Source organism: Gossypium hirsutum, chromosome A10 (assembly GCF_007990345.1).
Source record: "Gossypium hirsutum isolate 1008001.06 chromosome A10, Gossypium_hirsutum_v2.1, whole genome shotgun sequence".
Taxonomy (NCBI): Eukaryota; Viridiplantae; Streptophyta; class Magnoliopsida; order Malvales; family Malvaceae; genus Gossypium; species Gossypium hirsutum.
In genome coordinates, this window is record NC_053433.1 from 117924616 (window position 1) to 117996704 (window position 72089).

Consider the following 72089-nt stretch of genomic DNA (forward strand, 5'->3'; position numbering starts at 1 on the left):
TTCAACCTAGCAACTAACTATGGAATTAGAATTTGAAGAAGTAAATATGTAACCTAATAAACAAGATAGAGTTAGATAAATATAAAGAAAAACTAAATAAAATTGTAGAGAGGATTAAATGAGTCTTTTTAGAATCGAAAGTCGCTAATTTTGTCTTCTTCAATATTTCGTAGATGCGACTAAAAAAGGCGACAGACATAATGAGCCACCTAAATGTCTCGATGTGGATGCTTTATAATTTATTGCTCTTTTTCTTTATTCGGTAGCATTAAATATTGGGTAAATTTCACAATTGGTCACTAAATTTTCACAAGTTTTCATTTTGTGCACCGAAAAATAAAAATGTTCATTTAAACACTCTAGTAAAAAATTATTTTCATTTTAGGTACTACCATTAAAAATGATTCTCACTTTGGTCACCCTTTGTTGATTCAATATTATTTTATATTTATTTTGGTCATCAACTTTAATAAATTTTTATTTTTGTCACTCATTTCATGTTTTAAATTAATTTTATTTTTTCAAAAAAAGTTTTTTTTTTTTGGTTTTCTACAAGGAATTGAATTATTCAACCATGAAAAAGAAGCCTAAGTTTTTCTATGCAATTCCGTTCCTTATAAAAACCCAAGTAATTCACTGGAAAAGCCTAGATTTTTCTCTATTGTTAATGAAAAAACTAAAATTAATTTAAAAGAGGGAGAAAGGAAATAAAAAGATAAAATATTTTTCCTGTTCCTATAGAAACTCAAGTAATTCATTGTAAAAACTCAAGTTTCTCCAATTTATAGGAAAAAAATAAAAATTAATTCTAGAAAAATAAAAATAAAAACTAAAGGAATTAAAAAAGATAAAACAACTCTTCCGTAAAGACATAAATTTTTCTTTATAAAACTCAATTAATCCCTTGTAAAACCTTAATTTTTTTTTCTCTTTTATTGGAAAAAAAAGGTAAACTAATTCCAAAATGGGGAAAAAGATAAAGAAAATTATAGAGATAATTTTTAGAAGTGAGAAGATATTTGATGGCCCCATTGAAATGTGTGGATCACTTGTAGCAGAAGATGTAATGTCCACATATCTTTAATGCATGGACAATTTTAACAGAGCAAAGGGACAAGTATTTATACAGTCTGAGTCAATTGCATTTCGTGGAAACAGCTACGAAGTGGGAAGACGATAACAAACATTTGATGCCCCCATCCAAATGTGTGGGTCGGCAGTCAATGTTGTTGACTCAGTGCCATCAATGCTATTCTTATACAAATGCAAATAAAGGTGTTCATTCACTTTAAGTTTAAATACATATTCATATATTATATGTTTATTTTAGTTTGAATTATGGGATTAAATTTTTATGTAAATTAAATTATATTTGAAAAAGATTTATTTAAGTTTATTTTACGTTTATAAATTTTAAAATTTTTAAAAATATTTATATTATTTTAATTTAATAATTTAATTTAAATTTTTATATAGTTATCTTAACATTATTTTACTATTTATATTAGAATAGAATGATGTATTTTGTATAAATTTTTTTATTTGTTATGAATTATATAATATATAAAAATAACATAATATAAAGTATTTTAAACTTAAAACATGTTTGATTCGAACCTTAAATATTTAAGCCTAGCCTATATTCTAAACGAATTTAATTTTTTTTGCCTAAACTTATTTTTCAGTTTTAATATTTTTGTTAGAACCTTTCAAATTGTGAACTTATTGAAAATGATGAAGAAAGTAATATATATAATTTGATCAAGTATATAGAAGTAAATATAATCAATCAGAAACAATTTCTAGAGAGAGTTAGACAAGCCTTTTAAAATTGGAAATAAATTACATTTTTTTTCAGATAAGTCCACATATACCTTACAGAAAGTACACTAATTAGCTATTTTCTTATCCTTTTTGTGATTTTTCTAATTGGTATTTATTAGCATTGCTAAAAATATCTTATTAAAAATTGAGATTTATTATAATAATATTATTTTTAATTATATTGCTATGAAATAGGGGCAAATATTTTGTAGTGAGTTGTGCTTCATATCAAATAAATAATTGTGGCATGTAGTGAATTGTGGGTTTATAAGAATAATTAAGAAAGAAATATATAGAATAATTGTGGCATGTTTAGATCTTAAGTAGAAAAGTGCGAAGTTTAAATTGGTAAGCATTAGAGTTTGAATTCACTTATTGTACAAGGTGCTAAGATAGTAAATATTCTCTCCGAGTAAGGCCCTGACAAATGTAGGGAAACTGAATTGCATAATCCTCTTTTGTCTTATATAGTTTTCGATATTTACATTTTTTGTACTTGAAGTAATTGGAACTAATATTAACACTATATGATATTAACACTAATATTAAGATCTTTAATGAAATAATATCATGAATAAAATTAAGTGATAAGAATTTCATATGAGTAAGAACTTTAATGAAATATTACAATCAATAAAATTAACTAACATTTTAATTTAATAAAATAATTGCATATTGATATATAAATTATCACCATTCATGTATATACAGACCAGACATGCCCATAAATTAATAAAAGAAAGAAAATATGATATAAGTGGAGTATATGAATATGGATATCAAATTCACCTTGTCGCTAAAAAAAGTTACAGTAATATCGTTGATGACCCCTTTGTGAACCGCCAACCATTTTTATTTGCATCACCATTTGTTATAGTATCTAATACGTGTGCATGTGCTTAATATGTAGTCTAGCTTTGTGGTTAGGCAGTCAGTTACAAAAGTTAGTAATCTGTTATATTCTGTTGACAGCAGTTTTAGACTTCATCTTTCTATATAAGCATACGTTGTAAACAGATTAATCAGAGTATGATAATTCATTACCTTGTGAGTATTGTTTCTTCTTGTGTATTCTTTCATGGTATCAGTCGCTCGGTGATCTTAGGGCATGGCTACCACGCATTCTACCGAATCCGATTCTGTTGAGCCTAATGGCTCGGTGTTTCTTGGTGATCGAGTGGTCACCTCTTTTCCTCGACACGAGGTTGTTAAACTGGATGAAGGCACGTTTGTTCAATGGCAGCAGCAAGTCCGGCTTATTCTTCGTGGCTACGGATTGTTTGGGCTTCTTGATGGCTCATTGACGGCTCCGGCGCGATTTATTCAATCTTCCGACGGTGATCTTGTTGTTAATCCGGTTGTTTCGGTCTTTGATCAACAAGACAGTTTACTTACATCTTGGCTGTTATCCACCATCAGCGCTTCATTTTTGTCCTCTTTTACGGATGTTCGCACTGCTCGTGATGTTTGGAACGTGGCGAACAATTTGTTTGCAGTTGATTCTAGTACGAAGCAATCACAGTTGCGCCACGAACTCCATTCTCTCCGGAAAGGTAGCCTTTCTATTCGTTCCTATGTGAAAAAAATCACCAGCTTGTGCGCTCTTCTTGCAGCATCTGGATCTCAGATCTCGGAGGCCGAACGGACGGCGGTTCTCCTTGCTGGTCTCTCCTCTGAGTTTGATGCTGTCGTTTCCTCTGTGTCTCTCTCTACCGGACCATTGACGTTTCAACGCATAGTCGATACTTTGATCGAGTGTGAAGCCCGCCAAGTTCGGTCCGCTCAGGAGGTGTTAGTTGCTGCGAATACAGTTGAAGGGCCGCCTCTTCAGTCGACGGATGGTTCGTTTCGGGGAGGAGTTCGTTTTTTTGTTCGTGGCCGAGGGCGTTCATTTCGACCGAGAGTCCAGTGCCAAATTTGCAGCCGATATGGACATCTTGCGCAGCGATGTTATTATCGGTATAGTCGTGATGAGCAATCACCGGTCGATGCACCGGTGGTTCGACGGGAAGGCTTTGCATCTGGTTTTGGGCGAGATGATGATCGAATAAGAGAGAATGGCTTCGGTCAAAATTATGGAAATTCCGGTCAAAATTGGAGGCCTTTTGTTTGGCCAAATTATGAACTGGCAAATGGTATCCCACGTGGGTCACATGCAGGGACTAGAAATAATGGATTAAATCCATTTGTTAAACATGGAAATAGGCCGCGCATTAGTGATGATCCAAATCCATATGATAGTGGGCGTGACTTTGGTGATATGGGGTTTCAATTGTATAATGATTCATTGGGCAATGCGTATGGTAAGGGGGGTTTAAGGTCACGTGGGCCTAGTGGGTCGGTTTGATCCCGTACACCTGGTGGTCAATTTATGCGCAAATTGTATTGGTGTTGATCGATCTTGGCAGACTGTTCATGAGGCTCCATGGCGAACAAAACCACGTGCTCGTGTGTTCAGTGTTGCCTCATCTCCGTATGACTCATCTCAGTTTGTTGGGCTTCTTTCTCGACTTCCTGAGTTGCATGCCTCGGATTATTCTGATGCTTCTGCATATGACTCGAATTTTAATTCTACAGACTCCTATGTTCCGTTGCCGGTCGGGAGCACATCCTGGTACCCAGACTCGGGGGCTACCCATCACGTCTGTAAGAATGCTTCCGATTTACATGGCTCCACTCCTTATACAGGTACTTCTTCTCTCTTAATGGTTAATGGGGTCTCTTCCAAAATATCATCCATTGGGAATACACATTTTTCTACAGAAAAGAAATTGTTACATCTTACGAATGTGCTATGTGTGCCTAGTATTTGGAAAAATTTATTATCGGTGTCTAAGTTTGCTACTGACAACAATGTGTTTTTTGAGTTTCACCCTTCGTATTGTGTGATTAAGGACATCCAGACCCAGGAAATCTTAATGCGGGGCCAAGTTCGTGAAGGGCTCTATCAGTTCTCAGCCGGTTCCAGTGTTTTGTCTCCATCTGTTAATAACATCGTTGTTCAACGATCTTCTACAGCTGATGATGTCTTTGCTTTGTGGCATAAAAGGTTGGGACATCCTGCTCCTAATATTGTAAAAGCTGTTCTAGATAACTGTAGTATTCCTATAACTAAAAATCGTCTTGATAATGTTTGTGTTTCCTGTCAAAAAGAAAAATCTCATAAGTTGCCCTTTGCTCGTTCTAATACTAAGTATGTTGATTTGTTTGAATTGGTTGTTTTTGATTTGTGGGGCCCAGCTGCTGTTCCCTGTGAAGGAAATCTGTATTATGTTTCGTTCATTGACATGACTAGTCAGTTTACCTGGGTATATCTGATCAGTCGCAAATCTCAAGCAGTAGAGTGTTTTGGTCAATTTCAAAAAATGGTTCTCACTCAGTTCGGGAAGTGTATTAAAAAATTTCAAAGTGATTGGGGTGGTGAGTTTCGTGCTTTCTCGTTTGTTCTTGCTAGTCAGGGGATACTTCATCGAGTCTCCTGTCCTCATACTTCTGAACAAAATGGTGTCGCCGAACGTAAGTATAGACATATTGTGGAGATTGGTCTTACTCTTTTGGCTCAAGCCAATTTACCAATAAAATATTGGGGCTATGCTTTTTGCAGTGCAGTTCATCTTATTAATCGGTTGCCCACCCCTGTGTTGGACGGACGGTCCCCGTATCAAAGTTTATTTAATCATGAACCAACTTATGATCATCTGAGAGTGTTTGGTTGCTGTTGTTTTCCATATTTACGTTCTTTTGTTAAACACAAGCTTGAGTTTCGCTCCCAACCGTCTACGTGTCTAGGGTATAGTGCGCATCATAAAGGGTATTTTTGTCTGACACCCGATGGTAAGGTTGTTGTTTCTCGACATGTTGTGTTTGATGAAAATCGTTTTCTGTTTCCAGTCTCTTCTTCTGCTAGTGACCAGACGTCTTCAGGTACTACTACATATGTTCCTATAGTTCGATCGTTTTTCACTACGGAACCTGGATTGTCGTCTGCTTCTATAACTGGGGTTCCTCTAGGAAGTCATAATTGTGACTCCGTTCTGCGTGATTCGTCTACTACTTGCGGTGCTTCTTGTCATTGTTCTGACGGTTTGCCAGATGTCTCAGGAACTATTGTCCGAGAGGAGGCTATATCTACTCCAGTTATTCCTAGTGAACCTGTTTCTACAACTAATACTCATGGTATGATTACTCGATCTAATGTTGGTATTTTTAAACCCAAAGCTCTGTGTGCAGCTAATGTTGAACTTGAGCCGAGTTCGGTTGAGGAGGCGCTTGCTCATCCCGATTGGCAGTTAGCTGTTCAAGCTGAATATGATGCTTTGATAGCTAACTCTACATGGGAGCTTTGTTCTCTTCCTCCTGGTCGGAAAGCGATTGGTTGCAAATGGTTGTTTAAAATAAAGAAGAATCCTGATGGAACAATTAATCGTCGCAAGGCACGGTTAGTGGCCAAGAGCTGTTCACAGGTGCCCAGATGTGATTTTACGGAGACATTCAGTCCAGTGGTCAAACCTGCTACCATTCGTGTTATTCTCTCTGTTGCTGTGACCAAGGGCTGGCCACTTTGACAAGTTGATGTCAATAATGCATTTCTGAACGGTGATCTCGCTGATGACGTGTTTATGCAGCAGCCTCCAGGTTTTGTGCAACATGGTTCTAATGGTGAGAAGCTGGTATGTCATCTAACTAAAGCTTTATATGGCTTAAGGCAAGCTCCTCGTGTATGGTTTGACAAGTTAAAGCAGTTCCTTGTTTCTACTGGTTTTATAATATCAAATTCAGATTCTTCGTTGTTTGTTCGTTCTTCCTCCGATTACTCTCTGTATGTGCTTGTCTATGTGGATGATATTGTTATTACTGGCAGTTCAACTAACGGAATAGATTGTTTTGTTCAACAGTTACACAATAAGTTCGTTCTAAAGGATATGGGTGATCTTCATTATTTCTTGGGGATTGAGGTCAATCGGTCTTCCTCTGGTTGTCTTCACTTGAGTCAGTGCAAATACGTTCGGGAGCTTCTTGCTCGGGCTTCTATGTCTACTGCCAAAAGTGTTCATACACCGATGGTAAGCTCTTCCATGTTATCTAAAGATGAAGGTGAGTATCTTGCTGATCCAACTGAATACCGTAGTCTTACTGGTGCTCTTCAGTATATTGTGTTAACCCGGCCTGATATTGCATATGCTGTTAATAGGGTGTGCCAATTTATGCATGCTCCTACTAATCTACATATGGTAGCGTTAAAACGCATTCTTAGGTATTTACGTGGCACTCTTTCTTATGGCTTGCTTTTCCGGCCATCTGAACGGCTTTCGTTGGTCGGTTATGCCGATGCTAATTGGGGGCTTGATTTTGATAATCGTCGGTCCACTACGGGGTTCTGTGTGTATTATGGTTATACACCTATATCTTGGTGTTCCAAGAAACAACAAGTTGTCTCTCGGTCAACGTCCGAGGCTGAATACCGTAGTCTTGCTGCTGCCACTAGTGATGTCGCTTGGCTGACCTCTTTATTGACAGAGTTAAAATTAAGCTCAGTTGATTCTCTTACAGTGTGGTGTGATAATTCTGGTGCCGTCGCTGTTGCAGCTAATCCAGTTCTGCACTCCAAGTTTAAACATGTTGAACTTGATCTGTTTTTTGTTCGGGAAAAGGTGGCCAGTGGAGAGTTGGTTGTTGGGGAAGTTCTTGCCTGTGACCAAGTGGTCGATATTCTCACTAAACCATTGTCTGTGTCCATTTTTACTCGGTTTCGTAATTCTCTTCAGGTCGTTCCACTTGAGGAAGTTGGATGAATGTTATAGTATCTAATACGTGTGCATGTGCGTAATATGTAGTCTAGCTTTGTGGTTAGGCAGTCAGTTACAAAAGTTAGTAATCTGTTATATTCTGTTGACAGCAGTTTTAGACTTCATCTTTCTATATAAGCATACGTTGTAAACAGATTAATCAGAGTATGATAATTCATTACCTTGTGAGTATTGTTTCTTCTTGTGTATTCTTTCACCATTCTCTCTTAAAATTGAAGAAGAAAATGTAATTATTTTTGGACATTAAGTTATGGTGATTTCACTTAACTTTAGAAATTCAAGAGTTTAATTTCCTAAATAGAAATTTGACAAGTTAAAACAGGAGTCAATTGTTATAGAGGAGAGGGAAGGAAATGTAAACTTTTGTGTCACTGTTTTCTCCTCCTCATCCATAATCACTTGTTTCATTGAACTACATTCTTTTACTCCTATTTGTTTTAGTCGCTGGAGGCCTAAAAATATAGATGGCGGTGTGTTTAGTTTACTTTTTGTCTCATGCTACAGTAGGGGCAACGGCAGAACAATTTTTTAGGGGGCCGAATGAAATTTTAATTTTTTATAGTCTATATCTTTATAAATTTTAAAGGATTAAATATAATTTTTATAATTTTAAGGGGGCCAAAATATAATTTTACCTTTACTAATTTAAAATTTTAAAAGTTTTTAAGGACCTAAATAATAATTTTTCATTTTAGGTGGGTCGGGGCCCCTGCCAACCACCTAGCTTTGCCTCTGCGCTATAATATTGCTGCAATATCTAATTTTACCACTGACGCTGTTTTTATACTAACTGCAGGTAAACACATAGCCCATTCAAACCCATGTTAAGTTAACAAAATGTGTAAAGTTGAAAGTTAAATTTATCTAATCTTTTAGATTTAAGACAAAATCGACAAAATCTACAAACATTAGAAATATAAAATTTGTTATTATGTTAGTAAAAAAAGTCGCATTAACATTCCATTAACGATGAAATTAAAGATAAATCAAAATATCAAATGAAGACAACAATAGTGGCTAAAATAATTTGATTTTGAACCTAGGTGATCAGAACAAAAATGAACTAATAATGGATGTCTACATAATTAGAAAATGCCATAAAAGCATGTGTCTTATTTTATAATATATATTAGATTTTTATGATTTTTTTATTTTTAATAATTTTTCAAATTTTTATGTATTTCTTGAGTTTTTATTATTTTCTATTTTTTAAATTTAAGTAATTATGTATATAGAGTCAAGATTAAATTGAAAAAATATATAAATGTTGAGCGCTAAATTTATTAAATTTTTAGAATCAGGATTAAATTGGTAAAATATAGCCGGTTGAGAGTTAAATTTATTATTATATCAATAAAAAAAATTAACATTATATGAATTTAAATTTATTATTATCATTATATGTCAATAAAAATGTAGTATGGTAATTCTATGTAAAAAAAACTAAGTTTCTCCATTTTATGGGAAAAAATTAAAATTAATTCTAGAAAATGAAAACAATTAAATGAAACTAAAAAGATAAAATGCCTCTTATGTAAAGATCAAAGTTTTCTATAAAACTCAATTAATCCCCGCTGTAAAACATCAGTTTTTTCTCTTTCATTGAGAAAAAAAAGTAAAACTAATACTAAAAAAGGAAGAAAAAAATAAAGGAAATTAAAAAGATAAATTTTTAATAATCACACTGTTTCCACTGTTACTTTCAAGGTAATCAATTCATTCTATACATACATACACTAATACTTACATGTATGTATAGGTAACAAACTATGGTCTATGTATATGGTGGACTGAAACTTTCAGCACTATAAGGTATCCGTGATGCTATTTCGTTCGTTGTACTTAGTAGACTTTGAAGAGGAAACAATTGGCAGAGTTCTGAAGTTGGATTCTGTATGAAATGGAAATCTATGGAAAGAAATCGATGTTTTGATATTCAACACTTGGCATTGGTGGCACCGTAGAGGACTGAAGCAACAGTATGAGCTCTACAAAAACAAGTAATATCTGATTAACTGATGATTTTTAGTAAGAGCTAAAGATCTGTAATTGTTAACTGCAGATGGGATTATGTGCAATTTGATGGGAAGATTCGTAAGGACATTCATCGTACGGTTGCTTTTCGTACAGCTTTGACAACATGGGCTAAATGGGTTGATTAAGATGTGGATACCATTAGGACTAAAGTTATGTTTCAAGGAATTTCCCCTTCTCACTACAAGTGAGTTGTTTTCCCCGTTGCGATCTCTTTGTTCTGAATCGGCCTTCCGAGTAACATGATTACTAGTCTCTTGTTTATGTATGTATCAGTGGCATAGACTAGAATGAGCCAAGAGTAAGGAATTGTTCAAGGCAGACAACACCATTCAAGGGATCGATTTATCCAGCTGGTTTGCCTCTGGCAGAGTAAGTAGTTAAAGAGGTCATACGGAACATCAAGAAACCTGTTCATTTGCTTGATATTACGATGCTCTCTCAATTAAGAAAAGATGCACATCCTAGCACTTGCAATGACTTCAACGGCATGGATTGTACCCACTGGTGCCTTGCCGGCCTCCCCGATACATGGAATCTACTTCTGTATGCAGCTCTGCAGAGAAATTTGGTTCAGGCACTAGCCAACCAACATATATGTGGTCTCCTTAAATTATTTATTTTGCTTACTCAAAAAAGATCATAAGATTATACATTGAAAATATAATAAATTTGTTTTACTTCTGTGTGCAGCTCTCAATTATGCATGTGATGTAATATGTATGGCATTGGTTTGTTTTCTTCTTGCTTTAGATTGTTTCTCCTATTGCCTAGAAAAAGAGAATTGGTGATATTATCATTGTGAGGATGAATATGAGAATCCTGGGATTGAAAGAGATATTAGCTTCAACTTTTTATCAAAATACTGAAATAAGTACATAATATTCTTTATAGAGAGAACAAAAAGAGATGAAACGAGCACACAGAAAATGAGTAGCAATCTTAATTAAATCGTCTAATCCCCCAAGCTGATACAGAAATACCAGCAAAAAGTATAATGTGGCTGAAATACATCCATAAAACTGGGGTCAACCTTACTACTAAAGGTTTTCATGTTTGTAATTCCCAGTGTCAAACATTATGCACTTCAAAATCAATACTTAGGTTATAATGTGAAATGCAACAGTTCAATAGTGGATTTGCAAAAACTGAATAAAGGAAAGTGGAAGCCCCCATACTCCAATAGAGCAACTCAACCTACAATGAAAAAGGCATTTCCATGGTCACTTTGTAAAGCATTAGTTAAGCCATGATGAAAATAGAAGAGTAAATTACCGTTTGGTTTGAATTGAAATGAAACTGAGCTTGTCTCACACGCACCCCAACATATTTCCTTATTCCATTTGGAGCAACCGATTAGTAACCTCGATCACTTGAGAATTTTGCACATTCTGTACGTGCGTGATCAAAAGAAACAATTATAAAGAAAGGTAAAACCAACGTTTTCAAAAGTAAAACACTTCAAAATGATTGTTACCATTTCATCGAACATGTGTTTTATGGTAGTGTTAAGGTCGCCTTCCCACTGCAGTTCACCGTCTTCATCTCCTGTTAAGTGTGTTTGTTCCAGCCTTGGTGTGCTTAACTCTCCTTGACAAAAATTCGTCATTTTGGGGCACTTTTTCACCTTCACCATTCGCAAGACTGGGAACTCCAACAAGTGATGCGCCAAGGAAAAGCTTGCTAGACTTGGCAGACAACTTAGTTCCAAATACTTCAGTTTGGGGAAAACAATGTTGCCTTGTATTTCTTCACCCTCACATGCTATGATTTCTTGTATCATCTCACAATCATCTATGCTCAGGCTTTCTAGTAGCGTCAGGCTCTTTGCTGTCGAGCATGCCATTAGATTGATGAATCCGTGGCATCTTGAAACTTCCATACTTAATAGATTTTTGAAAGACAACAAAAATGGCTCTAAAGTCTTTAATGTTAGCTCTGGAAGTTGAGACAACCTTAACACCTCTAACTGATAGCATGCCGATGTGTGCCTTTCCTCATTGATGAGTCCTTCAGACAAAGTCTTTAATGTCATCTCTGTTAGTTCAGACAAGCTTAATTCCTTTAACTGAGAGAATGCTGATGTATGTCTTTCCTTGTGGCTGAGTCCTTCAGACCGTACCATTTCAGAAATGGAAGCATTGCTTATAACAAGCTTCTGAAGCTTTGGTAGTGAGCGAATGAAGGAATATGGAAGAGTAGTGGATGTCCCAGGAAAGAATTGGAGGTTAAGAAGTTTGAGGTTTGGGAAACACTGCAATGAGAGTTGTCCATCACATATCCCCTTCATCATATCACTCGTCTTCAGTGTTAATTCTTGTAAAACAGGGAAAGTGTCCTGGACACCAACAAATATATTAAACATGGATTAAAGAGTTTTAAATTTAAGAGAGAAGGTGAGAAATTAGTTAGTTGGAAAGGCAATTTATAGGTAATCTCATTTGATTTGGATATAATCTCAAGGAATGAAGATGGAATATCAACTATTAATGAAGATACCTCATTGACGCAAAACAAGGGTTGTTGGTTTGGGATTTCAACCTCACCAAATATCTGTGCTTTGGGGCATTCAATAACCTTCATTTGTTTCAACGATGGCCATTGGGTGGTATGCATATTCAAACTCCGCACCATATCCAGTACAAGGTTCGTTACATGGGGAAATACAAACTTGGTCATCACTGTTTCTGCCATAGTAGACCGAGTAGCTGATGTTGACTGTGATTCATTGGCAGTGAGTCCTTGCAGCTCAATTATTTCTTCTAACGAATCACAATTCTGAATGTGCAAGTTCTCCAAATGAGGGAAAACAACCTAATAAATCATTTGATTGGGTTAATAACTGGAATATGTTGAAATGAAAAAGATTAATGAAAGAAGTAAAAGGAGAAGAATGGTAAAGTAAAAGAAGAAGAAATGACCTTTTGATTGAGGACAGCAGAGTCATTTGTTTGTGCAGGTTGGTGAATTTGAGGTTCATCTCCAGATGCAGATCTAGAGATGAATGTTTTCAGCAGAGGACAATTTGTCAGTGTTAAATCTTCTAAGTGTGGGAGTTCAGAGTAATTTTGAAAGCCGAAACTTGTGAGTTTGGGAAGGTCTTCCAGCGACAGCCTGTGTAGTATAGAGAAAATCGTATGATTCCTCGCTGGATCTTCTGCACCCAATCCATCCGTGAAAATGACTTGTTCCATCATATTACAATCCTTAATTTCAAGGACGTAGAGTTCCACAAGATCTTTTACTAAGAAAGAGGGAAACAGGTATTTCAAATTGTGACACCCTTCCACCCGCAAGCTGCTCAAGTGCGTGAGAGATGAGGAAGATGGGTGGTGCCATATCTTATGAATGTTAATGGAGGACAAAGTCAGATGCTTCAAATTGGGAATGGCAACCTGCAGACATATATAAATGTCATAAAAAGATAACATAAGTCTTCCTTCTTTACAGACAAATACAAATTCAATCAAAATGTAGAGAGAATTGAAAGGAGTGAGTGAAGTGATAAAATGTAGAGCTGCATAAATCTAACATCATTCAATTTTGGAATTAAAAAGAAATGCCCTTCTTTTACTATCCTTAAATTACACTTTCATTCTCATTTACTTTATTTATTTTTCATTTACACTTTTATTTTATTTCAATAATATAAAATTAAAGCTTAAAAGCAATTTTTATTTTTTTTCATTCATACTTTGAAGGGTTTTTTATTGCTGTAAAATAATTAATATATTTTAATTATGTTTAATAATTTTAATAATATTACTTTATATTAATTAATGAAATAAAAATACATTATATTTGTCACATTTTTATTTATTAAAAGGCTTAATATAACATTTGATATTTGAATTTGACACTTTTTGTTAATTTAGTCCCTAATTTTTTTTGTCTAATTTAATACCTAAACTTGTTAAAAGTTATACAAATTACTCCAATATGCTAATAGTGTTAATTTTTTAGGGATAATATGTAGTTTGGCACCTGAACTATACATTATTTATCAATATGATACTTATGTTTTTTTTTTCAGTTCTTAAATTGATACCTATAAAATCATTCAATTAACTAAATTACCCCAAAGCAGTTACGAAAAATGATGTAGCATTAAGAAACCGATTCACTATTAACGTGGCATTTCTTATAAAAGTCTCACCCAATAACAATTTGGCACATGGTAACATTGTAAAAATATATTTTTAAATTATATTTTTTAAATATTAATATTTGAAAAATAAAAATATAAGATATTTTTTAAAAAATATAATTAATTTTTTTTGTTAAATTAAGGTTAATTACAACATATTTTTTAATTAGGTCCTAAAGTATCAAGTTTAGATACTAAATTAGAAAAAAAGTGTCAAATTCAAATACCATATATTACATTAAACTTATTTAAAAAATATAATTATTTATTTTACAAATTATTAAAATTAAAACAAGTGGTTGGGTGTAATAGTAAGGTACATTGCACTCCCAAAGGGAAGACCTAGGTTTGAACCTTAGAAAAAACATTATTCAGAGGGTAGCCATGAATCTGAAACATAAGCCGTAAAACACGGACATGAAGATTACCAAAAAAAAATTACTAGCTTCTAATGTTATGATATTCAAAGTTTAACTTCATATAATTAATATAAAACAACATAATTCAAAATAATAACACAAACATAAATCCATTATTTTGATCATCCACGAATAAAGAAATTCCTAATCACCATTAAAGCATTTGTACAAATTATTTTATAATAAATAAATTACTTATTATATAAATAATTAAGGTTTGCTATTTAAATATTTCTTTGTACTTTTTGTTTTAAATGAAAACATAGTACTTTAAAAATATTATATAAATTTATTTAATAAAAGCGTTTGATAAAATTAAAATAAGGATCATAAATATTGTTTTTAATTTTTTAAAATAAATTGAAATTTAAAGAGTATTTATATTTAATTTTTTTTAAAAAAATAAAAGAAATGTTAACAAAAATAAATCTATCTTAAAATATAATTAAATTAAAACTTTTAACATACTTATTTAAAAACAAATGGTTGAAAACTAACTTGAAATCTGTTTTAGAGTTTGTTTAAAATTTTACATAAATGTTTAATTTTTAAAAAATATATGTTAAAAGCATGTTATAGTTTGTTGATATAAAATATCTATAGATTTAAAACTATTAAGAATTACAATTAAAATATGAAAATTTTAAAAATATCTGTATTTATAATTATGTTTTCCACAAAAATATCTATATTTGTTTCAAAATTCTTGCTTATAAAGTGATTGTTCAATTTCATTTTTGGATTGATAATTTAGAATTGTAAATAAATTGAACAGGTATAACTCTTTTCTGTTCGTTTAAAAAAATTAAATTTTTTAAAACAAAGAACATGTAACATTATTTTAACCTCTTTAGTTAAAACTCTAATGAAGAAAATAGTATAGTGTTGGTTAGGTTGGGTGATATAAGAAAATTAGGAAAGCAATTTCTCAAGTCATTACCCTATAAGCAAACTGTTACTATCTTATATTTAAGATAACTAAAAAGGGAAAATAATAATTAATGTGAATCTTAATTCAACAACTGCTGAAATAAGTAAAGGTTATGTTGGATATTCTTCATACTCAACAACCTCATTCATTTCTATCTTTTCTCCTATCTATTCCCCCACTATTTATCTTATACATTCTCATCATATATGGATTATCATCATTTATATACTCATCACTTCATCAAATAGAAAGAGAGAAGATATGAATTGTTTAGTGCGCAAAAATATTGAATATCAAACTCACCTTGTGGCAGAATAAAGTTGTAGTATTATCTCTCACGCTTTGCTCGTCAATCACTTTTTCACTCTTTCTTAAAATTGAAGAAGATAATGCAGCCATTTTTGGACAATCATCTATCTTAATATGACTTAACTCTGGAAATTCAAGAGCTTGACTTCACAAGTTGTGATGGATAGATGATTGTGCCTGTCATTCACTAAAACTCTACCAACCACCAATAGTTTTTTTTTAGCTCAATCAATTGATCACAAGCAAGATGGAGTAATAAAAACTCATAGCTCATGTATGCTCAATAGAGCTGCAAAAACAACAGTACAACCTACAAAGAAATATAACTGCAAGCAGACTGCACTAATACAAATTACCAAGAAACAACAGATTACCAATAAGCTTTAAGAAAGTAATTCTTGGACAATCCAATGTTTGCCAATGAATTAATCATACCATTCTTCTAATTATTTGTGACCGCAATTACTTTATCTTCACTAAATGCTGTAATCCTCCTTCAATATCCACAAATAATTTTCTTACCAACCGTGGTCGTAAACGTCTATACTTCAGCCAATCAGAAACACTACTCAATTCAAACTCTACAATTAGAGGAACATTTACCTTCTGCATCAAATCAATAAAAATCTCCGTTGCAACTTTAATAGCCATTACTACCGCTTGCTCCACTCAAAACACACCACATTTACCCAAAAAAAGAGTAGAGACAGCTCCCTTTTTGTCCCTCAACACCTCTCCACAACCTACAACCTCCTCCACAAATACTCTAGCCACGTTAAATTTCAACCAACCCATAGGAGGAGGATCCCAAACACAATCCTTAACCCTCCCCAATTTTCTACCCGACCTACAATCCTTAGGCCGTCCCCACCAATCAACCTCCAAAAATATACAATCATCATGAATAATAAATGAGTGGCTCTTCGTCAAACAAATATATTTTTTTTGTTTGTTTTTTCATTGTTTAATAAGTCCTCGGTTTTAGAAGTTTTTGTTTGTTCTTGTAGCACGTTTTTTAGTCTTGCTTATGCATGTAATCTTAGTTTTATAAGTGATTTTAGGGATAATTTTGTTGTCATCCTCTCTAGTTTGGTGAATGTTTTTAGTCTAAAGCCCTTGTTGGGTTGATGAAACTTGTCATTCACCATCTATAACGAGTATTAGCTATTTTTTTCTCTGAATTGTATGGTTCCATTCATTGAATGAATTAATGAATTTACCTTTCAAAAAATATATATAATTTTTAGTTATACTTTTACTAGTATTTCTATAATGTAAAACTAAGGCTTAACACTAAAAAATATATGCAATAACATTCAACATTTATATACTTTTTTCATTCCATTAGTAACAAAAAGTTTTTAAAAAAATAGCAAAAATTTCTTTATTATTATTTTCATTCCTACTACTTTAATTAGGATTTGAGATTTTTTATTGTAATATTTCAATAATTATGCTGAATAATTTAAATAATATTATTTTACATAAATTGTAAGAAGTAATAATCTATTACTTAATGGATTAAAAGAATATGTAAAATTAATAACTAGTATTTATAAAACAATGAAAATTCACATTTGACAAACACTATAAAGAGTACTAACATAAAATTAAAAAGTTCAAAAAAAAAAATTAACTCTCATTTATTTTTATGACATTTTTCATACTCAACAAGTGGAATTTTTTTATTATTTATTATTTATTGTCTTTGACTCGTGAAGATTTATTTTGTAAACAATAAAGAGTCCAAATCATGCTATCAACTCTCATTTAATCTATTCTTATTATTTTACCCATGAACTAATAAAAGAAAGAAAATATGATATAAGTGGAGCATATAAATATGGAATATCAAATTCACCTTGTTGCTAAAACAGGTTGCAATAATACCGTTGATGATCCCCTCGCCAACTACCTTTTCACTTCCATCACCACTCTCTCTTAAATCCCAGGAAGAAAATTTGTTAAGTTGAAACACAAGTCAATAATTATAAAGGAGAGCGCAAGAAATATAAACTTATGTGTCATTGCTTCCTCTTCCTCATCCCTAATCACTTGTTCCATTCAACTGCATCTTTTACTCCTATTTGTTTTGGTCGCTTGTGGCCCAAAAGTATAGATGGAGTAAAACTGTACTTCAAGCTGCTACAATTGTGATAGTGTATAAATGGAAGGTTTTTGAAACCCCAAATTTCTTGAGGTTCCTAGTCCAACTTGGGAAATGTGTTAAAGATGTTCAAATCGTGTCAACATAGAATCCACCCCAAAGAAAAGAATATGATATTATTCCTCTAGATAACAATAATAAAAAATAGAAATACAAACAATAACAAATTAACAATAAACACTCTTCATTGATTATTGAAGTAGTAACATAGGTAGGTTTTGATTGTTTTGATAACAATGAAAGAACAGAAAAAAGATCCAGCACAATACCAATTAAAGATAGACAAGTCAGGCCCAATGTTGATCTACATGTTTAAAATCAACAAAAATCTACAATTTTGGTGTTTAATTCTGATGAATAAATCCCAACAAAATCAATACTAAATTAAACAAATTCAAATAGACAGATTGTTTGTTTTAAGCGAACACAATATCTTATTATCTATGATAAAAATATATGCAAAATAAACACAATTTTTTTTTGTTTTTGGTGAATTACAAGAAGAAGGTAAAGCTCTAACAGTAATGCAATTAACGCGACTCAAATCCAGACCACACCTGAGACAATGAATACCTTAACTATCAAGCCAACATACGGATTCATAAACACAATGATTTAATACACAATATAATACTTGTTATATACTCCATCATCACTTTCTTAATTGCTTACTAAACAAAAAGGCTCTTGTCCTTAACAGTTTCTTTCATTTAAAAGATACACACACAACATTCTTATTTTGCTTAGTTTCAAATTTATGTTTCCTAATTTAGTTTCCCCCTTTTAACCCTTAAAATTACAAAATGTTTATTTTTATGAAATCACCAAAATTAAAATTTAATAGAAAATTAACAAAAATAACAAATAGCCGAAACTCAATAAAAGTCAAATGGTTATTATTTTTAATGAAAACTTATTCTAATAAAAGGAAAAAATAATAACACAATCAAAATTGAGAGAAAGAAATACTGAAATAAAACATTAAACTGTGAACCAGTAACCAATAAAAAAATTGAGGTTGAAGAAAAATGAAAAGAAAATTTGTAGATATACCATGAAAAATCCAAGTTAATTTAGAGAAAATTTGTAAATGTTTATTTTTGAGTTTTTAACTTTTTTTTAATTTCTTAAAGTCAAGACTAAGTTAACTAAATGTGTAAAGTTGAGAGTTAAATTTGTTCAATTTTTTAGATTTAGGACAAAATTGATAGAATCTACAAACATTTTAAATATAAAATTTGTTATTATGTCAATAAAAAAATATCACATTAACATTCCATTAATGATCTAATTGAAGATCAATCAAAATATCATTAAATCCTGAAATTTAGAATAAGAGTACTGATGTGACATAAAACTATTGGAAAAGTATACAGATGACGTGGCGTCACTGTTTCATACAATCCTTTCTCATCTACTTCCTTATGTAGCTCTCATCAAATAGCAGAGAAATTTGGTTCAGGCACTAGCCACCCAACAGATATGTGGTCTCCTTAAATTATTTATTTTGCTTACTCAAAAAAGATTATAAGATTATATATTGTAAATATAATAAATTTATAATTCCTTCTGAAATACCTAATAAAGATTTAGGGTGAATCATGAGTAGCTTCTTAGTAGATCAATTCCGAGTTAACGTTAATTCTTTCGACAATGAAAACCGATGAACAAAAGTATTTGAACAACTAAAAGCTTGACATTGTCGCCAAGTATCACCCACGAACTTGAGATTGATGTTTGAAAATAACATAGTGCATAATTAGCTGCTCGAAAACAACATAGAGCATAATTAGCTGCTTGAAAATAATGTGACTGTTGTTCACTACTGAACGATTGCTACATGCATGCATGTATGTAATTCAATTATTTATGGCATTGGTTTGTTTTCTTCTTGCTTTAGATTGTTTCTCCTATTCACTAAAAACAGAGAATTGGTGTTATTTTATATTTTTGTGAGGATGAATATGAGAATCCTGGGATTGAACGAGATATTAGCTTCAACTTTTCATCAAAATACTGAAATAAGTACATAACATTCTTTATAGAGAGAACAAAAAAAGATGAAACAAGCACACACAAAATGAGTAGCAATCTTACTTTCATGGTCTAAACCCCCAAGCTGATACAAAAATACCAGCAAAATGTATAATGTGGCTGAATAAAGGAGAGGGCAGCCCCCATACTCCAATAGAGCAACTCAACCTACAATGAAAAAGGCATTTCCATAGTCACTTTGTAAAGCATTGGTTAAGCCATAATGAAAATAGAAGAGCAAATTACCATTTGGTTTGAATTGAAATGAAACTGAGCTTGTCTCACAAACACTGGAACATATCTCCTTATTCCAGTTGGAGCAACTGATCAGTTACCTCGATCGCTTGAGAATTTTGCATATTCTGTACGTGCGTGATCAAAAGAAACGATTATAAAGAAAGGTAAAACCAACATTATTAAAAGTAATACACTTTAAATCCTTTAAAATGATTGGTACCATTTGATCGAACATATGCTTTATGGTGGTGTTAAGGTCGCCTTCCCACTGCAGTTCACCATCCTCATCTCTTGTTAAGTGCATATGTTCCAGCCTTGGTGTGCTTAACTCCCCTTGAGAGAAATTCTTCATTTTTGGGCAGTCTGTCACTATCACCATTTGCAAGACTGAGAACTCCAACGAGTGATGCGCCAATGAAAAGCTTGCTAGACTTGGCAGATGACTTAATTGCAAATACTTCAGCTTGGGAAAAACAATGCTGGCCTGTAAGTCTTCATCTTCACATGATATGATTTCTTCTATCAACTCAGAATCAGCTATGCTCAATCTTTCTAGTAGTGTCAGGCTCTTAGCTGTCGAGCATGCCATTAGATTGATGAATCCATGGCATCTTGAAACTTCCATACTTAATAGATTTTTGAAAGACAACAAAAATGGCTCTAAAGTCTTTAATGTTAGCTCTGGAAGTTGAGACAACCTTAAGGCCTCTAACTGATAGCATGCCGATGTGTGCCTTTCCTCGTTGATGAGTCCTTCAAACCGGACTATTTCAGAAATGGAGGCATTGTTTATAACAAGCTTCTCAAGCTTTGGTAGTGACTGAATGAAGGAGTATGGAAGAGTAGTGGATGTCTCAGGAAAGAATTGGAGGTTAAGAAGTTTGAGGTTTGGGAAACACTGCAATGACAGTTGTCCATCACATATCCCCTTTATCATATCATTCGTCTTCAGTGTTAATTCTTGTAAAACAGGGAAAGTGTCCTGGACACCAACAAATATATTGAACATTGACTAAAGAGTTTTAAATTTGAGTTAGTTCAAAAGGCAATTTATAGGGAACCTCATTTGAGTTGGATATAAATTCAAGTAATGAACATGGAATATAAACTATCAGTGAGCATACCTCATTGACGCAAAACAAGGGTTGTTGGTTTGGGATTTCAACCTCACAAAAAATTTGTGCTCTGGGGCATTCAATAACCTTCATAAATTTCAATGATGGCCATTGGGTGGTATGCATCCTAGAGTAGAAACTTTTCAAACTCGGCACCTTATCCAGTCCAAGGTGCGTTAGACGGGGAAATACAAACTTGGTCATCATTGTTTCTGCCATAGTAGACCGCGTAGCTGATGTCGACTGTGCTTCACTGGCATTGAGTGCTTGCAGCTCAATTATTTCTTCTAACGAATCACAACCCTGAATCAGCAACTTCTCCAAACGAGGGAAAACAACCTAATAAATCATTAGATTGGGTTAATAACTGAAATATGTTGAAATTAAAAAGATTAATGAAAGAAGTAAAAGGAGAAGAGAACAATGGTAAAGTAAAAGAAGAAGAAATGACCTTTTCATTGAGGACAGCAGAGTTATTTGTTTGTGTAGGTTGGTGAATTTGAGGCTTATCTTCACATACAGATTTAGAGATGAATGTTTTCAGCAGAGGACAATTTTTTAGTGTTAAATCTCTTAAGCATGGGAATTCAAAGCTATTCTCAAAGCAGGTATCTTTGAGTTTGGGAAGGTCTTCCAGACACAGGGATCGCAGTGTAGAGAACATCTGATTCCTCTCTGGTGAGTAGGATGGGTGGTGCCATATCTTCTGAATGTTAATGGAGGACAACTTCAGATTCTCCAAATGGGGAATGACAACCTGTTGACATAAATAACTTGAGTTTGGAATTTATGAATATAAATAACAATATAAATTATTTCACTTTTCTATTTTCATCAAATAAAATCAGTTGTATTTTAAGGATAGAGAAAAAATTAGAAAAAATAATTTGTTTTTAAAATGTCTTTCAAATAAATATTTATTAATACCAAACTTTTAAAACAAAAATCATATATTAAAAGTGTTATTTATGTACTTTAATTTATTTTAAAAATAAGATAAAAATTACTCTATTGAAGATTCGAGTCTGGGTGCGTACTCTTACCACCACAACTAAAACCTAAATAATAAAACTATTTACATTTTTTATTATTTTAGTAATAAAACTATTTTTCAAGAAAAATAATTCTCTAATTTTTATATCATTTTTATTTCTACTAGTATTGCATAGAAGGCTTTTAATGAAATCAAAATTGATTTTATTAAAATAAGTTTTTTTAAATTGATAATTTAGAAATGTAAATAAATTGAATAGGTTTGTGTAAAAAAACCATGTAACATTATTTAGCTCATCACAAAACATAAAAAAAAGTGAGTAGTTATCAATCTCAAATATCAATAAAGTTTACACTTCACTCAAATCTATTACCTTGTTTATTTAATAGATTTTCATAAATGAATTATCTTAACTCGACCCATTCATGAATTCATCAAATAGAAAGATGATATGAATTAATTAGTGCAAATAAATATTGAATGCCAAACTGACCTTGTCACAGAATAAAACGGTAATATTATCTTCTACGTCTCGCTCTTCAATCACTTTTTCACTCTTTCTTGAAATTGTAGAAGAAAATGCTGTCATTTTTGGGCACTCAGCTATCGTAATAACCCACAAATTTGGAATTTCAAGAGGTTGACTTCCCAAATAAAAATTTGTCAAGTTGGAACACCTCTCTATTTTTACAAAGGAGAGCTTAGGAAGTGTCAACGTATGTATGGTTGCTCCCTCCTCGTCTTCCCTGATCACTTGTTCCATTGTATTGCATTCTTTTACTTCTATCTGTTCTAGTTGCTTGAGGCTAAAAAGCATAGACGGGGTAAAAATATACTTCAAGCTGCTACATTTATAAATCTCCATTCTACCAAGGTTCTTCGACTCCAAAATTTCTTGAGGGTTTCTTTTCCATATTTCTATCAACTTTGGAAAAGTTTCAGAGATATTCAGATCAAATGGGCTATTGAATCCACCCTAAAACAACAAATCCATCCATATTATTACACTCATAATTCAAAAATAAACACTCCTTGTTAGTTATAGTCAAGTAGGTTTTAATTTTTTTTTAAAACAATGAAAGAATAGGAAAGAAAATCGAGCATTAACATTTATTGTATCAAGACAGGAGGAAGCTAGCTAGATAGCATTATAAACCAACTCCGTACCTTTTTTGTATACAACTGGTGTATGGTGGTATTCAGGTCCCCTTTCCAACACTCTTTTCGATTGTAACGCCCTTGTTTTACTCTTTGCAATTGCGGGGTGCTTAAAACTCCCTCAGAAAAGACCTTCAATCTAGGACACCTTTCCACAACTACTTCTTTCAAACAAGGGAAGTTGAAGGTGTAACTCCCTGGACAAAAGCTTGTGAGCCTTTGTAGATCAATTATTTCTAAACATTTCAATTTCCTGACAACTATTGTCTGATGGTAGTCTCCCTCATTTGTCACTATTTCTGTCATTTCAGTGCAGTCGCTTACCTTCATTGTTGTTAATTGCACCAGATTCTCAACTACTAAGGGTGTAACTAAGTTTGTCATCATTTTGCAATATGACACCTCCAAAGTTGTGAGATTTTGGAAAGATAATGACGAGGCTCCAATATTTTTCAAATCATCACAATGCGAAATTGTGAGTGTTTGGAGATTAGAGAGAATATGACCTAGTTCCGAATCTTTCCTCCATACATGCTTAAGATTTTTGGAAGAATGCAATTTCAGATTTTTTATTGGTGAGAGAGTCCCAACAGCTCCCTTACAAGGGACTACATGTTTGAAATCAAAATTACTAAACTTCAGCCTTTCCAAATTGTAGAATCTTCGGATGAGAGGAAATATATAAGAAGATCCACTATGGAAGCCACCACCCACTTCAAAAACCTTAACGCGAGGGAACAAATCCGGTGGCAATTGATCCATATCACTAAAATTTCGTAACTCAAGTTTCTCTAAATTGGGAATGACCTAGGAAACCAATTAAACATTAACAAATGAAGCTCAATGCTGATGCACATGCTTAAATAAAAACCAATGTACAGAATACCTTATGAATGAAAACTGATAATAATAATAATAATAATAAAACACAAGTAGAAAGCGGAATGAAGAACAGGAAGTTTTACTTCCTTAATTGCCTACAAAAAAATAACCTTTGAAAATCTTTAAATCAACATTTTTCATCTACTTCAACTCAATTTGAGTTAAAAAAATAAGTGAAATCTAATATATTTAGAATAATGTACATGATAGCTGAATCAAATATTGCTTGAATATAAAATAATATAATATAAATATAATTTGAGACGTGATATTCGACATTTGAGAAAGTCTTTTTGAGCACTTTCAAAAAAGCTTTGGAACTTTGAGCACTTTGAAAGGTTTGGCTTTCATTAAAATATTTTTATAAATGTTAGACTCTTATATGAGCATTTTCTTTCTATCTTTTTCACATAAATAAGAGGTAAACTATAGTTATGGTCATTCAAAATAAGATAACCGTGTGAATTTGTCACTGGCGTTAACGGATTGCTGACGTGACACATTTAGTCCATTGGGTGAGTGACAAGTGGCTTTTTTTTATTAACTAAAGTTTAAGTGATAAAAGTTTTGGACTAATTATAAAAGGATGTCTTTAAACTTAGTCAAAAGTCAATAAAAAAATTCACTTGTTAATCACACAACGTGCTAATGTGTCACATAGCAATCCATTAAAAGAAAACAAAAATTTTAACAGTGGTAATTAACTCACACAATTATCTTATTTAGAGTGGCTAAATTAAGAAAAAAAATTAAAATTTAAAGTTTAAAATGGTATTATTCTATTTTAAAAATATATCATCTCACATTTTTAAATTTAAATTTAAATTTTTTAAAATGTGTTTCATAATCATATTAACATTTTATTTAATATAAAAATTATAACAAAAAAGTGTTAGAATATAATAAGTAAATAGATAAAGAATATAATAAATAAATAGATAATTATTTATCACATAAAAAAATAAAAATTTAACATTTATTTAAAGATAATATATAATATTATCATAGTAATATTAATTATAATTTAAAAAAATTAATATTTATATAATTTCATAATTCCAATGATGACCCTAAACCAGTAAATCCTTAAATATAAGTATTAGATAGATATCTCTAAAGAAATGCCTATCAAAGCAATGTAAGAGTCAGTTAATTAAATTGCATTATTATGCATATAACAACATAACAAGCATGTGATCATATACGTACGTACCTCCTTAACCAACAATACTGCCTCCCCATTTCCCTTCGTTTCCTGGATTCTAACATCTTCTAAACCCACTATCATTAGCAAAGCAGAACAATCTGTGGTCAATTTTTTCAACATTGGCCACACAATTGTATGTTGCCCTTTATAGAAACATTTGAGCTTTTCTAAGTGCTCAACCGTAAGGGAAGACACTTTGGGAAACTCAAAACTCACAGGCTGCTCCTCTAAACCTTCCCCTTCCGATACAATCTCCTCCACCCCACTCCATCTTATCCATAAATGTTCAAGTTGCGGAAGATGTTTGGCTATTGACGCTGGAAATAGATTTTTCAGACTCTCACACCTTGAAACACTTAATACTCGTAGATTTCGAAAAGAATTTGGTGGTAGCTCATTATGAAATATCATCTTCGTATTCCTCAACCCGGAGATTGTCATCCTTTCCAAGCTTGGAATTGAAACCTATTCATATATATAACTCATGCCCATAAGAAAGTTAGCTCATGTAATGCAGGACGAATCAACTAAATCATATAAGAGTGTAAGACTAATGAAATAAATAATTAACCTTCTCGTTGAAGAGAGCATGCATGCCGGACTCAATACTGCTTTCACTAATGGATTCTTTTAATTTCGGGCAATCCACAATCTTTAGCTCTTTCAACAAAGGGAATTCGATATTATAATTTCCTGAGCAGAAGAAGATGAGGTTTCGAAGGAAATCTATATGCAGAAAGTTTAATCGGGGGAAACAAATCACATTATTCGTTTCTTCTTCTTCTTCTATTTCCTCTGTACATATTATCTCCCTTAAGGACTCACAATCCACTATCTCAAAGCAGTGGAGCTGCACCAGATTCCTGGCGACAGAGGGCGATAACAGATGCTCCAACTTGCCGCATTCAGTGATGATCAACCTCCTCAAATTCGAACTCCAATGATATGTCTGCTTGTGCCATATTATATTGTTGTTAATGGAATGATGGAAAACAGGTTGCATACATTTACAAACAATTCTTTTCTTCTAAAAATCAAAATGGAAGGGAAACGAAAAGATAGTACGTAACATAATTTGGAAATATGATTTTCGATGTTAAAGAATTTTAGTTCGAATTGTGAATTCCAATTACATTTTCATAATTTTTGTGTATTGAATTGATTTTGGACTTTCAATCAGTTTGGATTAAAATTTAAATTTTGGGTTTGAAATTTATTTTGTAGCCTTAAAAACCATTGGATAATTATTTATTTTATTATTAGAAATGTAAGGTTAGTGGATTAAATCATTATCTAATAATTATAACTTTTTGACGATGTCACTAAATAGTTGCAGTATAAAAAAAAGTTGTATAAGAGTATGAATCATGTCAAACAAATACCTGCTTAATGAAAAGTGGTAGGGGCTCAAAACTCGTGGAACACCTTTCCTCTTGACCGCAAAAGCTAATAAGTTGTGGCAAACGCTCAAGTGTTATGAAACGTAATTCAGAAAACTCAATGTTGTTCATTGTGATATATTGCACCTGGATACCATTTTTGACATGAAGACTCTGTAAATGTGGAAAATCGTTCCCTTTATTTAACTCTGCAAGTACATTCTTGATGCCTTTAAGTCCTTTTAGGTCTAGGTACAAATATTCAGCCTTTCCCAGCAACATTTTCACCCCATTATCCAAACAAATGTTTGTATATAACTGGAGCGTCAATGTCCTTGAACATTCATGTCTTCGGAGCCACTTGGATATAGGATGATCACCTACAATAATCCTGTATCTGTTCAATGTCTCAATAAATCGATGCTTTGGAATCATTTGGATATCAGAAATACGAACATATAAAGTAGTTAGACGAGACAAATTGTTTAATTCATCAAGGCTTGCATTTCTCCTCTCGTTGTCAACTACTCCATTTTCCCATTCAACAAAGTTTCCCTCCATATATAATTCTTCTAATTTAGACAAACTTGATAAGACATTTGGTGGGATGATTTTGAGTTTTCTACACCCACTCAAATCTAACAACCTTAACCGAGTCAATTGTGCTATCTCCTTGGGTAGTTCTTTGATCCTTGAGAAAGCAAGGTCAAGGATTTCTAAACTTTTGAGCTCTCCAATGATGGTTATGTCTTCAACTAGACATCCTCTTAGACACAACATGCGAAGGTCTATGAGGTGATTAATTGACTCAGGTAGATAGGAATATGAAGGTAAATCCAAGACTTTGAGACTTTCAATTCGTCTGAAAAAGTCGGGAGGAATTACCACTGAATCATCATGGGCCATATGGAAAAAGGAAAGACCTGAATACTCTATCTCCTTAGGAAGCTCGGCTATAATTTGAGGACAAGGTAAGCTTATCGCTCTCAAGCTGTTCATTTTCGCCTTATCGGACCACTCCTTTGGAATATGATCTCTCAAAACAAACATATGGTAGTCCCTCGATGCAATAGCTAAAGCAGCATCCGAAACAACATCATGGATATCAAAGTGCTCATCATCATAACTATCAAGCAACAAGGAAGACGCTTTGAGATTAGCCACAACCGTCAATACTTCATTTCTAGCTTCTTCCATAGTGTTGACACCACCAACTAAACCCAAACCCACTGTATATCTCATCAACTTCTCAACCAGACCATTATGGCCTATTACACAGCAAAGCAAGAAAGTCAGCTTAACTTCCTCACTTTCTAAATAATTAAAACTCCACTCAATAGCTGAATAAGCTGCAGCTATCCCCGTGAAGTTGCTTGATGAAGGCCTCTCTAGTTCTCGTAAAGCATTCTTCCACTCAAACAATCTTTTGTTTCTCAAAGCCCCTGCAACTGTCGCAATGGCTATGGGCAATCCTGCACATTTTTTGGCTACCTCCATAGCTGCAGGCTTCAAATCACAACTTTCAACACAGTCGCCAGCTTTCTTCTTGAACAGGTCCCAGGCCTCGTTTTCATTTAAAAACCCAACAGAAAAATATTTCTGAGCATCCATCCCATTTGATAAAACATTTAGCTCCCTAGAAGTTAGCAGCAACTTGCATCCCTTGTGCTCATCTCCCAAAGGGATCCCAACTTCCTCAATATCAACCTTTGCCCAAATGTCATCCAAGACAACCAGAACCCTCTTCTCTTTCTTCAATCTTTCTTGTAGTCGAAGTGCCTTTACATCGGTACTCTGTTCCTCAAATTTCAAGCCCAATAACTCTGCAATTCTGTTCTGAATTTTCTCAATATCAATGGCTTGAGTTACTGTTGCTATGATAACCGAATCAAATAAATTTCCCTTGACCTTTCTAGCGATTTCTTTTACTAGCGTTGTTTTTCCAATGCCGCCCATACCGTGCACCCCAATAACGCTGACGCTATCATCTTTCAGTGCCTCCATTATTTCATTCAAAACCAACGTTCTTGACTCAAAATCCTCGTACCCTTTAGATGGTGTGACAGTGATACCTTGCAGAGGCACAGGATAAGAAACCTCGTCAAACTTGCCCTGTTCAAGTAGCTCGGCAACGGCCTTTGCCTCCTCTGCAGCTTTCAGGCTAAGCTTGTAACGAGTCCAGAAATCAGGACACAAACCAACGAAACACTTTTTCTTTGCTTTTTCTTCATCTTGCGTCACTTTCTCTACTTGTTCAAGGATCTTTGTGTCGACTGCAGACAACCATTTGTCAACATCGCCTTCGATCTCTTTACCGTTTCGTAAAGCTGCATCAACAGAATGCTGCACTCTGTCCCTTGCAACTTTCAGCTTCTCAGCTTGGTGCTTGAGGGTCTCAACATTTTGCTGATGATTGGAAAGGTATTTGACATGGTTTATGATAGGAGAAATCGTATACTCTGCAGCTTTAGCGACAATAGAGCTAACGATGGCAACAACAAAGTCCATTGAGAGAGCAAAGAGCAAGTAAACTGAAAAACCACAGCCACAACAGAAATCAAAACAAAAGCAGAAGAAAAAGGTACAAGTAAAAATGAGCAGAAAGTAAAGCTTCTGTAAACAAACAAGACAGAACAAATGAAAGCAGATGGCGTACCTTTGCAAAATATATAAGAGAAGGATTGAGCGATGAGTTTTGAACGAATGAAATAATAATTTGCCTTAACGGAGTAAAGCGAGTAGTAAATTGAGAAAACGCAAGTCAATGTAAAAGTAAGCAAGTTTCAAGTGCATTGTACGTTCAAAAAACATGTATTACTTTCGAGAATACAACTCAAAAGTGAAGAAGACAACAGACATGATGACCCACCACGCGGATGCTTTTTCATTTATTGCAATTTTTATTTGTATACTAATTGTTGGACTTAGGTAGCATTAAATAGTGGGTAAATTTCACAATTGGTCATTTAGGAACTGCAGCCAAAAACTATTTTCATTTTTTAAAAATTATTCTCTCTTTAGTCACGTGACATTAATTCAATATTATTATATACTTATTAGTCACTCAATTTTAATAAATTTTTATTTTGGTTACTCGTTTCATATTTTAAATTAATTTTATTTTTTTCAAAAAATACCTTTTTTTATAAGGAATTGAATTATTCAATTACAAATAAGAATTTTAAGTTTTTCCATCCAACTTCATTCCCTATAAAAACCTAGGTAATTCATTGGAAAAATCAAGTTTTTATCTTGTTAATGAATATAAACTAAAATTAACTTTAAAAAAAAGGAGAAAAAGGAAATAACAAGATAAAATATTTTTCTTGTAAAAACTCAAGTTTTCCTTATAAAAATCGAGGTAATTCTATGTAAAAAAAACTAAGTTTCTCCATTTTATGGGAAAAAATTAAAATTAATTCTAGAAAATGAAAAACTTAATTGAAACAAAAAAGATAAAATGACTCTTCTATAAAGATCAAAGTTTTTTTTCTATAAAACTCAATTAATCCCTTGTAAAACATCAGTTTTTTCTCTTTTATTGAAAAAAAAGTAAAACTAATTCTTAAAAAATGAAGAAAAAATAAAAGAAATTAAAAAGATAAAATTTTCCTTGTAAAAACAAATATTTCCATGTAAAAATCTAAGTTTTTTCCTATAAACCCAAGTTTTTCCGTTTTACTAAAAATACTAAAATTAATTTTAAAAATAAAAAAAGAAATAAAAAGATAAAATAAGTATTTAAAATGAAAATATATTAAAGTTAAGTGACTAAAATAAATGTACAATAACATTAAATTAATTGTGAGTGGCCAAAATGAAAATAATTTTTAACGATAGTACCTAAAATAAAAATTTTTATTTTTTAGTATAAAAATAAAACTTTTTGAAAATCAGTGACCAATTATATAGTTTTCCTTAAAATATTTTAGCTTGATTGAAGTAGCCTTATCTTTTTATAACTTTATTTTTTTATTTATTAATTAATCTTTATTTTCTTTTGGTAAAGATGACAAAAGAAAGAGACAATGTATGACCAATTATTGAGTTGGGGGCTTAATAGAAAAACTATTTTAGCACTGTGTTTTGCAGGTAAATTCGAAAAAAAAAAGCTTATTAAAATCTGCTTTTCATGCTGCTAGAAAAAAATATTAACACATAGATCAAAAGCTATCAATATATTTATATAACTATTTATATGGTTAAGTTAGCCAAAAAGGCTAATTAAAAAAAAGTTGGTTCCTTAGGCCCATTTGTGTATATTTATCAAAATTGGTTGAAAATGTGTTCAATAGGGCGCGTTTTCAATTGTTTGTGTAAGAAAGTACGTTCGGTTGAGCATATTTTTTTGCCTAATCAGAAGTATCAATACTTTTAAGAAAGTATCGATACCATTGCCTAGTATCGATATCAATTTGAACTTCGAAGTTCAAGAAAATTGAACAAAAATTAAAAGTATCAATACCTTTTACCATGTATTAATATCATCAATCTTTCAAAATTCTATGTTTTTCTTTTGTTCATTTTCATATGTATTTTTCTTCACATATTTTACCATTTCTCAACCTGTTTGTTTACCTTACAAGTTTATAAATGAGATTTATGTAACTTTGACTTGCAAATTGGCTATCAAGCATTGAAAGAATGAGTGGTGGTGGTGGCAGCTGCTTCGTTGTGAGGCTGCTATAGTGGCACTTTCCTTAAACTAATATTTTAAAGGTACTCCCATTTTTAATCGTATCTCACTCTCGCTACTCTGATAATGTTTTCTTTTCTCTCCATTAAATTACAGAAAAAAGATTTTGGCATAGGAGGATTCACCATTTATCCATCCTCCAAAGTTAGGTGAAGACAAGATGCTAGCTACCATTAGAAAGTAGCACTACACAAAGCATCTCTCCTTTTACCACATTGTCAATCAACCACTTTAATCCAACCAATAGATTCACAAATTCCATTGCAGCTCTAATAGAAGGAAGCAACAGCAACACATGCAAAGGTATTGATATTAAAAACGTATCATCCTGGACACATTTTCATTTTCTCTCTTTAAAATCGACTCATTCTGATAAATATATTAGAAATAAGCCTAAACAACCAAATTGTTTCTTAAATCGGGCTTTTCAACTAATTTAGCCTTTATATATTACTAGCTTCAAAATTATAATTCATAAATAAAATCCTTGATAAATTATTTAAATCGTACTTTCACTCTTAGTAAGTTTTAAAATAAAAAAATTTCACATACAAACCAATGATTAACTAGAATTGTATTTATAAAAAAAAATTCTAGATTGAATAGTGTATATAAAACAATGAAAATTCACATTTGACAAACACTATAAAGAATACTAACATAAAATTAAAAAGTTCAAAAATAAAAAAAAGTTAACTCACATTTATTTTTATGACATTTTTCATACTCAACAAGTGGATTTTTTTTTTGTCTTTGACTCGTGAAATTTTATTTTGTAAACAATAAAGAGTCCAAATCATGCTATCATATGGAATATCAAATTCACCTTGTCGCCGATTACCTTTTCACTTGCATCACCACTCTCTCTTAAAACTCAAGAAGAAAATGGAATTATTTTCGGACACTAAGTTATGATAATTTCACTTGATTTTAGAAATTTCAGAGTTTGACTTCCCAAATAAAAATTTGTCAAAATTGAAACACAAGTCAACTATTATAAAGGAGAGCGCAAGAAATGCAAACTTATGTGTCGCCATCTCTAATCACTTGTTCCATTGAACTGCATTCTTTTGCTCCTAATCACTTGAAATTCCCTAAAAAATATCTTCAATCTAGGACACCCTTCCATAACTAATTCTTCTAAAGAAGGGAAGTTGAAGGTGTAATTTCCAGGACAAAAGCTTGTGAGGCTATGTAATTTACTTAGTTGTAAACATTTCAATTTACTGACAACTATTTTCTTCTGGTAGCCTCCATCGTTTCCCACTATTTTTGTCATCTTAGTGCACTCTCTTACTCTTATTGTTGTTAGTTATATGACATGTCCAAAGTTGTGAGATTTTTAAAATAGAATTCAACAAATCATCACAAAGCCAAACTATGAATGTTTGGAGATTAAAAAGAATATAAGCTCCGAACCTTTGCTTAAGTTTCTGAAAAAACTTAGGGTGGGTTTGGATGGGCGATTAGGTGCGATGCGATGCGTTTAGTTTAGTTTATTTTTTGTCTCACGCTACAGTATTACTACAATATTTAATTTCACCACCACCGCTATTTTTACACTAATCGCAAGTAAACACACCGTCTATCCAAACACACCCTTAATTTCATATTTTTGATTCGTGTGACAGACCCGATACAAGGGACTAGACCTTCGAAATCAGAACTAGTAAGTGCAAGACTTTTCAGATTGTAAAATCTTCGAACGAAAGGAAATATAGAAGATCCAAAACAACCACTCACTTGAAAATGACATTGTTGACACCATTTTTTTTGATGAAAACGGGGTCGACTTGGATTTTAAAAAAAGAATGAAAACGGGAGTCGCCACCAATCCTTTTTTGACGAGGTGTGATCGGGTCACCTCAAAAAGTGGTTGTTTTTAATAAATGATTTAATTTTATTTAAACAACGATTTTGGTCTACGAAATTCAGAAAAATGAGTTCGGGAGTCGGTTACGCACGAGGAAGGATTAGCACCCTCGATACACCCAAAATTGGTACCTAGTTGATTAATTAGTGTCTTAGTGTCGAAAATTGAAAATTTGAGGAGTTTTAAAAATACGATCCTTAAAAGAAACTCTGATAACGTGAATTGAAATATAAGATTCTCTTGTTCCGAAGGAATATCACATCCAGCACGTTAGGACACGATACTCTAAACCATCGAAACCAATATCACCTTATAGTTTAATGAAACCACACTTTGAAGCTTTAAGAGGATATTTGGCTATTTAGTCGAACGAGAAATCGAAACCCAGCACGTTAGGGCACGTTTTCTCGATTTTCCAAACGCGAAATATTGCCTTATTTAGAAAAATTTCCTTTTGATGCTTGGTGTTAATGCTTGACAAAACAATAACGAATACGACAAGGTAAGCAAAGTAAAGTGAGTAACAACAATACAATAGGCAAAAATGAAATGACGAGGCGATTACATAAACAAAGCATACAAATAAATAAATAGAACTAACATTTTAGAAAAAGCACAAGTGTACATGGATAAATAAACAAACACCAAATAACAATGATGACGATAAATACAATTATGTAAAAATGTATATACATGTATAATTTTTAGCCATAAAATAAGAAACGCATATAAATTATAGAATATGAAAACATAGATAAATATATACATATATAAAAAATCGGTAAGTATTATAAAAATAAAAATGTAAATATGTGTTTATATATATTTACAAATTGTGATAATATAAAATATATGTATGTGAATTATAAAATATGTGAAGTATACAAAAAGCATTTTTAAGAATATAAAGAATATATATAAGTATGTATATGATGTAAAATATGCATAAATATATGTAAGTATATAAGAATTATGAAATATGAAAAATATATTTAAGTATGTATAAGTACGTATATATACATATATATGAATTAAGATGTATGTATTTATGCTTATACCTATGTATACATAAAAATATGAGATATAAAAATATAAAAAGTATATTTATAATAAATGAAAAGTATGTACGTAAATATATTATAAAAATGTATCAACAATTTGAAATTATGAATATTAAAATATTTTAATATAAATAATATATAAGATGATGACATATATATTTAGCGATATTAAGAATCCATATAACATACGTAGAACACATATAGTATATGCATACCTTAGAAATGATAAGAATGATAATAAAACTATTTTCTACACTACATAAATACATACACATATATATATATAAACAACAGTATATACAATATAATATTAGAAAAATATATATAATAGTGTAAAATATAACTAATAATATTAAAATATATACAATGATAATATATATAAAAGATATATGTATATATAATTATATAATATAATATTAAAATATAATAATACGACATAAAAAACATGACACAAATAAAGTATAGTATTAAGGACACATATATAATACATGAAGAATATACATAATACTAAAATATTTAGGTAATATATGCGTATATTAAAAACTAGTAATAATATTACCGAGGTATATACAAATATGTCAAGTATATATACGTATTATAAATATATAAATATATAACAAAACATAAACTAATAAAAATAATAATAATAATAATAATGATAACATTGGAATATAAAAGAAACAAACATAAGATTAATAAAATATTAGAATAAAAATGAAATAAAAATATTAAATATGAAAATATATATATATGTATACACGTACATAATAAAAATATATACTAATACATAATAATAATACTAATACTAATAATACTAATAATATAAAAATAACAAGGATATTTAATAAAGATATAAAAATAAACGAAAAAAAGGACTAAAATTGAATTAAAAACAAAGTTGTGGGGCAAATGTGAAAGGAAATGAAGAGAAATGGGCTTATTTGAGCGCGCACAAAACATAGGGGGACCGAAACAACAATTATTCCATTCCATTAAAACGCAGCACATTAGCGGGGACTAAATCAAAAAGCGCGAGAAATTATGGGGTCAAATTGGAAAAAAGAAAATGACTTAATTGCAAAACCCTGAAAAAGCGGAAGGACTGCGCGCATAAATATCCCATTCAAATGAGAACACGCGGATCCTCTAGCGGGTCGGGTCGGATGGTTCGGGCATGGTTAAAACGACGTCGTTTTGGGGCTTAAGTGTAGCCCCCAAAACGACGTCGTTTTGGAGGGCTATATAAGGCCTAAACTAACCAAAAAATCATTTGGGGAGAGGGAAAGAAAAAAAAGAAGAGAGAGGGAAGAGAGAAGGGAGAGAGAAGGGAGGGGGGAAGGAAAATCCAGCCAGGGGGGGCGGTCACCGGACGGCCACCGGAGGCTCGCCGGCGCCGGCGCCGGCCACCGGAAAAGGTAAAAAAAATATTTTTTATTTTTATTTTTATTTTTTTGTTTATATTATATTGTTATTTTTTATATTTTTTTAGTATATATATATGGGAAAATAGAACAAAAGACAAAACAAGAATAGATTCACAACCACCTTAGGTTTCCGGTTCTGATTTTTTGACTTGTTGATTTACTGATTTTTGGGTGTTCGAATCTCTGCCTTTCGATGTTAAGATTGTAGTATTTCGGATATCAATTGTTTGCTTTTGGTTAAGAAATTGAAAGAGAGAAGAAGAAAAAAAAAAGAAAAAAAGGGTCCCCCAAAATACAACCGATTCTTCCCTTTGAAATCTCAAAAAAAAAATCAAAATCCACCCCTCCGTTTACAATGACCATAGGGCTTTTATATAGCCCAAAATCCAAAAAAAAATACAAAGAATTTCATTTTTTGGTGTTTTTCTTTGCTGTCCTTTTTTGTCTTCTTTTGCAGGCATAGAGTGGTGGAGGCAAGTGGGTGTGCTGGTGGCAGACAACTGGTAGTGGCGGGCCAAGGTGGGGCGGCGGCTAGGGTTCTTCTCCTCTCTTTTTTTGCTGAAAATTGTTTAGGTTTGGGCTGGGCTTAGGGTTTTAGTCTGTTGGGCTAAATTGGGTTTGGTTAGGGTTGGTTTAATTTTGTGATGGGTTGGGCAAATATTGGGCTATACAGACATGTTTGGTGGAAATTGGTCCATATCACCACAATTTTCCTCTAATATGGGAATGACCTTGGAAAGCAATTAAACATAAACAAGTCAGGCCCAATGTTGCAAAGACCACACCTGAGACGATAAATACCTTAACTATCAAGCCAACATACGGATCCATAAACACAATGATTTAATACACAATACAATACTTGTTACATACTCCATCATCACTTTCTTAATTGCTTACTAAACAAAAAGGCTCTTGTCCTTAACAGTTTCTTTCATTTAAAAGATACACACACAACATTCTTATTTTGCTTAGTTTCAAATTTATGTTTCCTAATTTAGTTTCCCCCTTTTAACTTTAAAATTACAAAATGTTTATTTTTATGAAATCACCAAAATTAAAATTTAATAGAAAATTGACTAAAAGAACAAATAGCCGAAACTCAATAAAAGTCAAATGGTTATTATTTTTAATGAAAACTTATTCTCATAAAAGGAAAAAACAATAACACAATCAAAATTGATAGAAAGAAATACTTAAATAAAACATCAAACTGTGAACTAATAACCAATAAAAAGATTGAGGTTGAAGAAAAATGAAAAGAAAATTTGTAGATATACCATGAAAATCCAAGTTAATTTAGAGAAAATTTGTAAATATTTATTTTTGAGTTTTTAATCTTTCAAAATTCTATCTATGTTTTTCTTTTGTTCATTTTCATATGTATTTTTCTTCACATATTTTACCATTTCTCAACATGTTTGTTTACCTTACAAGTTTATCATGTCTAAAACATGATTTTAGAAAAGCTACTATACTGGAATCAAAAATATTTTGTATTTATGATGAGATTTATGGAACTTTGACTTACAAATTGGCTATCAAACCATGAAAGAATGGGTGGTGCTGGTGGTGGCAGCTGTTTCCTTGTGAGGCTGCTATAATGGCACTTTCTTGTAAAGGTACTCCCATTTTTAATGGTATCTCACTCTCTTTACTCTGATAATGTTTTCTTTTCTCTCCATTAAATTATAGAAAAAAGATTTTGATATGGGGGATTCACCATCCATCCTCCAAAGTTAGGAGAAAACAAGATGCTAGCTACCATTAGAAAGTAGCACTACACAAAGCATCTCTCCTTCCCCACATTGTCGATGAATCTCTTTAATCCAATCAACAAATTTGCAAATTCCATTGTAGCTCTAATTGAAGGAAGTAACACATACAAGGGTATCGATATTAAAAATGCATCATCTTAAACACATTTTCATTTTTTCTCTCCAAAATCGGCTTCCTCCGATAAATATATTAGAAATAAGCCTAAACAACCAAATTATTTCTTAAATCGGCCTTTCTGACTAATTTAGCCTTTATATATTACTAAGTTCAAAATTATAATTCATAAATAAAATCCTTGATAAATTTTAAATTAAATTCTTTAAATCCTACTTGCACTATTAGTAAGTTTTAAAATAAAAAAAAATAACCAATCATTAACTAGTATTGTATTTATAAAAAATAATTCCAGATTGAATAGTTATTTAAAAAATTAATTTTATTATCTATAAGTTAGATCTCTAAAAAATTATTTCTACAATTACCATGCAAGATACCACATTATTGTAGTTAAAATTAATAATAATTTGACTAAATTTTGAAGGTTAATGATTAAAGTTATAAAAAAATTAATATTAAATTAACAAAAATTAAACATTAGGGCTAAGTTTATATATATATATGTATTTCATCTGCCCAAATCTTAATTTTTGATGGATTTGTAACTTCAACCACCCACAACACATGTGAACCAAATTGCTTGCAACACTAAAATAGCTGAAACTTGGATGCCTATCTGTCTATTTATCCATCAAACAAGTGTACTAGTAAATGCAAATTCAAACAACATTTTTTCTCCTCTCTAATGGGGTTTTCAAGGACAAGAAGATCATACTCTCTTATTGCTCTTAGCTTTCTCACCATTTCATTTCTATGTTTAGAAAATGCCAATGGTTGTTGCAATGTATACAAAGGTAAGTGGGTGTATGACAGTTCCTATCCCCTCTACGATACATCAGCCTGTCCTTTCAACCACAAGGAGTTTAATTGCCTCATGTATGGCCGCCCTAATTATCTTTACGTTAAATATAGATGGCAACCAAGCAAGTGTAATTTGCCAAGGTACATATCTCTCACCACCCTCAATGTTTGATCTGCGTGGCTATTAGCTTAATGGAACAAATGACAGGTTTGATGGGACGCATTTTTTGAGGAGATTAAGGGGCAAGAAGATAATGTTTATTGGGGACTCCATAAGTATAAACCAATGGCAATCTCTGTTATGCATGCTTCATGCTGCAGTGCCTACTACATCTGGTATAATCACACAAGACTTGCATAATCACACTGTTTCCACTGTTACTTTCAAGGTAATCAATTTATTCCATACATACATACACTAATACATACATGTATGTATAGGTAACTAACTATGGTCTATGTATATGGTGGACTGAAACTTTTAGCACTATAAGGTATCCGTGATGCTATTTCGTTCGTTGTACTTAGTAGACGTTGAAGAGGAAACAATTGGCAGAGTTTTGAAGTTGGATTTTGTAAGGGATGGAAATCTATGGAAAGAAATCGATGTTTTAATATTCAACACTTGGCATTGGTGGCACCATAGAGGACTGAAGCAATAGTATGAGATCTACAAAAACAAGTAATATCTGATTAACTGATGCTTTTAAGTAAGAGCTAAAGATCTGTAATTGTTAACTGCAAATGGGATTATGTGCAATTTGATGAGACGATTCGTAAGGACATTCATCGTACGGTTGCTTTTCGTACAGCTTTGACAACATGGGCTAAATGGGTTGATTTAGATGTGGATACCAATAGGCCTAAAGTTATGTTTCAAGGAATTTCCCCTTCTCACTACAAGTGAGTTGTTTTCCCTGTTGCGATCTCTTTGTTCTGTATCGGCCTTCCGAGTAATATGATTACTAGTCTCTTGTTTATGTATGTATCAGTGGCATAGACTGGAATGAGCCAGAAGAAAGGAATTGTTCAAGGCAGACAACACCATTCAAGGGATCGATTTATCTAACCGGTTTGCCTCTGACAGAGTACGTAGTTAAAGAGGTCATAAGGAACATCAAAAAACTTGTTCATTTGCTTGATATTACGATGCTCTCTCAATTAAGAAAAGATGCACATCCTAGCACTTACAATGACTTCAACGGCATGGATTGCACCCACTGGTGCCTTGCCGGCCTCCCCGATACATGAAATCTACTTCTGTAAGCAGCTCTCATCAAATAGCGGAGAAATTTCGTTTAGGCACTAGCTACCCAACATATATGTGGCCTCCTTAAATTATTTATTTTGCTTACTGAAAAAAGATCATAAGATTATACATTGAAAATATAATAAATTTGTTTTACTTCTGTGTGCAGCTCTCAATTATGCATGTGATGTCATTCAATTATTTATGGCATTGGTTTGTTTTCTTCTTGCTTTAGATTGTTTCTCCTATTGCCTAAAAAAGGAGAATTGGTGATATTATCATTGCGAGGATGAATATGTGAATCCTGGGATTGAAGGAGATATTAGCTTCAGCTTTTCATCAAAATACTGAAATAAGTACATAATATTCTTTATAGAGAGAACAAAAAAAGATGAAACAAGCACACACAAAATGAGTAGCAATCTTAATTAAATCGTCTAATCCCCCAAGCTGATACAAAAATACCAGCAAAAAGTATAATGTGGCTGAAATACATCCATAAAACTGGGGTCAACCTTACTACTAAAAGCTTTCATAGGTGTAATTCCCAGTGCCAAACATGATGCACTTCAAAATCAATACTTAGGTTATAATGTGAAATGCAATAGTTCAATAGTGGATTTGCAAGAACTGCATAAAGGATAGTGGAAGCCCCCATACTCCAATAGAGCAACACAACCTACAATGAAAAAGGCATTTCCATGGTCACTTTGTAAAGCATTAGTTAAGCCATGATGAAAATAGAAGCGTAAATTACCATTTGGTTTGAATTGAAATGAAACTGAGCTTGCAACCCAACATATTTCCTTATTCCATTTGGAGCAACTGATCAGTAACCTCGACCACTTGAGAATTTTTCACATTCTGTACGTGCGTGATAAAAAGAAACAATTATAAAGAAAGGTAAAACCAACGTTATCAAAAGTGAAACACTTTAAAATGATTGGTACCGTTTCATCGAACATATGTTTTATGGTAGTGTTAAGGTCGCCTTCCCACTGCAGTTCACCGTCCTCATCTCTTTTTAAGTGCATTTGGTCCAGCCTTGGTGTGCTTAACTCTCCATGACAAAAATTCTTCATATTGGGGCACTCTGTCACTCTCACCATTTGCAAAACTGGGAACTCCAGTGAATGATGCGCCAATGAAAAGCTTGCTAGACTTGGCAGATGACTTAATTTCAAATACTTTAGCTGGGAAAAACAATGCTGCCTAGTAAGTCTTCACCTTCACATGATATGATTTCTTCTATCAACTCACAATCAGCTATGCTCAATCTTTCTAGTAGCGTCAGGCTCTTAGCTGTCGAGAATGCCATTAGATTGATGAATCCATGGCATCTTGAAACTTCCACACTTAATAGATTTTTGAAAGACAACAAAAATGGCTCTAAAGTCATTACTGTTAGCTCTGGAAGTTGAGACAACCTTAACGCCTCTAACTGATAGCATGCCGTTGTGTGCCTTTCCTCATTGATGAGTCCTTCAAACAAAGTCTTTAATGCCAACTCTGGAAGTTCAGACAAGCTTAATTCCTTTAACTGAGAGAATGCTGATGTATGTCTTTCCTTGTGGCTGAGTCCTTCAGACCGGACTATTTCAGAAATGGAAGCATTGCTTATAAAAAGCTTCTGAAGCTTTGGTAGTGATCGAATGAAAGAATATGGAAGAGTAGTGGATGCCTCAGGAAAGAATTGGAGGTTAAGAAGTTCGAGGTTTGGGAAACACTGCAATGAGAGTTGTCCATCACATATGCCCTTCATCATATCACTCGTCTTCAGTGTTAATTCTTGTAAAACAGGGAAAGTGTCCTGGCAAATATATTAAACATGGATTAAAGAGTTTTAAATTTAAGTAAGAGAGAAGGTGAGAATATTAGTTAGTTGAAAAGGCAATTTATAGGTAATCTCATATGATTTGGATGTAATCTCAAGGAATGAAGATGGAATATCAACTATTAATGAAGATACCTCATTGACGCAAAACAAGGGTTGTTGGTTTGGGATTTCAACCTCACCAAATATCTGTGCTTTGGGGCATTCAATAACCTCCATTTGTTCCAACGATGGCCATTGGGTGGTACGCATATTCAAACTGTTGAAAGGTCAACAAAGGTAGGAAGCAACTAGTTAAAAAGGTTGAGCAAGTTGCACCGAATGTTGAAAAGTTGAATGGGATAATTGCAATTTTGGTCCCTAATTTTTTAGGCCATTTGCAAGTTAGTCCCTGAACTTCAACTATAAATAGGCCTTTTCATTTTTCATTTCAACCATCCCAACCAATCTTTCTCTCTTAGTTTTCTCTCTTCTCCCATTTGAGAATTCTTAAGGAATTCTATTTGTTTGTAATATTTTGGAGATAGTAAAGTTATCATCTGGTGTTAGTGCCCGAGGACGTAGGTATAATTTACCGAACCTCGTTAAAACTCTTGTGTTCTTTCTTGTCCTATTTTTCTTTCAATATTTGAGGGTATAATAGTAGTATTTAATTGTGCTATTAAATTACTATAGAAGGGATATTCTGTCTAAGGAAAGACTTGGTATTTAAGAGATCCATGTGATCCACCACTCTTTCCTGGGAATTGAACTTTGTGTGATTTTTTAGTACAATAATTTACACGCTTCCGACCCTATTGGAACAACAAGTGGTATCAAGAGCCGAAGGTTAATCGTAGTATGCTCTGTGGTTGCAGTTTGAACTGATCTTCCACATCAGAAAAGATTTCCTTAGGTATATTGAAAGATTATGGAGAAAACGGTCGGTGTAGGAGCTTCAACATCGTCCATGTAGACAAGACCGACAATTGCAAATGCAAGACTGGTCGTGGAGATCTTTGATGGCACAGACCATTTTGGTATGTGGCAAAATGAGGTTCTAGATGCCCTTTTTCAGCAGGGTCTAGACATTGCCATTGATGAAGAGAAACCAGATGATGTACAGGAGAAAGATTGGAAGGCGATCAATCGGTTGGCATGTGGCACAATTCGATCATGCCTTTCTCGAGAGCAGGGGTATGCTTTTTCAAAGGAGACTTCTGCAAATAAGTTGTGGGTGGCACTTGAAGAAAATTTTTTGAAGAAAAACAGTCAAAATAAGCTCCACTTGAAGAAAAGACTGTTTCGCTTCACATACGTCCCAAGTACCACAATGAATGATCACATCACCAAATTTAATCAGTTAATCACTAATTTGCTGAATATGGATGAGACATTCAAAGATGAAGATTTGGCTTTGATGCTGTTGGGGTCACTTCCTGAGGAGTTTGAGTTCCTAGAAACTACTCTACTTCATGGCAGGAGTGATATATCTCTGAGCGAAGTCTGTGCGGCCTTATACAGTTATGAACAGAGAAAGAAGGACAAACAGAAAAACTCAATCAGAGATACAAAAGCTTTAGTAGTCCGAGGTCGTTCATACACTCGGAAGAAAACTCAAAAGGGGAGATCAAAGTCAAAGTCCAGACTCGGGAAAGATGAATGTGCTTTTTGTCATGAGAAAGGCCACTGGAAGAAAAATTGTCCAAAGCTGAATAATAAGGGAAAAGCTGTTGTAGATGCTTGTGTTGTAAAGCATGATACCAGTGACTCTGAACTATCACTGGTTGCATCATCATCGTCGTTCCATTCAGATGAGTGGATATTGGATTCGGGTTGTACCTATCATATGTCCCCTAACCGGGAGTGGTTCTCTGATTTAGTAGAACTAAATGGAGGAGTTGTTTATATGGGCAATGACAATGCCTGTAAAACTGTTGGGATAGGTTCAATCCAATTAAAGAATAAAGATGGATCAACCAGAGTTCTAACTGATGTTCGGTACGTGCCCAGTTTGAAGAAAAATCTCATCTCATTGGGAGCCTTGGAATCCAATGGTTCAGTTGTTACTATGAGAGATGGGATTTTGAAAGTGACATCTGGCGCACTTGTGATATTTAAGGGCATCAGGAAAAATAACTTGTATTACTACCAAGGTAGTACAGTTATTGGAGCAGTCGCTGCAGCTTCCGGTAACAAAGACTTGGACTCAATGCAGTTGTGGCATATGAAGTTGGGACATGCCAGCGAAAAATCCTTGCGAATTCTGGCAAAGCAAGGATTGTTGAAAGGTGCAAAGGCTTGCAAATTAAAATTTTGTGAGCATTGTGTTCTGGGAAAGCAAAAGAGAGTGAAATTCGGCACTGCTATCCATAATACAAAAGGTATTTTGGAATATATTCACTCAGATGTGTGGGGGCCTTCCAAAACACCTTCGTTGGGAGGAAAACACTACTTTGTTACTTTTGTTGATGACTTTTCCAGAAGAGTTTGGGTGTATACCATGAAAACTAAAGATGAAGTGCTTGGAGTTTTTCTTAAATGGAAAACTATGATCGAAAACCAGACTGGCAAGAAAATCAAGCGGCTTAGGACGGACAATGGAGGGGAATATAAAAGTGATCCGTTCTTCGATGTGTGCCAAGAGTATGGTATTGTTCGACACTTCACAGTTAGGGATACACCACAACAGAATGGAGTGGTAGAGCGTATGAATCGAACATTGCTGGAGAAAGTTCGATGTATGTTGTCTAATGCTGGGTTGGGCAAGCAATTTTGGGCTGAGGCTGTGACATACGCTGGCCATCTTGTTAATCGTTTGCCATCATCTGCATTAGAAAGAAAAACTCCTATGGAGGTATGGTCTGGAAAACCGGCTACAGATTATGATTCCTTACATGTGTTTGGATCTACTGCATATTACCATGTGAAGGAGTCAAAGTTAGACCCGAGGGCAAAGAAAGCTCTCTTTATGGGAATCACTTCTGGAGTGAAGGGATTTCGTCTTTGGTGCTTAAGCACAAAGAAAATGATCTGCTCCACAGCAGGTGGAGTGTACTCCAAAACAGGTGGAGTTTGAGCAGATGGGGATTTGCCCAGTTAATAAGTCTAATTCTCCAGCCACAATGGAGGAATTAGAGGTTGAAGAGGTTCTGACCCAAGAACCACTAAGTACACCAGAACCAGTTGCAGTTGCAAGGCCACGGAGAGAAATTCGTAAACCTGCTCGATTTACTGATATGGTGGCCTACGCCCTTCCCGTTGTTGATGATATTCCTATCACTTATCAAGAAGCAATGCAAAGCTTAGAAAGTGATAAATGGAAAAGCGCCATGGATGAAGAAATGCAGTCTCTCCGGAAGAACAATACTTGGGAGTTGGCGCAATTACCGAAAGGTAAAAGGGCAATCGGATGCAAGTGGGTATTTGCAAAGAAAGATGGATCTCCTAGCAAGAAGGATATTCGCTACAAGGCAAGATTGGTAGCTAAAGGCTACGCTCAGAAGGAGGGAATTGACTACAATGATGTATTTTCCCCTGTTGTGAAACATTCCTCCATTAGAATTTTGTTGGCCTTGGTAGCACAGTTGAATTTGGAGCTAGCTCGACTTGATGTTAAGACGGATTTCTTGCATGGTGAGTTAGAAGAGGAGATCTATATGACTCAGCCAGAAGGATACACAGATGCTGGTGGTAGAAATTGGGTTTGTAAGCTTAACAAATCGCTATATGGATTGAAGCAATCCCCGAGGCAGTGGTACAAGCGATTTGATAGCTTTATGAGAAGGCAGAAGTACACAAGAAGCAAATATGACAATTGTGTATATTTGCAGAAGCTGCATGACGGATCTTTCATTTATCTACTCTTGTATGTTGATGATATGTTAATCGCTTCAAAGAGCCAAAATGAGATAGATAAGCTGAAGGCTCAGTTGAATCAAGAGTTCGAGATGAAAGATCTAGGTGAGGCCAAGAAGATTCTCGGCATGGAGATAAGTAGAGATAGACCGAGAGGCAAGATCTGTTTAAATCAGAAGCAATATCTAAAAAAGGTATTACAATATTTTGGTGTAAATGAAAACACAAAACATGTAAGTACCCCACTTGCTTCTCATTTGAAACTTAGTGCTCAATTATCTCCGAAGACTGAAGATGAAAGAGAATATATGGCGAAAGTCCCATATGCTAATGCAGTTGGGAGTTTGATGTATGCGATGGTGTGTATGAGGCCTGACATTTCACAAGCTGTTGGAGTTGTGAGCAGGTATATGCATGATCCTGGAAAAGGACATTGGCAAGCTGTGAAATGGATTCTACGGTATCTTCGAAAAACCGTAGATGTTGGTTTAATTTTTGAACAGGATAAAGCACTGGGTCAGTTTGTAGTTGGATATGTTGATTCCGACTTTGCTGGTGATTTAGATAAACGTCGTTCAACTACGGGGTATCTGTTTACTCTTGCGAAAGCCCCAGTGAGTTGGAAGTCTACCTTACAGTCTACAGTAGCTGTGTCTACTACAGAGGCAGAATATATGGTAGTTACAAAAGCTGTTAAGGAGGCTATTTGGCTTAATGGATTATTGAAAGACTTGGGAGTTGTTCAAAGTCACATTAGTCTATATTGTGACAGTCAGAGTGCTATTCATTTAGCGAAAAATCAAGTCTATCATTCAAGAACCAAGCATATCGACGTAAGATATCACTTTGTGCGGGAAGTCTTTGAAAAAGGAAAAATTCTACTTCAGAAGATTCCGACAGCAGATAATCCCGCAGATATGATGACCAAGGTGGTAACAACAATCAAGTTTAATCATTGTTTGAACTTGATTAACATCCTGAGAATTTGAGCACCTTTAGGTGTATGGCGCTCGAGAGCGCATTTAGAGGCACTACAAAAGATAACTTTATCGAATTTGGGGAGTTGAAGGAAGTGTGTGAAGATGTGATTATCCTAATCAAATATTCAAGGTGGAGATTGTTGAAAGGTCAACAAAGGTAGGAAGCAACTTGTTAAAAAGGTTGAGCAAGTTGCACCGAATGTTGAAAAGTTGAATAGGATAATTGCAATTTTGGTCCCTAATTTTTTAGGCCATTTGCAAGTTAGTCCCTGAACTTCAACTATAAATAGGCCTTTTCATTTTTCATTCAACCATCCCAACCAATCTTTCTCTCTTAGTTTTCTCTCTTCTCCCATTTGAGAATTCTTAAGGAATTCTATTTGTTTGTAATATTTTGGAGATAGTAAAGTTATCATCTGGTGTTAGTGCCCGAGGACGTAGGTATAATTTACCGAACCTCGTTAAAACTCTTGTGTTCTTTCTTGTCCTATTTTTCTTTCAATATTTGAGGGTATAATAGTAGTATTTAATTGTGCTATTAAATTACTATAGAAGGGATATTCTGTCTAAGGAAAGACTTGGTATTTAAGAGATCCATGTGATCCACCACTCTTTCCTGGGAATTGAACTTTGTGTGATTTTTTAGTACAATAATTTACACGCTTCCGACCCTATTGGAATAACACAAACTTCGCACCTTATCCAGTCCAAGGTGCTTTACATGGGGAAATACAAACTTGGTCGTCACTGTTTCTGCCATAGTAAACCGAGTAGCTGATGTTGACTGTGATTCATTGGCAGTGAGTCCTTGCAGCTCAATTATTTCTTCTAACGAATCACAATTATGAATGTGCAAGTTCTCCAAATGAGGGAAAACAACCTAATAAATCATTTGATTGGGTTAATAACAGGAATATGTTGAAATGAAAAAGATTAATGAAAGAAGTAAAAGGAGAAGAATAGTAAAGTAAAAGAAGAAGAAATGACCTTTTCATTGAGGACAGCAGTGTTATTTGTTTGTGTAGGTTGGTGAATTGGAGGTTCATCTCCAGAGACAGATTTAGAGATGAATGTTTTCAGCAGAGGACAATTTGTTAGTGTTAAACGTTCTAAGCATGGGAATTCAAAGTCAGTTTCAAAGCAGGTATCTTTGAGTTTGGGAAGGTCTTCTAGCGACAGCCATTTTAGTTTAGAGAAAATCGCATGATTCCTCCATTGATCTTCTGTAGCCAATCCATCCGTGAAGATTACTTGTTCCATCATATTACAGTCCTTAATTTCAAGCATGTAGAGTCGCACAAGATCTTTTACTAAGAAAGACGGAAACAGGTATTTCAAATTGTGACACCCTTCCACCCGCAAGTTCCACAAGTGCGTGAGAGATGAGGAAGATGGGTGATGCCATATCTTATGAATGTTAATGGAGGACAAAATCAGACCCGTCAAATTGGGAATGGCAACCTGCAGACATATATAAATGTCATAATAAGATAACATAAGTCTTCCTTCTTACATACAAATACAAATTCAATCAAAATGTAGAGAGAATTGAAAGATGGATAGAGTGAAGTGATAAAATGTAGAGCTGCATAAATCTAACATCATTCAGTTTTCGAATTGAATTAAAAAGAAATGCCTTTCTTTTACTATCCTTAAATTGCACTTTCAGTATCATTTACTTTATTTATTTTTCATTTACACTTTTATTTTATTTCAATTATTAACAGAAAAATCAGCAATTTTCATTTTTTTCATTCATACTTTAATTATGGTTTGAAGGTTTTTTTTATTGCTCTAAAATAATTAATATATTTTAATTATGTTTAATAATTTTAATAATATTACTTTATATTAAATACATGAAATAAAAATACATTATATTTGTCACATTTTTTTTATTAAAAGGCTTAATATAACATTAGATATCTGAACTTGACACTTTTTTCTAATTTAGTATCTAACATTAAAATCTAATGGTAAGATACATTATACTCCCAAAAGGAGGATCTAAGTTCGAATTTTTGAGACGACATTATTAAGCAGGTAACCATGATTCCGGAACATAAATCGTAAAACAGGTATAAAGATTACCAAAATAAAAAATTACTAACTTCTCTGATGTTAAGTGATTTTACCTATTTAATTATTTTTAAAAATAATGTATTTTTAATTATTGTAATTAGTGTAAAATAATATTCATTATTCGAGCTATTCAATATAATTAAAATATCTAATAATATAAATAATATTATTATAAATTTTCAAATCTCAATTTCTATCATATTCAATGTTTTACTTGGTATAATTAATATAAAGCAACATAATTCATAATAATAAAACATAAACATAAATCCATTATTTGGATCATCCACCTATAATACTAATAAGAAAAATTCTTAGTCACCATTAAAGCAGTCGTACAAATTATAAAATATTGATATATTATAAATTAACCTGTTTACCATTTTCTTTTTCTTAATAATTAATAAATTTAACATAGTAATTTGTAGATAATATATAATTATAATATATTAGATTAAGGATTAATATTTTGTATATTGGTAGTGTATTTTTTTTATTTCACAAGCAACATTAAAAAATTGTCATGTGTAGTTTTTCTTAATATTTATTTTTTTAATATTCTATTATACCTCTATAGAACACTTATCAACTCCCTGACCTTACTTATTATATAAATAATTATGGTTTGCTATTTAAAAATTTCTTTTTACTTTTTTTGTTAATGAAAATGTAGTAATTTAAAAATAAAGTAATTCAATAAAAATATTTAATTACTTTTAATATTATATTAATTTATTAATTTCTATCTTAATTCAAATAAGTAAAGATTTTGTTTGATATTCTTCATACTCAACAACCCCAAAAATTTCTTTTTATGCTATCAATTTCCCCATTTAAAATTCAATTATCTAATAGATTCTCCTATATGGATTATCTAATAGATTCACCAATACGAATTAATTAGTGCAGATAAATATTGAATATTAAACTAACCTTGTGGCAGAATAAAGTTGTAGTGTTATCTTCAGCGTCTTGCTCGCTTGAATTTGAAGAAGAAAATGTCGTCATTTTTGGACACTTAGCTATGGTAATATGACTCAACCGTGGAAATTCAAGAGCTCGACTTCCCGAATAAAATTTTGTCAAGTTGGAACATGCCTCTATTATTAAAAGGGATAGATTAGGAAATGTTAACTCATGTATCGTTGCTTCCTCCTCGTCTTCCCTAATCACTTGTTCCATTATACTGCATTCTTTTACCTTTATCAATTGTAGCTGCTTGAGGCTCAAAAGCATAGACGGGGTAAAAATATACTTCAAGCTGCTACATTTATAAATCTCCATCCAGCTAAGGTTCTTAAACTCCAAAATTTCTTGAGAGTTCCTTTTCCATATTTCTAACTTTGGAAATCTGTCATTGAATCCACCCTAAAACAACAAATCCATCCATACTATTACACTCATAATTTAGAAATAAACACTCTTTGTTAGTTATTTGACAACGAAAGAATAGGAAAGAAAATCGAGCACTAATATTCATTGTATCAAGACAGGAGAAAGCTAGATAGCATTATGAATTAACTCCATACATTTTCTATGTACAACTGTTGTATGCTGGTATTCAGGTCCCCCATCCAACATCTTGTCAATGTTTTAAAATATTTTTAACGTATAAAGATAAATTTAATCCTTAACATTCACTCATATACTCATTTTAGATCCATTTGTATTTATTTATTTTGGCCTTCAACATTTTAAATCTAGTTAAATTGCTTACTTTAGATTGGAAAAATTGACAAAAATATAAAAATTTTAACGGCATTAACTTTGCAACTCGTGTGGCAATTTATGTATATTTTATTGTAACAGAGATAATTTTAAATTTTTATTGAATTTTTTAAAATATTTTTATTATTTTTTAAAATTTTTATGATTTATACATGAACTGTCATGCTAGTGACTATGTTAATGCCGTTAAAATTTTAATAGTTCAATCAATAACAATATGACTAAAGTTTAAACGTCGAGAGCAAAGTAATCCAAGAAAAAAAAGAATATGGGTAAAAGTGACAAATTGGGTAAACATTGAGGGGGAAAAATTATTGTCATGCCTATTTTTAATTAAAAATATTTTTAAAATTTAAAAAATATTTAATTTTAATTTTTTTTTAAAAATTAAAAGAAATGTTAACAAAAATAAGTCGATCTTAAAATATAACTAAATTAAAACTTTTAACATACGTATTTAAAAAGAAATGGTTGAAAACAACTTTAAATCTCTTTTAGAGATTGTTTAAAATTTTACATAAATATGTTAAAAATTAATTAAAATCTATTTATAAATTTAAAGCTAATAGCAATTACAATTAAAATATGAAAATTTTAAAAATATCTATATTTATAAATATGTTTTCCATAAAAATGTTTTTTTTTTCAAAATTCTTGCTTATAAATTGATTATTTTTGGTACAAAAATTAATTTTATTTTTTGGACTGATAATTTAGAACTGTAAATAAATTGAATAGGTTGGGTGATATAAGAAAAATAAGAAAGCAATTTCTCAAGTCATGACCCTATAAACAAAGTGTTACTATCTTATATTTAAGATAACTAAAATGGGCATGGAAAGGGGAGATAATAATGTGTATCTTAATTCAACAAGTGTTAAAATAAGTAAAGATTATGTTTGATATTCTTCATACTCAACAATCTCATTCATTTCTATCTTTTCTGCTAACTATTCCCCCCCTATTTATCTGTTACATTCTCATCATATATATACTCATGAATTCATCAATTAAAAAGAAAATATGAATTATTTAGTGCACATAAATATTGAATATCAAACTCACCTTGTCGCAGAATAAAGCGGCTGTATTATCTTCCACGTATTGCTCGTCATTCATTTTTTCACTCTTTCTTGAAATTGAAGAAGATAATGCAGCCATTTTTGGGCACTCGGCTATTGTAATTCTACTCAAATTTGGAATTTCAAGAGTTCGACTTCCGAAATAAAAATTTGTCAAGTTGGAACACGCCTCTATTTCTACAAAGGAGAGATTAGGAAATGTGAACTCATGTGTCGTTGCTTCCTCCTCGTCTTCCCTAATCACTTGTTCCATGATACTGCATTCTTTTACTTCTATCAACCTTAGTTCCTTGAGGCTCAAAAGCATAGACGAGCTAAAAATGTATTCCAAGCTGCTACATTTATAAAACACCATTTTCGTAATGTTCTGCAACTCCAAAATTTCTCGAGGGTTTCTTTGCCATATTTCTGACTCTGGAAATGTGTCAGAGATGGTCAAATCCTGTAAGCCATAGCATCCACCAAAAACAAGAAGTCCACCCATATTATTACACTCATAATTCAAATTAAACATTTTTCGTTAATTAAACAATGAAAGAATTTGAAAGAAAATCGAGCACTAACATTCATTGTTTTAGGAAGCTAGTTAGCATTATGAATCAACTCCATACCTTTTCTGAGTACCACTGTCGTATGGTGGAATTCAAGTCACCTGCCCAACACTCTTTTTCATCGTTAACCCACTGTTTTACTCTTTGTAATTGTGGGGTGCTTAAAACTCCCTCAGAAAATGTCTTCAATTTATGACACCTTTCCACAACTACTTCTTCCAAACAAGGAAAGTTGAAGGTGTAACTTCCAGGACAAAAGCTTGTGAGGTTTTGCAGTTCGCTTAGTTTCAAGCATTTCAATTTACCAAAAACTATTGTTTGACAGTTGTCTCCCTCGTGTGCCACTATTTCTGTCATTTTAGTGCACTTGCTTACCTCCATTGTTGTTAATTGCACAAGACTCTCAACTATTAAGGGTGTAACTAAGTTTGTCATCATTGCGCAGTTTGACACCTTTAAAGTTGTGAGATTTTTAAAAGATAATGAGGAGGCTCCAATATTGATCAAATCATCACACCAATTAATTGTGAGTGTTCGGAGGTTAGAAAGAATATGGCCAAGCTCTGAATCTTTCCTCCACATACGCTGCAGATTTCTGAGACCATACAATTTCAATTTTTTTATTCGTAACGGAGTCCCAACGTCTCCCTTACAAGGGAGTCCATCTCTAAGACTAAGCAACCCAATATCAAGACTTTCCGGATTGCAGATTTTTCTCAGGAAAGGAAATATAGGAAATCCACCACAGAAACCACCATTCACTTTAAGAACTTTAACGTGGTGAAACAAGTTCGGTGGAAACTGGTCTTCATCACTAAGATGTCGTAACTCAAGTTGTTGTAAATTGGGAAAGACCTTGGAAACCTATTAAACCAATGTAGATGTACATGCTTAAATAAAAGGAATGTAGAGTAATAGGATTTTATTTAAAAATTTTAAGAAAACAGAATTGCTTATGAATGAAAACTGATAAAAAAACCACAACTTGAAAGTCGAATGAAGAATAGCAAGTTTGCATTAAAATGGATAAGCAATCATTGTTTCTGATTTAAAAAAAAGTAGGCAGAATAATGTAATTTAAAACACTATAAGACTGCGGAATGTAAGAGTAAGTTAATTAAATAAACACTCTTTGTTAGTTATTAACAATGAAAGAAAAGGAAAAAAAATCGAGCTGTTGGATCTAAGTGCTACAGCAGCAAGCTTCAACAGAATGCTTGTCGAGCAAGTCTCGTGACTTGCAGCAGAAACAAAGCAGAAAACTCAAATAGATTTTGAAGCAAAACTAAAAATGGAGAGCATATGGATGAAAACTTGTTGAATTCATTCAAAAAATTGAATATGGCTTAAAGTCAATACATAAACAAGCTTACAACTTGACAAAACAGTAGGTTAACCTAAACTTCACCTACTACCACTAACAAACTTAGTAACTTGAGCTAATTAACTTGTACAAATCAACAAAGCTGATTAATCAGCTCAATCACCATCAGTTTTACATCAAATATAAACCTAACATAGTTGAAATACAACTAAGTTACATTGCATTAACTTAAAAATACAAAATAAGTGAAAACACAGCTTGCTGGCTTGATGAACTTGCAGCTTCTGCATGTAGTGCCCTCGACAGTCTTGGTTGCTGCATGCTGACCATTGCTTCAACACTCCTCCTTGGTTAGCATGTTGCAAACTCCCATCTTAGTTCTTAGGTGTTGAAACTTGGAAACACTGAGTGTCTTTGTCAAAATGTCAGCAGTTTGCTCTTCAGAACTACAATGAACTAATTTGATAACATGAGCTTGCTCCATTTCTTGAACTGCATGAAGTTTGATGTTGAAATGCTTGGTCCTTCCATGAAAGACAGGGTTCTTTGCAATTGCAACAGCAGATAGGTTGTCACACATTATCTCTGTTGCTTCCTTTTGCTCATGGTTAAGATCAGCTAAGATTTTTCTAAGCCATATGGCTTGATTAACTGCTGCAGCAGCAGCTATATATTCAGCCTCTGCAGTAGATTGTGCTACTACTGCCTGTTTCTTTGAACTCCAGCAAATCATACCAGAGCCTAGGTTGAATGCATAACCTGTTGTGCTCTTCATATCATCCAAAGAACCTGCCCAATCACTATCACAATAGCCAACTAACTTTAAGTTCTCAGCCTTGGTAAATTGCATTCCATAGGACAAAGTTCCCTTGATGTATCTTAGAACTCTTTTTGCAGCTCTAAAGTGACTTTCATTTGAGCAATGCATGAACCTTGAGAGTAGACTCACAGCATACATTATATCAGGTCTGGTAGCAGTCAAATACAACAAACATCCAACTAGACTTCGATAGGTTGTTTCACAGACCTTTTCATGCTTATCTTGGCTCGAGAGTTTTTCTCCAACAGCAATTGGTGTGCTGGTTGCTTTGCAATTCTCCATTGAGAATTTGTTGAGAACCTTCATAGCAAAGGTCTTTTGACTAAGCCAAATTCCATTTTCAGCTTGAGTTACTTCCATGCCTAAGAAGTAAGACATCAATCCCAAGTCAGACATCTCAAAGTGCTGTTGCATTTTAGCTTTAAAGCTGCTTAGCATCTCTCGATCTCCTCCTGTCACCAGTAAGTCATCGACATATATTGACACAATGAGCTGAATTTCAGTACTAGTCAATTTAACATAGAGAGTTGGCTTACTTAGACTTCTCTCGAATCCCAAACTGGTTAGATATCCATCAATTCTGCTATACCAGGCCCTTGGAGCCTGTTTCAAGCCATACAAGGCTTTGTTGAGTTTGTACACCATTTCTTCCTTGCCAGACACCTTGAAACCTTGAGGTTGCTCCACATAAATCTCCTCTTCAAGGAATCCATTCAGAAATGCTGATTTTACATCAAGTTGGTGTATCAGCCACTGTTTTTGTGCTGCTAAGGCAACTAGCAGTCTGATGGTGTCTAGCCTGGCCACTGGTGCAAAGGTTTCCAGGTAGTCTGATCCATACCTTTGACTGAAGCCTTTCACAACCAATCTAGCCTTTAACTTGTTTAGGCTACCATCAGCATTGTTCTTGACTCGGTAAACCCATTTGACACCAATAATCTTCCTGTTTGTTGGTCTATCAACCAGACTCCAGGTCTGATTCTTTTCAATCATCCTGATTTCTTCAATCATTGCTTGCTTCCAGTCCTCCTGGCTTTCTGCTTCTTCAAAGCAACTTGGTTCAACAGTAGCCACTTGTGTTCTTTCATAAACATCAGCCAGTGATCGAGTGCCTCTGATTGGAACATCATCTACATCCATTTCAGGTGTGTTTTCATCATTTTCAACTTGGTCCAATGCCAGATCTTCAGCCACTGCCTCTGGTTCAGCCTTCTCCCAATTCCAGTGTCCTTTTTCATTGAAAACAACATCCCTACTAACCAATATCTTGTTTGTAGCAGGTTCTAGGATTCTGTAGCCCTTTTTAACCAAGCTATAGCCGATCAGGATCCCTGCTTGAGCTCTTTTATCTAGCTTGCTTCTCTTCTCAGCTGGAACTTGAGTGTAGCACAAACAACCAAAGGTTCTGAGATGAGCCAGTGATGGCTTAAACCCAAACCAGGCTTCAAATGGAGTCTTCTCAGCCAGAGCCTTGGTTGGGAGCCTGTTTTAGAGATAAACTGCTGTGTTAACAGCTTCAGCCCACAGAGTTTTGGGCAAATTCTTCTCAAACAGAAGACATCTTGCCATGTTCATCAAGCTTCTATTTTTCCTTTCACTGACCCCATTCTGTTGGGGTGTATACACATTAGTCAACTGGTGTTTGATACCTGCTTCTTCACAGTAGGCTTGGAACTGAGCTGAGGTGTACTCAGTTCCATTATCTGACCTCATTGCTCTAAGTTTGCAACCAGACTCAGTTTCAACAGCAGTTTTATACTTCAGGAACACAGATGGAACTTCTGATTTCTGTTTTAGAAAATAAATCCAGCAGTATCTTGTAAAGTCATCAATAAATAGAATAAAGTACCTGCTTCCTTTGAGAGACTCAGTCTTCATTGGTCCACACACATCTGTATGCACAAGCTGGAGCTTCTTTGATGCTCTCCATGTTGTGCTTGTTGGAAATGGCAATCTTGCCAATTTTCCTTGCTGACATATCTCACAAAGCTCATCATTCTTCACTGAATCGATGAAATTTTCTGCTAGACCTTCATTGACCATGCGGGCTATGGATTTGTAGTTTGTATGTCCAAGCCTCTGATGCCAGAGTCTAGAGTCATCAGTGGAGGCTATGCAGGCTGAATGTAAGTCATTTGGCTAGTCTACTTCAAAATATTTATCAGTCATGGTGACTGTTATGAGGTTTGATCCACTTGGATCAAAAATTTGACATTCTTTCTCCTTGAACACAACTGAGTAACCTTTCTCAAGTAGTTGAGTTATACTGAGAAGGTTCCTATCGATTTCAGGTACCAAAAGTACATTTGAAATGATTTTGCCACCTGTAGAGGTATGAATCAGCACATCTCCTCTTCCTTCAGCATTAATCAACTGACCATTTCCAATTTTTACCTTGGTTTTGCAGGTTCTGTCCAGGGTTTTGAAGATAGTTGCATCTGGTGACATGTGGTTTGTGCACCCACTGTCTAGAAGCCAGCCCTTTGAACCCTTCTTCTGATTTGCTGCACATGACACAGCAAAAACATGTTCTTCTTGATCACTACTTTCTTCAGCTACTCGAGCTTCTACCTTTTGTTGCTGAAATTGATTCTGTCTTGGTTTGCTTCTATTCTTGCAAACTTTTTCAACATGGCCTTTTTTCTTGCAGTGTTGGCATACTGCATCTGGTCTAAACCAGCATCTATCTTCTGGATGACCAGCTCTTTTACAATGTCTGCAGAGTTGGTCACTGCTCATAGTAGCATCAGGCTTAGGCCTATTTTTCCAGAACTTTTTGCCTTTGTGAGTTTTGATGCTCGAGGCTTCTTTGGCTTGAAAAGCCCCTTCCTGGTGCTTCTCTTGTCTGCTGGCTCTTCTTTGCTCTTGTGCATACAAGGCATTGATTAGCTCAGTTAAGGAGATAGTTGTCAAGTCCCTTGAGTCTTCGAGGGATGAAATTTTAGCTTCATACCTCTCTGGTAGAGTGGACATGACTTTCTCAACTATTCTAGCTTCACTGAATTGCTCTCCTAGGAGCCTTATGCTGTTTACAACAGCCATAATCCGATCTGCGACTGCTTAACTGTTTCTTCCTCTTTCATTTTGAGATTTTCGAAATCTCTTCTCAAGTTGAGCAGCTGTTGTTGCCTTGTTCTCTCAGTCCCTTGAAATTCTTCTTTCAGCTTGCCCAAGCCTCCTTTGGTGTTTCACAGGCCATGATCCTCATAAAGATCACATCTGTCACACAATTCTGTATGCATGACATGGCCTTGTGCCTTTTTGTTCTTTCATCAGTGTGTTGCCTTATTTGAGCAACTGTTGGATTAGCTCGAAGAGGTGCTGGCTCAGCATCTGAGTTAACAACTTCCCATAAGTCGTATGCCTGCAGGTAAGTTCTCATCTTAACTGCCCAAATGTTGAAGCCCTCTCCATTGAAGACAGGCGGTGAAGCTGGTGAAAAACCTGATGATGCCATGGTTTTGATACTGAACTACAACATGTCCTCTAAGAATATGGCTCTAGATACCAATTGTTGGATCTAAGTGCTACAGCAGCAAGCTTCAACAGAATGCTTGTCGAGCAAGTCTCGTGACTTGCAGCAGAAACAAAGCAGAGAACTCAAATAGATTTTGAAGCAAAACTAAAAATGGAGAGCATATGAATGAAAACTTGTTGAATTCATTCAAAAAACTGAATATGGCTTAAAGCCAATACATAAACAAGCTTACAACTTGACAAAACAGTAGGTTAACCTAAACTTCACCTACTACCACTAACAAACTTAGTAACTTGAGCTAATTAACTTGTACAAATCAACAAAGCTGATTAATCAGCTCAATCACCATCAGTTTTACATCAAATATAAACCTAACATAGTTGAAATACAACTAAGTTACATTGCATTAACTTAAAAATACAAAATAAGTGAAAACACAGCTTGCTGGCTTGATGAACTTGCAGCTTCTGCATGTAGTGCCCTCGACAGTCTTGGTTGCTGCATGCTGACCATTGCTTCAACACGAGCACTAACATTCATTGTATCAGGCAAGGAAGTTAGATAGCATTATGAATTAACTCCGTACCTTATTTATGTACAACAGTTGTATGGTGGTATTCAAGTCACCTGCCCAACACCTGTTCATATTGAGACTATCCTGTTTTACACTCTGTAATTGTGGGGTGTTTAAATCTCCCTTAGAAAAGATCTTCAATTTAGGACATATTACCACAACTACTTCTTCCAAACAAGGAAAGTTGAAGGTGTAACTTCCAGGACAAAAGCTTGTGAGGCTTTGTAGTTCGCTTAGTTTCAAGCATTTCAATTTACCAACAACTATTGTTTGACGGTAGTCTCCCTCGTGTGCCACTATTTCTGTCATTTTAGTGCACTCGCTTACCTCCATTGTTGTTAATTGCACAAGACTCTCAACTATTAAGGGTGTAACTAAGTTTGTCATCATTGCGCAATTTGACACCTTTAAAGTTGTGAGATTTTTAAAAGATAATGAGGAGGCTCCAATATTGATCAAATCATGACACCAATAAACTGTGAGTGTTTGGAGATCAGAAAGAATATTTCCAAGCTCTGAATCTTTCCTCCACATACGCTGCAGATTTCTGAGATTATACAAGTTCAATTTTTTTATTCGTGACGGAGTCCCAACGTCTCCCTTACAAGGGAGTCCATCTCTGAAACTAAAAAACTCAAGATCAAGACTTTCCAGATTGCAGATTTTTCTCAGGAAAGGAGATATAGGAAATCCACCACAGAAGCCACCATTCACTTTAAGAACTTTAACGTGGTGAAACAAATTCGGTGGAAACTGGTCTCCAACACTAAGATGTCGTAACTGAAGTTGTTCTAAATTGGGAAAGACCTAGGAAACCAATTTAACATTGACAGATGAAGCTCAATGTTGATGTACATGCTTAAATAAAACCAATGTACAGTAATAGGATTTTTTATTTTTATTTTTTAAGAAATCAGAATAGCTTATAAATGAAAAGTGATAAAAAAAGCACAAGTTGAAAATAAAAAGACAAGAAATCATTGTTTCTGATTAAAACAAAAGGTTTTAAAACGCTAATATAAGAATAAATGACACTTGTACTTCCTTAATTGCTTTCAACACAATAAGCTCTTCTTTAACTCACTGTCTTTCCATCTTACATCTTTTTTATGGTTAAATGATCAAATTAGTCCCAATCTTTAAGAGGTTGTTCACATAACCTTTATAAAAATCTTCAAATAAAGTCTTTACATGTACTTTTTTATATTTTTGAATTTCTATAACTATTTATTTATATATACATATTAATTTTTAGGTTGAAGACCAAATTGATAGAATATATAAACATTGAGTGCTAAATTTATCAAAATTTTAGAATCAAGACTATTTATCACTCATTAACATTAAATAAGAGTGTGAATATTGATAAACCATTAAAAAATTTCATTTCATTGAAAATGAAAATTTTCAACATTTAAATTTTTTTTAATTGTGTTTGAGAACCATATCAACATTTTACTTTAAAAATTTTAATAAAAAAATGTTAGAAAATAATAAGTAGATAATTATTTATCATTTAATGTGAAAAATAGCAAGTTGATTTTACTTTTCAAATTCCTATTTTTGAAATAAATTATTTCCTCATTTTTTTGAAAATTAAAAAAATTTTAACTTTTTATTTAAATATAATATGAAAGATGAAAAGATAAAATATTATCATAATAATATTTATTATAATTTAAAAGAAAGAATATTATGTAATTTCGTAATTGCATTGATGATCTGATTAAGGGTCATTCTAACTCAAGTAAAGTGCTTAAATATAAATATTAGATAGGTGTAATGTAAGACCTCGGTTAATTAAATTGCATTATAACAATATGCACGTGATGATGAAAAGAAATATATTTGTAATGATATACATACCTCTTCCACCACCAAAACTACCTCCCTATTTCCCTTTCTTTCTTGGATTCCAACAGCTTCTAAACCCATTATCATTAGTAAACCAGAACCTTCTGTGGTCAATTTTTTCAACATTGGCCACACGATTGTATGTTGCCTTTTATAGAAACATTTGAGCTCTTTTAGGGATGTAACCTCAAGTGAAGACACTTTGGGAAAGTCAAACCTAACAGGCTGATCTTCTACTCCTTCCCATTCCGATACAATCTCCTCCACCCCACAATCACTTATGCTTAAATCTTCAAGTTGTAAAAGATGTTTAGCTATTGACGCTGGAAATACATTTTTCAAAATCTCACAGTTTGAAACACTTAATTTTCGTAGAGATTGAAAAGAATTTGGTGGTAGGTCAGTATGAAATTGTTGAAAGCTGGACTGCAATGCAACATGGAGCCAGAAGCATGCTACTGTCGAGACCAGCAGCTATCGAGCTCAGCTCATTTTGCTTGGCGCGCACGAATGGTTTTTGGACCAAATGAAGCAACTGACATTGCTGTTTTGTTTTGATGTAATTTAGTTTAGTTCAACTTTAACTAGTTTCCAAAGTTAGTTGGATTAAGTTTGTGATTGGATTGATGATGTAAAAGCTGATATGTCAGCTTATTTTGTATTTGACTTAAGCTTGTATTAGTTTAGTTTAAGTGGGAGCAGTTATGTCATTAGGTAACTGTCAAATGAATCAAAATTTGTAACTCTTTTATATATTCAAATTTTGAATGAAAATTGGTAATGTTCAGTTACAATTTGCTGAGTATTCAATTTTGTTCACTGCTTTTGCTTTGTTTTCTTTTGCTTCGATACTTCTTACTTCAGTTTTGCAAATTCTATTTTGCAACTTTGTTTGATTTTTGCTGCTGCCATTGTTCCTACAAATGGTATCATGAGCCCGAGTCTTTGAGGGGCCTTTGCTTGCATTCTGTTGATTTCAATTTAAAATCTACAGCAAAGCTTAAAACTAAAAAGGATCGAAGCACTTAAACTCAGTCTAGCAAGATGAGTTTCACTCCACCACCTCCACCAGTGTTCACTGGAGAAAACTATCACATTTGGATAGTTAAAATGAAGACTTATCTTCAGGCACACGATCTTTGGAGTGTGATTGAGAATGATGCTGAACCACCTCCATTGAGAGCCAATCCCACCATTGCACAGATGAGGCAGCATGCTGAGGAGCGAGCCAAGAAGCATAAGGCTATGGCCTGCTTGCAGAATGGAGTCTCTGATGTGATATTCACTCGCATCATGGCCTGTGACTCACCAAAACAGGCTTGAGAGAAGCTGAAGGAGGAGTTCATGGGGACTGAAAAGACAAGGCAACAACAAGTGATCAACCTCAGGAGAGATTTTGAAAATTTGAGGATGAAGGAGTCTGAGACCATCAAGCAGTACTCAGACAGGATAATGGCCATTGTCAACAGCATTAGGCTCCTGGGAGTGGACTTCACAGAGAGCAGAGTTGTTGAAAAGGTCATTACAACTCTCCCTGAGAAATTTGAGTCTAAAATCTCTTCACTTGAGGACTCGAGGGACTTATCAGCCATTTCATTGTCTGAGATGATAAACTCCCTGTATGCACTTGAGCAAAGGAGGGCAAATAGGTAGAAGGAGAATTCTGAAGCTGCTTTCCAGGCTAAAGCCAGTGAAGGCTCAAGTATGAGTGCAAAAGGCAAGAAGCCTTGGCACAATAGAAAGGCCAAGTCAGGAAGAGATGAAGCAAAAAGGGTGTTTCCACCATGTGTTCACTGCAAGAAGGCAACACATTCAGAAAAATATTGCTGGTTTAGGCCAGATATCCAGTGCAGAAAGTGCAAGCAGTTTGGTCATGTAGAGAAGGTGTGCAAGGGCAAACCAAGGGAGGCTGCTCTACAACAAGCTAGACCAGCTGAGGACATGCAAGCTCAGGAGGAGCATGTGTTTACAGCAACCTGTTTTGTTGGCACAACAAAAACCAGCAATGATTGGCTACTAGACAGTGGCTGCTCACACCATATGGCAGCAGATGAGAAGTCGTTCAAGGGCTTAGACAGAAGCTTCCACTCTAGGATCAGAATTGGAGATGGCAAGCTGATTGAGGCTAAGGGCAAGGGCAGTGTGCTGGTTAGCACTGGTTCAGGTAACAAGCTGATCTCAGATGTGCTTTTTGTACCTGACTTAGACCAGAATTTGCTTAGTGTAGGCCAATTAGTTGAAAAGGGCTATACATTGGTTTTTAAGGATGGTTGCTATACTGTTCAAGACATGAATGGTCTAGAGTTAATCTCAGTCTCCATGACCGATAGATGCTTCATGCTGGATGTTAGCCAAGTAGAAAGAAAGGCATACACCAGCCTTGCTGACAGCACTGACTTGTGGCATAGGAGACTAGGCCATGCCAATTTTAGATCGCTTGATCTGCTACATAGGCTGAATTTGGTTGATTACATTTCAAAAGTTGAGGTTAGTGGGAATGTTTGTGAGGTTTGTCAACTTGGTAAGCAGGCTAGACTGCCTTTTCCTGCTGACAGTGCTTGGAGAGCTCAAAACAAGCTCGAATTGGTGCACTCTGATGTTTGTGGTCCTATGAGAACACCTTCAATCAGTGAGAACAGGTACTTTGCCCTGTTTATAGATGATTTAACAAGGTTGTGCTGGGTCTACTTCTTGAGGCAAAAGTCAGAAGTGTTTGAAGCCTTCTGTAAATTCAAGGCTTATGCTGAAAATCAGTCAGGCTGCAAAATTAGAGCTTTGAGGACTGATAATGGCTCTGAATATGTGTCTGAGAGATTTCAAAAGCTTTGTGACAGTGATGGGATTCATCATCAGCTCACAACAGTCTATACTCCTCAACAGAATGGAGTCTGTGAGAGGAAGAATAGGACTGTGCTGAACATGGCCAGGTGCCTCTTGTTTCAAGGCAAGCTTCCAAGTCAGTTTTGGGCTGAGGCAGTTAACACCTCAGTGTATCTGCTCAATAGACTGCCAACTAGAGCAGTCAAGGATAAGACTCCTTATGAGGCTTGGCATAGAGTTAAACCTGTAGTAACACACTTGAAAGTGTTTGGTTGTGTGTGTTATGCTCTTGTTCCAGTGGAAAAGAGAACCAAGCTCGAGAGCAGGGCCACTCCAGGAATCTTTGTTGGCTATAGCAGCAACAAGAAGGGCTATAGAGTTTATGATCCTATAGCAAAGAAAGTCTTAGTCAGTAGGGATGTAAAATTTGATGAAGAAAAGGTGTGGAATTGGAATAGTAATGAAGCTAACATGTTTGAAATGGATCAGTTGGACTTGGTTGCTGAGCCTACAGAAGAGGAACCAAGTGAAGATGCTGTAGATGACACACCAGTGAGGGGCACCAGAACTTTGGCTGATGTCTATCAGTGGTGCAATGTTGCTGTGATTGAGCCCTCAGACTTTGAAGAGGCTGCTAAGGACAAAAGCTGGATGGAAGCTGTGGAAGCTGAGCTGGAAATGATCAATAAAAATGAAACATGGGAGTTGGTGAGCAGACCAGAAAATAAGAAGGTTATTGGGGTTAAATGGGTGTACCGGACCAAGTACAATGCTGATGGCTCACTAAACAAGCACAAGGCCAGGCTTGTGGTGAAGGGTTACAGTCAGCAGTATGGTGTGGACTTCTTGGAGACTTTTGCTCCAGTGGCAAGACTGGACACAATCAAGCTACTGTTTGCTTTAGCAGCTCAGAAGCAGTGGAAAGTTCACCAATTGGATGTCAAATCAGCATTCCTGAATGGTTTTCTCAAGGAGGAGATCTTCATTGAGCAACCTGAAGGTTTTGAAGTTGCTGGACATGAAGACAAAGTGTACAAGTTAAGAAAGGCCCTCTATGGCCTGAAACAGGCACCAATGGCCTGGTATGACAGAGTTGATGCTTATCTGACCAAGCTTGGATTTGTGAAGAGCCTTAGTGAACCTACTATGTATGTTAAGAGGTCAGAATTTGAAACCCTGCTGATTGTCTCCTTGTATGTGGATGACTTGTTAGTGACAGGGAGCAAAGTTGAGCTCATTGATGAGTTCAAAATTCAAATGCAGCAAGTGTTTGAGATGACAGATTTAGGGGTCATGACTTACTTCCTTGGCATAGAAGTTCACCAGTCTGATCGGGGCATCTTCATCAGCCAACAAACATTTGCCTTGAAGATTCTTGGCAAATTTTGCATGCAAAATTGTAAAGCAGTAAGTACACCAGTGGCACAGGGTGAAAAATTAACCAGCAATGGTGATCAGCAAAGGGTTAATGAGAGGCATTATCGAAGCCTAGTTGGTTGTCTGTTGTATCTAACAGCAACCAGGCCAGACATCATGTTTGGTGTTAGCCTGTTATCGAGATTCATGCATTGTTGCAATGAGGCACATTTGAAAGCTGCAAAAAGGGTCCTTAGATACATCAAAGGCATAGCTAACTTTGGTGTAATGTTTGAAAGTGGGAAGGAACTGAAATTAGAAGGTTATTCTGATAGTGATTGGGCAGGATCCCTCGATGACATGAAGAGTACCTCTGGATACTTCTTCACACTTGGATCGGGCATGTTTTGCTGGAGTTCAAAGAAGCAACAAACTGTTGCTCAGTCCACAGCTGAAGCAGAGTACATTGCTGCAGCAGGAACAGTTAATCAGGCCATTTGGCTAAGGAAGCTGCTTCATGACCTTAATGAAACTCAAGATGAAGCAACTGAAATTTGGGTGGATAATCAGTCTGCAGTTGCGATAGCCAAGAACCCTGTGTTCCATGGTAAGACTAAGCATTTTAAAATCAAACTGCATTTTGTTAGAGAGGCTGAACAAGCAAAGGAAGTCAGCCTTTTGCATTGCAGCTCAGGGGCACAATTGGCTGACATAATGACCAAGCCTTTAGGGGCTGCTCGATTTGAATCTTTGAGAAGTGCAATTGGAATGTGTTGCATACAGTCCAATGAGGAGTGTTGAAAGCTGGACTACAATGCAACATGGAGCCAGAAGCATGCTACTGTCGAGACCAGCAGCTATCGAGCTCAGCTCATTTTGCTTGACGCGCACGAATGGTTTTTGGACCAAATGAAGCAACTGACATTACTGTTTTGTTTTGATGTAATTTAGTTCAGTTCAACTTTAACTAGTTTCCAAAGTTAGTTGGATTAAGTTTGTGATTGGATTGATGATGTAAAAGCTGATATGTCAGCTTATTTTGTATTTGACTTAAGCTTGTATTAGTTTAGTTTAAGTGGGAGCAGTTATGTCATTAGGTAACTGTCAAATGAATCAAAATTTGTAACTCTTTTATATATTCAAATTTTGAATGAAAATTGGTAATGTTCAGTTACAATTTGCTGAGTATTCAATTTTGTTCACTGCTTTTGCTTTGCTTTGTTTTCTTTTGCTTCGATACTTCTTGCTTCAGTTTTGCAAATTCTGTTTTGCAACTTTGTTTGATTTTTGCTGCTGCCATTGTTCCTACAGAAATATCATCTTCACATTTCTCAACTTGGAGATTGTCATCGTTTCCAAGCTAGGAACAGCAACCTATTCATATATATAATTCATGCCCATAAGAAAGCTAGCTCATATAATGTATGCAAAAAAAAAGGACGAATTACCTGAATCATATAAAAGTGTAAGACTAATAAAATAAATAAATCACCTTCTCATTGAAGAGAGTATGCATGCCAGACTCAGTATTGCTTTCACTAATGAATTCTTCTAATTTCAGGCAATCCTCAATTTCTAGCTCTTTCAACAAAGGGAATTCGATATTATAATTTCCTGAGCAGAAGAAGATGAGGTTTCGAAGGTAATCCATACGCAAGGAGTTTAATCGAGGGAAACAAATCACATCTTCCCTTTCTTCTTCTTCTAATATTTCTTTTGTAAATATTATCTCCCTTAAGCACTTGCAATCCGCTATCTCAATGCATTGGAGCTGCTCCAGCCTTCTGGCGACAGAGGGTGATAACAGATGCTCCAAGTTACCGTATCCATTGATGATCAACCTCCTCAAATTCGAAATCCAAAGACTTGTCTGGTTGTGCCATATTGTTTTAGTGTAATTAATAAAACACAATTGCAAGCTTTCCCCAAAACAAATTGCACACATTTACACATAATTCCTTTTTTTTCTTAATCTTAAATTTTGTGTATATTGAATTGAGTTTGGATTTTGATTGGGGTTCAAATTTATTTTTTAGTCTTGAAAATTATTGTGCTATTATTTATTTTTATTATTAGAAAATGTAATTAATCATTTTTTATGGTGTTACTAAATAGTTACTATATATGAACAAAGCTAAACAAATACCTGTTTATTGAAAAGAGGTACCGGCTTGGAAGTTGTGGAATACTCCTCCATTCTGATAATTACATCAACTCTCTTTAAATTTAAAAATTCTTGTCCATTATTTAACTCCGCAAGTACACTCTTGATGCCTTCAAGTCCCTTTAAGTCAAGATACAAATCTTCACTCCTTTTCAGCAACATTTTCACCCCATTGCTCGAAGAAATGTTTTTGTATATCTTGAGCTTCAATGTTCTCGAATATTCATATTTTGAATACCACTCGACTTCAGGATAATCACCTACGAGAATCTTATATCTATCCAATGTCTCAATGAATCCATGCTTTGGAATCATTTGAACATTAGGAATATTAACATGTAAAGTAGTTAGACGAGACAAATTGTTTAATTCATCAAGACGTGCATTTCTCCTTTCGTTGCCGACTACTCCTTCATTTTCCCATTCAGCAAAGCTTCCTTCCATATATAATTCTTCTAATTTAGACAAACTTGATAAGACATTTGGCGGAATGATTTTTACTGCTCTACACCCACTCAAATCTAACAACCTTAACCGACTCAACTGTGCTATCTTCTTGGGTAATTCTTTGATCCCTGAGAAGGCAAGGTCAAGGATTTCTAAATTTTTGAGCTCTCCAATGATTGTTATGTCTTTAACTAGACATCCTCTTAAACACAACATGCGAAGATTTATTAGGTGATTAATTGACTCAGGTAGGTTAATTGACTCCCGTGGGTAGGAAAATGAAGGTCCGTGAGGTAAATCCAAGACTCTAAGACTTTCAATTCGTTTGAAAAAGTCGGGAGGAATTTCCACTGAACCATAATGGGTCATATGGAAAAAGGAAAGACCTGAACAGTCCAACTCCTTAGCAAGCTCGGCTATAATTGGAGGACAAGTTAAGCTTATCCTCCTCCAGCTGTTCATTTTCTCCTTATCGGACCACTCCATCGGAACATGATCTCTCAAAACAAGCATATGGTAGTCCCTCGATGCAATAGCTAAAGCAACATCCCAAACAACATCATGGATATCAAAGTGCTCACCATCATAACTATCAAGCAACAAGGAAGACGCTTTGAGATTAGTCACAACTATCAATACATTATTTCTAGCTTCTTCTATAGTGTTGACACCACCAAATAAACCCAAACCCACAGTATATCTCATCAACTTCTCAACCAGACCATTATGGCCTATTACACAGCAAAGCAAGAAAGTCAGCTTAACTTCCTCACTTTCTAAATAATTAAAACTCCACTCAATAGCTGAATATGCTGCAGTTATCCCCGTGAAGTTGCTTGATGAAGGCCTCTCTAGTTCTCGTAAAGCATTCTTCCACTCAAACAATCTTTTGTTTCTCAAAGCCCCTGCAACTGTCGCAATGGCTATCGATAATCCTGCACATTTTTTGGCTACCTCCATAGCTGTAGGCTTCAAATCGCAACTTTCAACACAATCGCCAGCCTTCTTCTTGAACAGGTCCCAGGCCTCCTTTTCATTTAGAAGCCTAATGGAAAAATGTTTTTGAGCATCCATCCCATTTGATAAAACATTGAGCTCTCTAGAAGTTAATAGTAATTTGCAGCCCTTGTGTTCATCTCCCAAATGAATCCCTACTTCCTCAATATCAACCTTCCCCCAAACGTCATCCAAGACAACCAGAACCCTCTTTTCTTTCTTCAATCTTTCTCGTAGTCGAAGTGCCTTTACATCGGTACTCTGCTCCTCAAATTTCAAACCCAATAACTCCGCAATTCTGTTCTGAATTTTCTCAATATCAATGGTTTGAGTTACTGTTGCTATGACAACCGAATCAAACAACTTGTCCTTGACCTTTGTAGCGATTTCTTTTACTAGCGTTGTTTTTCCAATGCCGCCCATACCGTGCACCCCAATAACGCTGACGCTATCATCTTCCAATGCCTCCATTATTTCATTCAAAACCAACGTTCTTGACTCGAAATCCTCGTAACCTTTAACTGGTGGGACAGTGATATTCTGTAAAGGTACAGGATAAGAAACACCGTCAAACTTGCCCTGTTCAAGTAGCTCGGCAACAGCCTTCGCCTTCTCTGCAGCTTTCAGGCTATGCTTGTAACGAGTCCAAAAATTAGGACACAAACCAATGAAACACTTTTTCTTTGCTTTTTCTTCATCTTGCATCACTTTCTCTACTTGTTGAGGGATCTTCCTGTCCACTGCCGACATCCAGTTGTTAACATCACGTTCGATCTCTTCGCCGTTTCGTTGAGCTGCATCAACAGAATGCTGCACTCTGTCCCTTGCATCTTTCAGCTTCTCAGCTTGCTCCTTGAGGGTCTCAACATTTTGCTGATGATTGGAAAGGTATTTGACGTGGTTTATGATAGCAGAAATCGTATACTCTGCAGCTTTAGTGAAAATAGAGCTAACGATGCCAAGATGCTTGTTAACATCAATCAATTTCAAATCTAAAAATACTAGCTTTAGATATCAAGCTACTTGCCAACTTGTTAACATCACAAAAATACAAAATTTAAACAAAAAAGTTGCTTCTGGTTCAATCTTCAAACAGACATGCTGCTGCTGCTCAAGATGCTGGTAGTTTGTTGCATTGCAGACCAATGCTCAACACTCCTTCTTGGACTGTAGGCAACAAACACCAATCGAATCTCGTAAGAATTCAAACCTGATTGTGCCAAGAGGCTTTGTCAAAATGTCAGCCAATTGATCTTGTGAACTACAATATGCAAGATTCACATCCTTTGATTGTACTGCCTCTAGAACAAAATAAAATTTGAGCTTAAAGTGCTTCGTTTTGCCATGAAAAACAGCATTCTTAGAGATAGCTATTGCTGATTGATTATCAACCATAATCTCAGTAGGCTCAAATTATTCCTCATTCAAATCACACAACAATTTTCTAAGCCAAATAGCTTGGCTTACTGCTCCAGCTGCTGCTATATACTCTGCCTCAGCAGTTGATTGAGCAACTGTTTGTTGCTTTTTAGAGCTCCAACAGAAAGCTCCTGAACCAAGAGAAAAGAGGTAGCCTGAGGTGCTCCTCATATCATCAATCGAACCTCCCCAGTCACTGTCTGAGTAGCCAGATAACTTCAGCTGACCTCCTGTCTTGAACATCACTCTAAACTTCAAGGATCCTTTCACATACCTGAGAATTCTCTTTACAGCCTTTAAATGTGATGTGTTGCAGCTATGCATAAAACGAGATAGCAAACTGACCGAATGCATAAGGTCAGGTCTAGTTGCTGTCAAGTATAGCAAACATCCAATTAGACTTCTATACTCTCTTTCATCCACCTTTTCTTCATCTCCATAGCTGCTCAACTTCTGTCCCATGACTAGAGGTGTACTCACTGGCTTGCAATTTTCCATATGAAACTTAGTGAGAATTTTCAAGGCAAATGCATGCTGGCTGATAAAAATGCCTTGATCAGACTGGTCTACTTCCATACCAAGGAAGTAAGTCATGATTCCCAAGTCTGTCATGTCAAACATGTCTTGCATATTCTTCTTGAACTCCTGAATCAAATCGACCCTGCTTCCAGTCACTAATAGATCATCCACATATATTGAGACAATCAGCAAAGTCTCATTTTTAGACTTCTTTATAAACAAAGTTGGCTCATTCAAACTTTTCTCGAAATTGAGCCTAGACAGGTAAGCATCTATCCTGTCATACCAGGCTCGAGGAGCCTATTTTAGTCCATAGAGTGCCTTCTTCAGCTTGTAAACCTTGTCCTCCTTTCCTTGGACTTTAAATCCATCAGGCTGTTCAACATAAATTTCCTCTTTAAGGAAGCCATTCAGGAAAGCTGACTTGACATCAAGCTGATGGACCTTCCACTGTTTCTGTGCAGCGAAAGCAAATAGAAGCTTTATGGTATCCAGCCTTGCCACTGGAGCAAATGTCTCCTCAAAATCAATGCCAAACTGTTGATTGTACCCTTTCACCACAAGCCTTGCCTTGTGCTTGTTCAGAGAGCCATCTGCATTGAATTTGGTCCGGAAAACCCACTTGACACCTATGACCTTCTTCTGATCAGGTCTGTCTACCAGATCCCAAGTGTCATTCTTATGGATCATGTCGATTTCAGCCTCCATAGCCTTCTTCCAGCTCTTGCTTCTTGCAGCTTCTTCATAGCTTGAAGGCTCAACAATGGCCACATTGCATCTTTGGTAGATATCAGCAATAGACCTGGTCCCTCTCACAGGAGCATCATCTACATTGGCATTACTGACTTCATTTTCTACCAATTCCAGATTGCTGTCAATCTGCTCTTCTTCAAACTGACTTGTGTTAGAGCCATCTAGACTCCAAAACCTTCCTTCATCGAATTTGACATCCCTGCTTACCAAAATCTTCTTGGTTGAAGGATCAAATACTCTGTAGCCCTTCTTGCAGCTACTGTAGCCAACAAATATACCAGGAACTGACCTCTTCTCGAGCTTGGTTCTTCTTTCTGCAGGGACAAGTACAAAACACTTGCAACCAAACACTTTTAAATGGGAAACAGTTGGTTTAAGATCATACCATGCTTCAAAAGGAGTTTTATCATTCACAGCATGTGTTGGCAGCCTATTGAGCAGGTACACTGAGGTGTTGACACCTTCAGCCCAAAAAATGCTTGGAAGCTTGCTTTGAAACAACATACACCTGGTCATGTTCATCACTGTTCTGTTCTTCCTCTCACACACTCCATTTTGCTGAGGAGTGTACACTGTGGTTAACTGATGATGAATCCCAGCCTGCTCACATAGCTTCTGAAATCTTTCAGACAAGTATTCAGAACCATTGTCTGTCCTCAAGGCCTTAATCCTGCAGCCCGTTTGATTTTCTGCCAATGCCTTGAACTTTCCAAAAACTTCAAACACTTCTGACTTCTGTTTCATGAAATAAACCCAGCAAAATCTGGTCAGATCATCAATAAACAGTATAAAAATACTTACTGCCATTCAGTGAAGGGGTCTTCATTGGTCCACAGACATCTGAGTGCACCAACTCAAGTCTTTCTCGAGCCCTCCATGCTTGGTTAGCTGAAAAGGGCAACCTGGCTTGTTTGCCAAGCTGATACACCTCACAAACACCTTCACTTGCACTAACCTTCACCATGTCCTCTGTCATGTTCATTTTGTACAGTAAATCAAGTGATTTGAGGTTAACATGGCCAAACCTCTTGTGCCAAAGATCAATATTGTCAACTGAGCTTGTATATGCACTTTTCTCAAGCTGACTCACATCCAGCATAAAACATTTGTCTCCCATAGGTGCTGAGACAATCTCCCTACCATGAGCATCACTTATAACACAAGAATTATTCTTGAAAACTAGTGAAAAGCCTTTCTTGACTAGCTGGCCTACACTGAGTAAATTTTGGTCTATTTCTGGCACATAGAGCACATCAGAAATGATTTTGTTACCTGAACCAGTGTGAATCACCACATCACCTCTACCTTTTGCTTCAATCAAGTTGCCATTGCCTATCCTGACCTTCGAGACATAGCTCCTGTCAAGGTTCTTGAAAAGGCTCTCATCTGCAGCCATGTGGTGTGAGCAGCCACTATCCATAAGCCAACTGCTCTTGCTGTTAGCTGCAAAACATGAAGCTGTAAATACATGCTCCTCCTGAGCTTGGACATCCTCGGCAGACTTGGCTTGTACTGGTTGTGCTTGTGCCTTCTCATAACTTCTACAGATTTTCTCATGATGACCATACTTCTTACAGCTTTTGCACTGTATATCTGGTCTGGTCCAGCAAAATTTTTCCAGGTGATTGGTCTTCTTGCAGTAAATGCATGGTGGAAACCTCCTTCTACCGGCATCTTTCTTTGATCTTTCCCTCTTTTCAAACCAAGGCTTCTTAGCTTTCTGGCTTGAGCTGGAGCCTTCTCTGACCTTTGCTTGAAAAGCACCTTCAAGACTCTCCTCTTGCCTACTTGCTCTTCTCTGCTCAAGTGCATAGAGTGAGTTAACCA

General features: G+C 34.6%; 4 protein-coding genes across 4 annotated transcripts; 1 reads left to right on the forward strand and 3 right to left on the reverse strand.

The window, feature by feature from the left end:
• Positions 1-10575: 10575 nt before the first annotated feature.
• Positions 10576-29427, reverse strand: LOC107936353 (uncharacterized). Its single transcript, XM_041078416.1, has 12 exons — positions 29301-29427; positions 26648-29175; positions 25837-26214; positions 25272-25730; positions 23186-23983; positions 22512-22994; positions 21476-21781; positions 21112-21363; positions 12165-12242; positions 11143-12003; positions 10941-11056; positions 10576-10862 (listed from the first exon to the last, which is right to left on the reverse strand). The coding sequence occupies exons 2-11, from the start codon at positions 29150-29152 to the stop codon at positions 11000-11002; spliced, it is 6177 nt and encodes a 2058-aa protein (XP_040934350.1). The 5' UTR covers positions 29153-29175; positions 29301-29427; the 3' UTR covers positions 10576-10862; positions 10941-10999.
• LOC121203537 (probable disease resistance protein At1g61310) lies at positions 19618-20921 on the reverse strand. Its single transcript, XM_041078417.1, has 3 exons — positions 20130-20921; positions 19919-20034; positions 19618-19840 (listed from the first exon to the last, which is right to left on the reverse strand). The coding sequence occupies exons 1-2, from the start codon at positions 20916-20918 to the stop codon at positions 19978-19980; spliced, it is 846 nt and encodes a 281-aa protein (XP_040934351.1). The 5' UTR covers positions 20919-20921; the 3' UTR covers positions 19618-19840; positions 19919-19977.
• An 8852-nt stretch (positions 29428-38279) lies between the features above and the next one.
• LOC107936349 (protein trichome birefringence-like 38) lies at positions 38280-39646 on the forward strand. The gene is made up of 5 exons (XM_041078654.1): positions 38280-38536; positions 38604-38784; positions 38881-38960; positions 39119-39298; positions 39388-39646. Exons 1-5 carry the CDS (start codon positions 38280-38282, stop codon positions 39644-39646), a joined length of 957 nt encoding a protein of 318 aa, XP_040934588.1.
• A 25507-nt stretch (positions 39647-65153) lies between these two features.
• LOC107936347 (probable disease resistance protein At4g27220) lies at positions 65154-68966 on the reverse strand. Its single transcript, XM_041078655.1, has 5 exons — positions 68782-68966; positions 68666-68738; positions 66111-68537; positions 65457-65834; positions 65154-65324 (listed from the first exon to the last, which is right to left on the reverse strand). The coding sequence occupies exons 1-5, from the start codon at positions 68964-68966 to the stop codon at positions 65154-65156; spliced, it is 3234 nt and encodes a 1077-aa protein (XP_040934589.1).
• Between the last annotated feature and the right edge of the window lie 3123 nt (positions 68967-72089).

Excerpts from the sequence above, each read along its gene's own strand:
- LOC121203537 (XM_041078417.1), bottom strand. The coding sequence starts at position 20,918 with ATGTTCAATATATTTGTTGGTGTCCAGGACACTTTCCCTGTTTTACAA. Across the intron at positions 20,035-20,129 it reads AGCATATGTTCGATCAAATG|AATATGCAAAATTCTCAAGC; the intron begins GTACCAATCATT and ends ACGCACGTACAG.
- LOC107936353 (XM_041078416.1), bottom strand. The coding sequence starts at position 29,152 with ATGGACTTTGTTGTTGCCATCGTTAGCTCTATTGTCGCTAAAGCTGCA. Across the intron at positions 12,243-21,111 it reads CATCATTGAAATTTATGAAG|GTTATTGAATGCCCCAAAGC; the intron begins GTTATTGAATGC and ends AAACAAATGAAG. Across the intron at positions 11,057-11,142 it reads AACACATGTTCGATGAAATG|AATGTGCAAAATTCTCAAGT; the intron begins GTAACAATCATT and ends ACGCACGTACAG.
- LOC107936349 (XM_041078654.1), top strand. The coding sequence starts at position 38,280 with ATGGGGTTTTCAAGGACAAGAAGATCATACTCTCTTATTGCTCTTAGC. Across the intron at positions 38,961-39,118 it reads ACAATTGGCAGAGTTTTGAA|ATCTGTAATTGTTAACTGCA; the intron begins GTTGGATTTTGT and ends TAAGAGCTAAAG. Across the intron at positions 39,299-39,387 it reads ATTTCCCCTTCTCACTACAA|TGGCATAGACTGGAATGAGC; the intron begins GTGAGTTGTTTT and ends TGTATGTATCAG.
- LOC107936347 (XM_041078655.1), bottom strand. The coding sequence starts at position 68,966 with ATGGTTGATAATCAATCAGCAATAGCTATCTCTAAGAATGCTGTTTTT. Across the intron at positions 68,538-68,665 it reads TGAGCAGCAGCAGCATGTCT|CATCTTGGCATCGTTAGCTC; the intron begins GTTTGAAGATTG and ends GATGTTAACAAG. Across the intron at positions 65,325-65,456 it reads ATACTCTCTTCAATGAGAAG|CTTGGAAACGATGACAATCT; the intron begins GTGATTTATTTA and ends TGCTGTTCCTAG.